This window comes from Amblyomma americanum, chromosome 2, assembly GCF_052857255.1.
Source record: "Amblyomma americanum isolate KBUSLIRL-KWMA chromosome 2, ASM5285725v1, whole genome shotgun sequence".
In the NCBI taxonomy this organism is placed as follows: domain Eukaryota; kingdom Metazoa; phylum Arthropoda; class Arachnida; order Ixodida; family Ixodidae; genus Amblyomma; species Amblyomma americanum.
The window spans coordinates 65354659-65426747 of record NC_135498.1 but is presented as its reverse complement, the minus strand read 5'-3'; positions in this window follow the sequence as shown (position 1 = coordinate 65426747).

The following is a 72089-nucleotide window of genomic DNA, read 5'->3' as shown; positions in this document are numbered from 1 at the left end:
CATTTGCAAACGGCTTCTGATACCTTTTCGGTCAAATAAACAGTCCGCATTGTGACAACTGCAGCCATATCCTGCTTGAATGCCTGCGCTGACGAGGGTGCGTGCTATGAACACCGCATGGAAAAGTTCGCGCCAGTATCTCTAACAATGGACAGTGTCCTTAGCCCATTAGCCTGCCCTACGCAACAGAGACATCTAATGAACTTTTTGTTTGCGTATTTAAAGGACATTGGACATTTCGACAAGCTCTAATTTCAACTTGCATGTTGCCCTCATGCACTCTTTTCGCAGTGTACTTTTTAGCCCATTTATCAGACTATGCACTTCATCATTTTATATGTAACATTATTACTGGCCGATGAACGTTAGTACGCATTTAATGGCTGCATTTTACCTTCTCACTTTTTATTTGTTTTAATTTTTCCGCACCGCTCTCCTTTCGCCTTTATCTCGCAATTCCCTTCCCCGCGCAGAGCAGCATGGTAACGTTCAAACGCCGGCTAAATTCTCTGTTTTCTTTTCATAAAGAGCTTCTCAAATCAAATCAAATCAAATTTTATTCCGCAACAAAAAAGTTACGAGGAGGGCAGGTAAAAGCTGTGAGAAACAGCTCGAGGAGCCCTGACCCCCTACCTAGCACACGGACAGCATAGGAGCGTGCGGCTAAGGAAGTACGCTTGGACACTTGGACAAAACACGTACGTGAGTTAAGCAAAATCATTCGAAAAGGAAAGCACCAGGAAAAAAAAAAAGGTCAGTGTATGGCATCATTACACATACTTTTCACGCAGTTCTTTTGGTGATATACCAGATATGTCAATGTTAGTTTCTTTTAATACGTGATTTGGAAGTGTGGGAAGTAGAAATTTCAGCATTTGGTGCCCATAATTGGTTCTGCATTTGGCGACGTACCACACTTCGGGATGGCGAACATTATAAACAGGGAAGTTTTCCGCTAGCTTTGCTAAGCTTGTTATGGCATCATTATTTTTTAGTAAACAGAGTTTATAAAAACGACATAGCTTGTAGTCATACATTGATGAAAAATGAATTAAGTCGTGCTTCTTGAATAAACTTGCAGTGTGAGAGCTATAAGGCACTTTACAGGCTAGGCATATAGCTGTTTTTTGTAAGACGGAAAGTTTACTAATAATTCCAGCTGCTGTTGTTGACCACACAAGAAAGCGTAACTTAATAAAGAAGAAAATAAACAATTATATATGAGTATGTTAACAGACGTAGAGAAGAAGTAGCAGTGGCGGCGCATAATGCCGGTTGTCCTAGATAGTTTATTAATATTATAGTTCACGTGATGATACCATGTCATGTTTTGTGAGAAGTATACACCCAGTGATTTAAAGTTATCGACCACTTCAATTTCAGAGTTATTTAACAAAATAGGAGGCAAATGCACATGTGTGTGGCGGCGGTGAAATAAAACAGCCTTCGTTTTATTACTGTTAGTTTTAAGGCAGTTCATTTGTGCCCGTGCATAAATTTTGGACAGTTCGCTATTTGCTCGACTAGCTAAATGTGCACATTATTCACCTGGAAAGAACAAACTTGTGTCATCAGCATAGAATATATGAGGGGCCGTTTCATCGATGCGGTATATCTCATTGATGTAAAGGATGGACAGAAATGTTCCCAATATGCTTCCCTGCGGGACGCCTGCATTAATGGATTTTATCGAGGAATATTTTCCATCAATGACGACAAATTGAGAACGGTATTGCAAGTAGGACATAATTAATTTGTTCGCGATGCCTCTTATGCCATAGTGATCAATTTCTTGCAGCAGAAGTTCATGGTTAATAAGTCAAATGCGTTTGAAAAATCCAAGAAAAGGTCAAGTACCATATTTCTGCATTCAAACTCTCCTAATATGAATTCTGTTTGGGCGAGTAGTGCGAGCTCCATAGATTTGGTTTTGCGAAAACCATACTGTGAGGAGCTTATCAAGTTAAAGCGGTCAGTGAAAGAAGTCAGGCGTTTCAAATTTTTTTTTCTCCAAACCCTTGGAAAACACAGGGAGAATCTCGTCGACAAACTAATATAGAAAATATGGGTAAGACAAGGTACTTGAACATTGCCCGCGTCCGCTGCTCTGATATTGCTCAAGGCTAAAAAAATGGCTACAACCTCACTATTTGAGACTGGATCTGGAAGTGTGGTTTGATTAATACGGTCATTCATATATTTTATGTCAGAAGTGCTGGCTCTAGGGTCACCAACGGACAGAAAGAAGTCATTAAATGCGTTGGCTAACTCAGCGCCTTGAATTTCTGTCCCATCCTTAACTATATTAGGTACCGCCTCTGATGCATTATTAATTACAGTGTTAAGTGCCTTCCATACATTGTCTGTGCGTCTTGTGTTGAGTTGAACAGGTTGGAATAATATTGCTTGTTTGCATCACGAAGGTGTTTAGGGACAAAATTTCTGTATTTCTTGAATTCCTTGAGCGCTCCGGGAGATTTACTGACTATAAATCTCTTGAACAGTTTATTCCGATGTTCAATAAGCCTAAGGGTTTCTTTATTCACCCATGCATGGTTTCCGGCTTCTTTTGCATGTTTTAAACGCCTTGATCGGGAAGCACGCAAAGTATATGTCAGAGAACTTTTCCATAAATAAATCGTATGCTAAGTTGGCGTCGCTCTCTGTGAACACATCGGTCCAGCTTTACTCTGTTTAAGCAGTCTCTAAAAGCAGATAGCGTTTCAGGAGATATGAGTCTGTAGGAATATTTCGAACGCAGTTGTTTAGGTGTATTATGAACTTGACTGACGAATAAAAATATAGGCAAGTGGTCGTTAATATTGTTAATTAAAGTGCCAGCTCTAACATGTGAAGGATCTGAATTGCTTATAAAGAGATCTAGAAGTGTTGCTGATTGTGGGGTGATTCGCGTGGGCGATGGTCTGTAGTTTGGACAGGAATGACAGTTAAGTAATGATTCTAGTTCTCCCTTGGCACTGGTATCAACTAACATGTCGATATTGAAGTCACCACCTATAATAAGTGCGTATTTTCTTTCACTCACAAATTCTAAAAGAGAGTCTAAAAACAAAGGAACAGACGAACATTATTTGAAGGAGGGCGGTAACAAACACAAAAAACAGAAGTACCACATCTAATAGCAAGCGTCTCGTAAAAAGGAGTGATGAAGCAAAATCCGGACATAAGTTCAGAATCTATTGAGATTGAAATTAACATTGCTAGGCCACCACCCGTCTTTCCTGTGTGATTCCTGTAGTAAGATTTGTACGTTGGAAATGCAAACACATCCTCTTCAGAGGCAAACCATGCTTCTGAAAATATCACAACATCAAAGAGTATTTGCGCCTGACTAAAAAAGTAATCAAGTTCATCCTGGTTATTTCTACCCGATCTAAGATTAAAATGAACACATCTACAGCGCAACTACAGAACATAACTCTTTCTCATTCAGTGGTCAGCGAAGGTGGTCTGTTCACGCCTGCGCGGGTTCGAATCCTAGTCGCGGCAACATTTATTTTAGTTATTTCAGGCCAAGGTCCAGATCAAGGCTTCATCGGAGTTTGCAGCCTTGGTCGTGAAGTAGAGCTTTCGCTCTAAAACTTTATTCTGGTCCAGCACTCAGATCGAATGAAAATGAACGCGTGCTCCGCTAAGACCCATTGGTCATCTGCCGAGCGCGAGTTAAGCCGAGCACTACAGGAAGGAGGGAGAATTTAAGGGCAATAAAAGGAAGTAATGGCATTTTTACATTAGCAGAGAATGCGTTCTGTGCCTGCCTTTTTCTCCAGACAGTTCTGACAGTGACTCAATACGGCTGTCATTTAAAGATGCTCCATTTCGATAAGAAAGATCCATATCCGATGGCTTATACCCGGGTTGGAAGGTGCAGTGCGACATTCACGTTGTCAATGCCACCCCTGATTTTTCTGTGACGGCATCCGAATGCTAGTGCGCGTGCGGCGTAAGCGCTTCACCCCTCGTGATAAATATGTCGCAAACTGATGCTATTCTTCGTACAATATTGTGGACTCTAAACTTGAGTGTGACTGAAGTTTTTTTCACTGCACGATACATTTTTTTTCCGCAGCGGCGGCCTAGTCGTTTGAGCATCCGCATCACATGCGGGAGGTGCGGGATTTGATCCCCGGTGCCGTCGGGTACCCACTGGTGAAACAGTTAGTACAAGCTTTCCACTGCCCGGTGCTGAGCTTCTGTACGGTGAAATGCTTGGGAAATGGGCCTTTGAGCGACCTTGAGCAGAAGAACAGAAACCTTGTGCCATGGCGCTCTTTGGCCACAGACGCCCTTGAGCCATAAAAATTTATCATCATCATCATCAGGATAAATTTGCAGCCGAGGCGCCACATCCCAATAAACGTCCCATAAACAGCATCCAATTAAAGTTGTGCAACATGAACAGCTGCTATAAAATATATAACTGCCAACTTCACCAGAGCTGTATTATAGCAGAAATAATATCGCACAAAGGAATGACAGTGTCTTGGGAATTTCTGCTTTTCGGATGTTACGCTTTTTAGGCATTAACACAGCTGCGCATCTTGATATTGAGGCGCCTAATTCGGTTCAGACACTGTCGCTATCTCTACCTCTAGAAGGTCTATACCTCGAACAAGATGTTTTTGGACAGGTTCGAAACACGAAAACTGAGCGTCATTTCTTAGTGGCGGAGTGTTGATCGATGTTGTTTCATTGCACGGTCATGCACCACTGACAGGGCGCATTTTCCTAGTAACCAGGCACTCACGGCGTGTTTTCTTCTGTGGAAGAATTCTTTTTTTTGTCACGTAATAGTATTTCTGCTCATTATCCTCTCTATAGTTCCATGAGAGTGTATGCGACTTTTTGTAGACACTGCCTCCTGATATAATGATATGCTTTTTTCTAATTGTGCGTTCAATTTCTGGGCCACATTTTTAATTACTTAGAAATTAGGAATACCCAACAAATGAGAGCGCGTTAGGGAAAACAGTGTTGTTGGGCGGCCAATGACCTCTGAAGGTGTTGGCACACTACGCAGACAATTTCAGTACTTGCGTAGAAATAACAAAAAACCGCAACACCTCCTCGATCAAATAATGCCGCCTAAGCAGGAAGAGAGCTCACAGGTGTTCAGGAAGTATTGCATTTTGCTCTGCATAATTATGCGAATAAGTTCAGTTAACATTTACACTGCGCTCTACCTTTTAACGACTTCCATGCTTTTTATATCGTTTGTAGGGCTGGTAGAGCGAAAGGTAAGCTTTTTTATAGAGAAAAGAAACTACATGTGTACAATATTCTTAGGCACATTGTGCAGAAAAGGACACTTCAAGCTTCAGAAATTCTTGCTTGAAAGCATACTCAACTGTGGACAGAAGTAGTTTTGAGCGGGAATGGGTTTACGAAAGAAGTTTTTTCATGTGTTTTAAGAGTTCACTGTAACGATCAATATAACCGCAGATCTCCAGGTGGCAGGTGTGTATGTTTTTTCTATTAAGGTTTTTGCTATCCTCAAATGCATTCCTCGTTGGCTTTCTTTGGGAGCCTTCACTACTCGATGCGATAGATCGAAAAACTTCAAAATAAAGACTTTGCTACATATCGGAAGAATGGACCATTGCCTTCAATGTTTCTCTACCTGTACCTCACAGTTTTCCAATATTCAAAATTTTTGCCCAAGAATGTTGGACATGACTACTGACCCACTGCTGACACACTGTGCGAAATGGCACTATAGAGTGCAATTAAACATCGAAAACGACGGCAGAAGCAAGCCTGGGCGGGCGCTTCTAGATTTTGGTCCAACTATTCCAAAAGATTATCTACACTATTATTTCAATCAAAAGAGACTGTTACGCGCAAGGCATTAAATATTTTCTCGGAAATAGAGAATCACAGCCAGGTAGTAACACTGGTATAATAAACATTTAGGGCTCGCTGTTTGGGTTATATCGGGTGCTTTATACATGAACGGCTGGGTTAAATACTCCGGATAGTAACCTATGTGTTAGTAGGCCCTGAAGGCACGCCAATTGAAATCAGCTAGGCTAGCGTAGGCAGGCTAGAGTGACTAACTTAAGTCAGGCAAAAATTCCCAGAACGAAGATGTAGACGAACTCCATCAAAACAGGTTGGAATTAGGAAGTGACTGACCCTATTTCGATGAACCCTCTACATTGGACATGTGCCATATGCGAAAGACTACAGTGCTAGTCATAGTATAACGTGGAAGTTAATTGCTCACATCTTTTTTGGCGGGGAGGGTTTTGGGAACGACTAATCATAACTGCGAAGATGTGCCAACAGAAATCACTAGAGAAAGATTATTTTGATATGCAAAAGCTGAGCGTATTAACATCTGAAACTGAAGCAGTTGTTAATTGAAAGCCAATCCCATTCATCTATTTCCTTCAAAATGAGTCAGATGTGTTACTCCGTCCCATTTCTTGCTGGGATGTCGGCACCTGTCCACTGCGGAAACTTAGGATGCCCTGAAGCAAACGGAGCTCCTAAATGTGTGGTTTCACAAAGAGCGGGCCTTGGCAGACCTCTGAAAAAGGTAGCACCGTAAGCACCTCCTTGCTCTCCGTAGTTTGCTTACTCAAAACGTGCACAACACTCACAAACTCAAAACCGGAGATGTAATTGTTCACAACGACAACGCACCGACGCACCAAAACAAGGCTATCAAGAGCAAGAGCAAGGATGTGGATAGTACGCACATGCAGAATACGCCTACCGCGAGGATCGGAGCTTGTTAGGACAGTGCAACGCTTATATCCACTGGAAGTTCTCACCTGAGGACTGGGGCTTCGGCACCACAAATAAAGAAGGAACGCACGCCAGTCGTGTCGGAAAGCTTTTATCCCCGGCTGCCATTAAGGCGTGCAATTACATCCATTTCGTTATTGTTGTTGTTGTTTGCCTATCAAAAGATGGCACATACCACACTCGACTCGCGCCCTCTTCGTCCTTAACCTCATGGGCCAGGAGCCAATCCGCAATATCATGTTTAGTCTGAGGGAAACATGAAAAGCAAACAAGTGAACAAAAAGCGCGAAATGCAGACAATAGAATTTAGCCTAAAAAGTAGAGTCAAACGCCGACCCATATAAGAACATTGTAGTATCTATCCAGAAGCGTTAGGTAAACTGGGCGTAAACCTCTAATTTCCTGGGAACCTTTTAAATGGCTTTGGTGCCAATCAAGTTACCTTCGGGGGCATTCATTATTTCTCGCCAATTTCTTCATTTATACGAAATAAGCATAGAAAATGGGAGGCGTAAACACGCGAGGGGTGCAAGCAGCGAACAAAACAGCCTACCCTATTTTTGTACTCGCAAGTTTTCGCGAATAAGTTCTTCATATTTCACACAACGAGCCGACAGCGGGACATCTCGGGTTTACTGGCACCCTCCACCGCATTCAATGCAACTATTACTTGCCGCGAATGTCTGCCGATGTCGCACTTTATGTGAACGCCTGCCGAGATTGTCAGCGACGAAAGACCCCTCGCACCCGACCAGCAGGATTCCCGAACCATATTAAACCCCCTAAAGGTGCTTTCAATAGATCGGCATGGACTTGCTTGGTCCTTTTCCGAAGTCAATGTCTGGAAATAAGTGGATCGCAATGGCGACCGAATATCTGACCTGCAACGCCAAGGCAAAAGCCCTACCGAACGGAACAGCAGCAGAAGTCGCAAAACTTTTCGTGCAGTGTATTCTTCTGCGACACGGCGCTTCGTATGTGCTCATCACGGACAGAGCAACAGTATTCACGGTGGAACTAACGCAAGCCATCCTGCGTAACAGCTAAACCAGCCACCGTAGGACAACTGCATACCACCGCAGACCAATGGGCTGACCGAGCGCCTGAACAAAACCATCGCCGATATGCTTGCCATGTATGTCGATGTCAAAAACGAGCCCTGGGACGTCATGCTACCTTACGTCGTCTTCGCCTACAACACTACAGTGCAGGAGACCACCCATATGATGCCTTTTAGGCTCGTTCATGGCAGGGAGGCCACGACCACGCTAGGCGCCATGTTGCCCAACGTTACCGAATAAGATAACGTCGATGTCGCCGCCTACCTTCAACGCGCAGAAGCAGCCCGAAGACTTGTCCGATTAAGGATAAAAGACCAGCAGCGGACCGACGTCAGAAGCTACAACCTAGGCAGACGGAACGCGGAATCCTAACCAGGAGACCGAGTCTCGACTTGGACGCCCATTCGCTGCCGCGGATTGATTGAAGAGCTTTCGCGCCGCTATTTTGGCCCGTACGAGGTTCTTCGTCGGCTAGGTGAACTGGATTATGAAGTCGTCCGTGACACAATGACTGCATCCCAGCGACGCTGCGTACGACTAGATGTTGTTCATGTCGTCCGTCTAAAGCTGTATTTTGCGCGCTAAAAATTAAGGCTGTGTTTCCACACTCGGTGTCTATTTTGCACAATCCATTTTGTTTCTAGTCGCCTTATGTTGTAAAGCATCGGCTCGATGCTTCTTTGAGAGGGGAGTAATGCCACGATATTTGTAGTGTTTGTTTGTTCATTCTTCAAAGCTGCCGGTGCGCCGCTTTTTCGCTTTGTCTGCGATGCAAGACGCGACCAGATTTATCACAATTGATCGCATCCAGGGGGAGTTGATTCTACGTTGTCCCGGAATGTTCTAGTAACTTTGCACGCTTTATCTGGAAAGTTCGCTATCAGCCTTAAACTGAGCACCACCGAGAGCGGCGGGCATTCTGTTCGAAGACCGCCGAGCACGCTTGCTGCTACGCCGCTGCCGAGCGAGTCAGTCCATTGTGGGCTCAAGTTCGCCCAAATAAAGTGTTTTGTTTGGGCGCCATTTTCGCTGTCTCCCTGCTCTCCGGATTGCGGTCACCACTTCGTGACAATCTTCGCCCTATTTCTTGAGAATTACAATGCCGAATGTGTATATTTACTGTGCGTCCGAACTTCGTATGCACTTACCTAGAACGAAGCACGAAAATTCGGCGATTGTGTGAGCTGATACCAATTTTAGCAAGTGTACAAGGAGCAGAGAACCGGGGGTCGTATTATATAAGGTGTCCATTTTCCGCCACGTCCGTTCGGTCCTCGGTCAGTGGTCACTCAGATATACCGGTGTATTTCAAGCGCCTATGGCAAGCGACCCGGCCATTGGGTGGTTAGCTACTGGATCTCACAACTGGCTGAAATTGTATGCAATATGCAACCAAGATTCGGCGATTTGCAGCGCTCACTCAACAGTAGGCGACCGGACCTGCCGACTGGCTGCCATTGGCTGCGATATACAGCCAGTGATGAGGTCCCGTTGCCAACCGGCGGATGGCCGGGTCGCTTGCCACAGACGCTTGAACGCCATGGGTATATCTGTGTGACCTCTGATAGAGAATCGAATAGAAGGGAAATTAGAGAATGAAAAATGGACACGTTATTGAATATGGCCCCAGATGATGTGACTTGTTCCTAGTTAGTGGAGCCCTGTTCGCCTCTTGGAGGGGTGTATAAGCAGATATTTTTTGGTGATGCCGTGCATTCGTAAGTCGTGGCACCCCATACGTCTGGCCGGCGTGGTATGAGAAGGCCACGAATGTTTGGCATGTCGTCCGATGACTGGCAATGAGGAGCGCGACGAGTCGAACTGATGGAGCGTAATTAAGCAACGATTTAAGAATGACGTTGAAGGCGGCTTAAAAAAAAAAACATTTGTCAAAATAATATGGCAGGCGAAAGCACCCAGTTTTATTCCTAGCACGGTCCGGTGACGGTATGCGAATCTTTTATTATCTCCAGATCACGACCGGGGGCAAATAGCAGACCCCTCTTCCAGGAAAGGATCTACATCGAACAGTCATATTGCCCTTCTGGACCGGTTAGTATGAGTCTCTTGTCCTGAAGAAACACTTCTACTTGCTTGCTTGTTCCCGAAAATTATTAAGAAAACGCTATGACGAAATGGAAGGTAAATTGTTTTCTCAGTTGCCTTTCCTGCGGTCGTGGGAGTGTAACCAAGGTATTTATGCTAAAAGTATTCGTGCTATGTTTTGCACCCTGCATCATATTTCACTCACTCAGGTCTAGCACTTACGTTGAAATGAGTTCAGTGAGATGAAAATTTAAGAAATAGTACGCACTGTTTAAACCGCTATACCTCGGTGGGCTTGAGTTTTCGTTCCGCTAATCATAATCTTATTTCTCTTTGTAATTACCTGCTTGTTGCTTTAGATCGAATTCGCAGGTATTCATTGAGTTTCTCACTACTGATTGTGATGTCTGAATAATGCTTAAAATTGGCAATTTACTAAACCGTTCTGATCTGCTGACGCTGCGGGTTTCTCTGTTTATAGGTATACATGTTGTCCATTGTAGGCATACATGTGCCCAATGCAGAATAATACAAGTTGCGATGAAATGCAAGTTTTAATTTCAGTCCAGCCGCGGCCACTACAATGTGCATAGGTCACTTCCAGATAGAAAAGAAATTTTGAGCATTAACTTATTAATAACTTGAAAGTTAATCCTGACAAGCACACATTTCCTTGTTGGTAACTATTTTTCTCCTTGGTGTACGACACGTACAAGTCATTTTAAAGTTTAGCAGAGGAAAAGCGCGAATTATGTCGCTTTGCGCACGCTGGTTCTTTCTCCTCATAATGGAAGTACGTGAACATGTTCTAAGGATATAAATGTGGTTTTGTTTTTCGTGTTAGGATTTATGTTATTTCTCTTTTCTGTAGAATTCGTGTACCCGGGCAATCAATGGCTCCGTGCTGCTTCATTCGCCAAAGTTATTTTCTATTTCTCCGCTACAATGGATGCCGATGGCTGTTACGAGTGTGTTTGAGAGCTGTTTTCTGATTGCGAACTCTTCAGAGTCTAGTAATAGCGTATTAGCTAGGAGTGAGCGTCGCAGTGATTCATGGCCGCTGTCGTATTCAGCCGTCATGGGTCGATAGACTGTAGTACCAGTGTGTGAGCCTGCATTAGATAAGCTGCCACTTCTTTTACGGGACAGCTCATTGCGCGGATGCGTCGTGCGGACAAATTTTTGCCACGTGATATGACGAATTCGTTGTGACAGGATACCGACGCCAGCAACACCTGCCACTCTCACCTCCTTAAAAGAAAAGAAATTCTCAACATTTTACAGCTACCCTTATCGTAAAGGCATCCTAATAACATTAGTAGTGGCGTTCGGGTAAAGATGGGAAGGACTACCACTGACAAGTGTCAGGCTCAGGCTACCGTTTTCTGGGCCCTAGACATCAGCAATGTTTTTTCAAGACAATGCACTCTGTTGACCACAAAATGCTTCCATCTTTGAGGCAAATACATCTGCACATTCAGAGGTCCATAAGTTATTTGGTTGTATTATCTACAATTGCACCGTTGATGCAAAACTTCATGAAAAAAGTCGAGTCCAGCCGAAGAATGAGATAAATGGTTTGGTACTTTTATTATGGTGTGCTCTGTCACAGCGTTAAATTGGTATTTCTGGGTACTCGTGTTTCTTATTCGAAACACTGTCAAAGTAAACAAGGTAAAATTAACTTACACAGGTAAGACGTCTGCATGTCACGAATTTTCTTTAGCATATTGTACCAAAGTTGACCTCTTATGCTTCGCGCCGCAGTTTAATAAAGAGAAAAAAAGATTAAAAAATTCTTTTCGAATACTAACCCAGATTTCCAGCGCGAATTCTTTGACATTGTTTCTGTAGCGTTCTTAATGACATTCTTCAATTGAACGAAATTCGAGTCCGCTGTGTTTGCTATTTATATCGTTCTTTTTTGCACTCCGTTAAACGCGCCGAGATTACACCGATGCTTCAAAGTCATTTGAAATTGTTCTCAAGGGCGCCGAAGTGAAGCAAAACACAGTCCTAGAGGCTTCCTCAGCTCGAACACAGGCTGATTCCAAACGAGGCTCTAATCAAACGAGTTATCTCGTTTTGAAGTTCTCCTGTTCGGCTAGTTACTCTTGTGTAACTGATGTTTTGTCTGCTTTCTTGGTCCCCCACAGTGCACCAGCAACTACCAATGTTACCCGTGCGTCTGTGCCCTGCGGACGGACAATAAACAGAACCATTGCATGTACATCCCGAGAGTGTGAGGCAACGCTTCTAAGATGTGAAAAAATGCGAATAAATTACACTATAAAAAGAGTATGACCACTGTTTGTTGAGCACAGAAAGTGTCTATTTTTACGCGACAGCGTTAAAGGCCCCGTTCTCTACAAAATTCGGCGTTGGCGTTGACAACGTTGTGAGTGAAAAACCACGAGCATGACTCTGGCAGGTGGCGCCCGGAGAGCAACCTAGGAGGCATGTGGGCCACCTAGGTCTCGTTACCTAGGGCGTCATCACAACTTGACAAACCGGATTATGAGCAAACTTCCCACCCTGGCAGATGGCAGTTAATGATTGGTCGCTCGGGAAGAGCAACCTGGGCTAATCAAGGCCCACCGCTGGGAGTACCTCCCATCGCAGGGCAACAGCGCATCCCTTAACCGCTGCACCACTGCACGAGGAGGGAGGGGTATGAGGTATGCCAGGTACCACTGAGTGTAGTGTAGAGAATGACCTTCTGCATACATTGTAATTGACCCATTAGCTATCGTTTCATAACCTTAAAGCGGAGCTTAAGTGTCCCCTGCAATTTTTCTGCGTTCTTTTAAACAACACATTAACTTTAAAGGGCAGCTAAGAGGTTTTTTAAGGCTCTCTTGTTGTAACGAAAGTTATACTGTGGGTTTTCTCTCGTTCCTGATAACCCCCACCAAGTCTAGAAGCCAATTCGACAGTACGTTCCGGCTCGTCTATTGTCGTCGCCTTTGTTCACGCGATTTCTGCGGGTAGCACGGTATATTCGACATTGTAAACACGCCAAAAGTTTTGCCAAAAGTTTTGAGGCATGTATTAAACTTCCTGAGGCATTTTGGGAGGAACACCGTTTTAAGTTGCTAATCAACTTTCATGCTACTGTTTTTCTAGCAACGCTTGTCACGTTATCGCTTCGTCACGCGATGCATAGATACCAGCCCACAGCGTGAGTTTCGGTTTCGGTTTTCTCTTCTGGCAGGGTTAAAATGGTCCCACTCAGCATTTTAAAAAATTGTTGGTTTGGCGGAGTAAGGCGACCTAAGATATGTGATGGTCTCTAACTCAAAATGGCTGAAAACCCATCAGATTGTCTTTTAACAGCGTGCGCTTTGCAAAAGCAGCCCTGAAAAATAAATTCTCAGCATATTTGTCCCCCGTCGCCCTTCCTAAATTGGTGCACTATTATGCGAAGGCTTGAGTATTCAATACAGTTTTAGGTATGAAATCCTTACATACAATACAGACCAAGCTAGAGGTAAGTTTGAGGCTTATTTTGAGAACGATTGCATATTTTTGTTTCCAACCTTTCCTCATGAAGTCATCCCAGAAAACTGGGTCAAAATCCGAGCCAACTACCATCGCTAAGCATGAATATCATCATCGTAATTATCAGGCTATTTTCTTCCAGAAAAAGACGTTTTTTCATGAACTATTTAATACGTCCTGTAATGCGCGTGAATCATAGAGTACTTGCAAGCGGCGATCAAAAGGATTGGTCAAAATGGGAAAAGAATTCGTGGTAGGGAAACGCAAGGACACCCGTGTGCTGTGCGATGTCAGTGCACGTTAAAGATCTCCAGGTGGTAGAAATTATTCCTGAGCCCTCCACTCGGGGACCTCTTTCTTCCTATCTTGCCGCAGTTCCTCCTTTATTCTTTCCCTTACGGCGGTGTTCAGGCGTCCGCCGAGATGTGAGACAGATACTTCGCCATTTCCTTTCCCCCAAAATAATAATAATTTGATTTTGGGGAAAGGAAACCGCGCAGTATATGTCACATATATCTTTGGACACCTGAACCGCGCCGTAAGGGAAGGGATAAAGGAGAGAGTGAAAGAAGAAAGGAAGAGGAGGTTCCGTAGTGAAGGGCTCCGGAATAATTTTGACCACCTGGGGATCTTTAACGTGCACTGACATCGCACAGCACACGGGCGCCTTAGCGTTTTGCCTCCATAAAAACGCAGCCGCCGCGGTCCGGTTCGAACCCGGGAACTCCGGATCAGTAGCCGAGCGTCCTAACCACTGAGCCACCGCGGCGGGTTTCTTCCCCAAAACAATATTCAATTCGTAGTGGATTCACTTGAATCTTCCCTCTATCGTGGAAGATTATTGGCTTATTTTTTATTATTTTTACTTTTCAAACATAGGTAAAAGCTCCATTCCTTTAAGAGGTTTGGCGCTGGTGTCTGTTGTGTAACATAGCAAGATGTGAAAAAAGGTGACGAGCGTGGCGCTGAGATGAAATTGGAGCAGGCGCATGAAGTTTCCTACAGAAATGCTGACTTTGTTTTGCTAAATTCTATATTGGCCGACTGCCAAGAACAGTTATTTGTGCGGGATTTAATAGAACAAATTTGCAACATCTGTGAAAAACGCGTAGACAATGTCCTCGCATTCCTCCAAGAAGGTAACAAGATTATTTTAATAAAAAAAGGCTGATATGTGTACCAGCAAAGCTTAAATATGCTTGGAACGAAAAGAATATTTCTTTGCGACATGTGTGTAAGAGAGGTAGCCTAAAAGCGGTGAAGAGAAAACTAAGCATAGGTAAAAGCAAATGTGTTCTTTAAGCGACAAACAGGGCAGTGCCGTTAGGAATATGTATAAGATAGTAAATGTAGCCGCAGAGTTCTACACAAATCTATACAGTAGTCTATGCAATGCGAACGCCACTGAGAGAGGCTGTAGCACACAGCAATGGGACATCCCGCCAGTAACGAAATAAGAAGTGAAAAAAGCCTTAAGAGCATTGGAAAGGATAAAAGCAGCTGGTGGCGATCAGGTAACAGCAGATTTGTTGAAAGACGGTGGGCAGATTGTGCAAGAAAAATGATCCGCCTGCATACGCAATTCCTTACGACCTCAAGCGTACCAGAAGCTTGGAAGAATGCTTACATTATCTTAATTCCTAAGAAAGGAGACGCCAAGGACTTGTGAAATTACAGACCGATCAGCTTACTGTCCGTTGCCAATAAGGTATTTACTAAGGTAATCGCAAATAGAATTATGACAGCCTTAGATTTCAATCTACCAATTGATCAGCCAGGCTTTCGTGAAGAATACACGACAATAGACCATATACACACTCTCAGTAACGTGCTAGAGAAATGCGCAGAATATAGCCAACCTCTATATATAGCCATCCTTGATTACGAAAAAAGCATTTGACTCTGTGGAAACCTCAGCTGTCATGCAGGCATTGCGGAATCAGGGTGCAAAGGAATCTTATGCGAAAATATTGGACGATATCTATCACGACTGCGCAGCCACGATAGTCCTCCATTAAGCCAGCAATAAAATACAAATAAGGATGGTTGTCATGCTCCTAAACACTATCTCCTCAATGCTACCTACCGCCAATTTGTAGAAGTTACTTCGAAGCCAGGATTGGTTAGAGTTAGGGATCTGAGATAATGGAGAATACGTAAGTAATCTGCGATTCGCTGATGACATTGCCTTACTGAGTCATCGAGGAGATGAACTGCAAAACATGATCAATGAGTAAGACAGGCAAGCAGAACGGTAGGTCTAAAAAGTAGCATGCCGAAATCCAAAGTAATGTTCAACAGTCTAGCAAGGAAACAGCAGTTAACAATTGGAAGCTAGGTGCTGGATGTGAAAAAGGAATGCGTCTACTTAGTACACGTAGTGGCCGCTGATCCGGGTCATGAGAGTGAAAAAAACGTTAGGGATCACTGCGGTGACCCGCACTGGGAAAATGCCAAAGCAGATGCGTCAACGCGCACACAATCACACTAAGAGATACCGCACCATTGGACGCAACGCATACGGAAAGAACCTGCGCACTTGACGGCGGCGCGGCAACGATTGACGCAAGACGGAAGTGCCGAAGCGGAGGCGGAGCGCACTGACGTTTAGAAGGGTTTTTCCATCCCGCCACCGCTCACCCCACCGAGGCGCCGCCCTCTCTTCTGACGTTACGGTGACCCCATTTCAACGAGGCGACATCACGTCCCGCGTTACTATGGCAGCCGCGTTGGTGACATCTTTCACTCAAGTCACACATTAGTTTTCAAATTTGGCGCAGTGCTGCTTTACCGTCCGCCTACTATGTCACTGTCCAACCTATTAAACCGTCTAAGGCGGTTTGCCTAGAATAAATTAATCAGTCAATATTACTGAAGCTTTTTTCACTTAATTATCACTCATTAAACACATTTCAATTAATTTACAACTTTATTTTAACTCTTTTGCCTATTTTCGAACTATTTTGCCATCCACGGTTGTTTGCTCCTCCGCTCACTACATCGACGGCCGCGCTATTTCGATGGTTTTTTGACATTATTGGCCATAATTAATAAACTAATACTATAGACATCAAGCTTTTTGCACATTATCTTCACATCATCCTCTATTGATTGCAACATTCGTTTGATCCTACCTCTTCTGAGAACGACACAACTGCTGCGGACATGTTTTGCGGACCGAACCTCGCCGACATAGCCTAGTAATGCTTACGCGTTAATTGCTCGACGAATAAGAATGGGGTGCAGCGCACATGTGGCAGCGATGGCATAGAAGTAGAGCGTCCGCATCGCTTGCAAGATGACCGGGGTTCGGATCCCGGGGCCGTGTAATTCTCCACCGGATTCTAAAAAGAAACCCCACGTGTAGATTGAATTGCATAACCAGGCCTGGGGTGCGGCCTAATCTCGGTGACCAGAACCGACAACGCACTCCGTTACCAGAACAGGATTTGGCCACACTGGTGTAGTACTTGGCCACAACATTCTATAAACGAACCGATTAGTCCTCTCCCCGCAGGGGGGCACCTGCAGCTTGCAGGCGTGGGTGAGTGGCGACACCAAGGGTTCCCGAGCATCCGCAGGGACATGCACCCCCCCCCCTCCCCCCCACACAAGGGGATGATGGTGAACAGTGCATCACCACGGACCCGAGCACCCGCGCTTCGCCGTGCGTGGCATCGCCGTGCCCGGGGAAAAGAGGATCCTGGTGGTTGAGCCGATGCTGAGCTTTTGGATCTTTAAGGCCTCTCGGCGGAGGCAACACACCACTTTGGCCCCAGCTTTCTGTAGACGGCACCCCCGGCCTGAGCCGACCGGGGCAAATCGGCAGTCGCCTTTTCCTGTCCTCCCCTCCGTCTTTCACTATCCTATCATTTTTCTTAGAACTGTCCTGTCTCCTCCTTCCTTCTCGGTTTTTTCACTTTTCATAGGCGGCGAGGGTTAACCTTGTGTGGCCAACCACCCTGAGTTGCGCAATATTTGGTTATAGCAGTGGTGTACAGCTGGCGTGGGCAGGGGTTGTTTTAAAGTTCCTGTCCCGTCCCCTTGTTGGGCTCCATGGTGGGTGGCTGGCACCATGGCCAAAGAACAAAATTTTTTATGGCTTCTTCCCTGCTTAATAATGATCGCCCTCTGAAAAAGGGGCGGACCGATCTCACGTCCCAGTTCTTAAACAAAAAGAAGACAACTTTTCCAAAGTACCACATCGTCCACAGTAAGGAAACAGAAAAGCCAGCCAGGCAAATATGCCGGTTCCTTGTTTCAAGAGTTCTTACAGATTCCCTGGGCCCTCAGTACAAAGTCACAAAGTTGGCTAGTGGTGACCTCCTGCTCGTACTGCTTGACATTACTCAAATATCAAAGCTTGCAAACATTGAAACTTTTGGCGATATTCCTGTCTCTCTCACACCACACAGATCATTGAACACAGTACGTGGTGTCATATCCGACGATGACTTTCTGCACCTAACAGAGGAAGAGATGCTTGAAGGACTTTCTCCTCAAAATGTAACCAACGTCCATAGAATTACAATCCGCAAAGACAAGATATTCCAACAAAACACCTGGTTCTGAAGTTTGCCTCTTGCACACTACCCGAGTCAATCGAGGTAGGCTATGCAAAAATCTCTGTTCGCCCCTATATACCCAACCCTAGACGCTGTTTCAAATTCCAGAAGTTCTATCACAGCTCACAAAGCTGCCGCGGCCGTAACACCTGTGCTAAATGTGCCTCAAATGACCACCAATCAGACGACTGCGATGCCGCGTCACGCTGTGCAAACTGCGAAGGCGACCACGCTGCTTATTCAGTCTTGTCCTGCCTGGAAGAAAGAAAAGGAAATAATTACAATAAAGACAAAAGACAATATCGCATTTAAAGAGGCAAGAAGGCGTTATGCAATGTCACATGGCACTTTCTCCATCGCACCTCACACAAACTTCGCCGATGTGGTGCGCGGGCGCGGCGCATCACAGCGGCCGTCGGCACATGCCCAGCTCACACTAAGTGAGGTTGAGGCAGGGCCATCCGCACCCCTGGCAGATGCAGCGAAAGCTGCTATGCCACCCCCGCAAACGGGCCCGCCGGCCACCAAGTTGGCAGCCCGCAAGGCTTCCCCCGTTCGGGAGAACTCCACTACCCCCCTGCCCGTGGTTTCCCCGCGGAACTCCAGCGCCTCCACTGAGGCGATAGATGCAACTCAGAGCTCGCCTCGACCGCAACGGCGGCGGGGCTCCCTTGATAGAAAAAAAGATAAAATCATGATAACAGGCCCTCAAAAAGGAGGGACCTGAGGTTCAGAAGACATTACCTTAAAAATTTATAATGGCACTTCTTATCCACTGGAACTGCCTTGGAATTTTAAATAACTATGGTGATGCAACAGATCTCTTACATTCTCTGTCTCCTGTGGCACTGTGCCTTCAGGAGACCAACTTGGGACCTTTACACAAAAACATTTTTAAAAAGTATAAAGTCTTTCGCCATGACCGTGAGCAGGCGAATAGGCTCTCTGGAGGCGTTGCTGTTGTAGTTCAGAGCGGTGTTGCAACGCATGAAATCAAGCTCCAGACGAATTATGAAGCCTTTGCAGTCACAGTCATTAGCTTTAAAACAATTACCATATGCACAGTGTATCTTCAACCACACTTCACAGTAACACTCCATGACCTAGAAGCACTTTTTAATCAGTTACCGGAGCCATATTTGGTAGTCAAAGATTTTAATGCGCAGTCTCCATTTTTGGGGAGTGAACAGACAGACATTAGAGGTCGGGTTTTAGAAGATTTTATTCTGTGCAACAACGTCTGCTTGCTCAATACAGGCAAACACACATATCGCTCTTCAACCTCAGGTAGGATGAGTTGCATAGACGTCTTTTAGCTCTCTATCCGTTTTTACAGATTTTAAGTGGAATGTTCTTGATAATCCATACGGAAGTGATCACTTTCCTGTGATAATTAACTTTTCATCCCCACCACCACCAATCATTTCAATTAAACCACGCCGTTGCAAACTGCACTTAGCGGACTGGCCACTATTTCAAGGAAAGGCCTGCCTGGAGGAAATATTTTCAGACGATCTTAGCATTGACGAAATAAATGAATCTTTTACAACATGTATAATTGCGGCTGCACGTCTAGCTATTCCGCAGCCGTCAGGAGTAGTACGCCGAAACCACAAGGTTTGGTATAGCCAAGATTGCAGAGAAGCAAAAAAAAAAATCAAAACAAAGCCTGGGGAACTTTCCGAAGATACACCATACATGACAACCTCATAAATTTTAAAAAGGCGAGAGCAAAAGCACGACATATCCGTCGCAATGCAGAAAAAAATTCGTGGAAAAACTACAGTAATTTCGGCCGGAAAACAGACAGCACCAGGCCCAGATGAAATCTATTAGGAAATGCTTGCACACCTCTCTGAGGATGCTGTGGAAGCTCTTCTGAAATTCTTCAATAAAATATGGCAGTCTGGAAAAATGCCAGAGGCGTGGAAAAACGCCGTCGTTGTGCCATTCCTGAAATCAGGAAAACCATCAACTTCGGCTGGTAGTTACAGGCCAATAGCACTCACGAGTTGTCTCGCTAAATGTTTGGAAAGTGTGCTAAATACTAGGTTAACTTTCATCCTAGAATCGCGAAAACTTCTTGATATCCACCAATGTGGATTTAAAAAAAGCATGCTGTACAAACGATCATTTCGTCCGTCTTGAAAACACAGTCCGTGAAGCATTCATACACAAACAGCATTGTTTGGCAATATTTTTTGAATTTGAAAGAACTTATGATACCACCTGGAGGTTTGGAATTCTTCGTGACCTCACGCATGTAGGTATCCGTGGCAGGATGCTAAACTGTCTAATAGACTTCCTCTCTGACCGTTCCTTTCGTGTACGTCTAGGTTGCACGCTTTCAACAAAATTCATCCAAGAAAATGGCGTACCGCAGGGCTGTATTCCAAGTACCACACTCTTTATTGTAAAAATGAAGTCAATATGGCAAATATTTCCAAAGTCCATCATGTAATCCCTATATGTTGACGACCTTCAAATTTCATGCACATCTTCCAGTTTATCAACATGCGAAAGACAGATGCCGCTTACACTGAACAAACTAGCGGCTTGGGCAGACCAAAATGGATTTAAGTTCTCTGCACAAAAAACAGTTGCCGTCCTTTTCTCACTGAAAAGAGGCGTGCAAATTGATCCCACCCTGCACTTGAATGAAACTGTTCTACAAGTAAAACAAGAGCATAAATTGCTAGGCATAACTTTTGACAGAAAGCTCACATTCCTACCCCACATAAACACTCTCAAAAAGAAAGCTTCCCGATCGCTAAATATACTGAAGATACTCTCACGGACACAATGGGGGTCCGATAGGTTATGCTTTTTACAGATCTACCGCTCCGTAGTACGGTCCACTTTGTACTACGTATGCATTGTGTGTGGGTCTGCAAGACCATCATACCTAAAAAAACTGGATCCTATACAAAACCTGGATCTCCGTTTATCAACTGGTGCATACAGAACATCCCCAATAAACAGTCTATACGTAGAAACAAATGGACCATCTCTTGCAAGCAGAAGAGCAATACTTACCTGCGCATATGTACTGAAAATAAGATCCTTACCTGTTGTAATTGTTTGGTTTGTGCTGACCAGCGAAGGCAGCCGCACGCCCCCCTATTGGCCTGAGTTCCTATCGTTCATGCTTCTCTCCCTCTTCTGTAACCCTCTCAGTACGAGAGGGTATATAATCGCGGTTCTGGGCAATAAACGAGGTTGTTCACTGCCGACCATTGTTCGAGATGCTGCGCGGTTCGCGCTGACTTTACTACAGTGGCGACGAGTGCGGAAACTACCCATGCGGTAAAAGTTGAAGCCGACAGCCTGTCGCAACTTGAAGCACCGACGAGAACTATGACCAGCCTGCAGCTCCCGACCTTCGACGACACGTCAGATAAGTGGAAAGCGTACCTTATAAGGGCAGAAGCATATTTTGAAGCTAATGCTATTACTGACTCAAAGCAGCAGCGAGCCTTGCTTGTGGCAGCACTCAGCACGCAGACGGTGCAAGTGTTAGCGGGACGGATTGCACCCCGGACACCGAATTCCCTCACCTATGATGAAGCAGTCGCAGCTTTAAACAGCTACTACGACCCGAAGCGTCACGAGATAGCGGAGAGCTATAAATTTTTCACCCGTTGCCAGCAAGAGGGTGAGGCAGTGCGCGCATTTCTGGTCGAAATACGGCGCATAGCAGACGGCTGCAACTTTGGGAGTGCGCTAGACCGAATGCTGCGGGATAGAATTGTTTGCGGTGTACGCTCAACTAACCTACGCAAGCAGTTACTGGCGAAGAAAGACTTGACGCTGGAGGAGGCCGAAGCGCTGGCAATAGCAGCAGAAACAGCCGAGAACGATGCAAACGATATCAGTGGAGCACCACCAACGGTGCTAAGAATGCAAGCCAGTCATCGCTCTTCGTCGCGAGATACCAGCGGGGCAGCGCAAGAGTGCGGACGATGTGGAAGCACGAAGCACGATGATAACGCCTGCCGCTGGGCTAACGCACGGTGTTTCCGCTGCAGGCAACGTGGTCATTTGGCGAAGAAATGCTACAGGGCGAGAACAGATGAAAATGCTGCTAGGCGAACCGCGAGTGTCAAGACACTGACAGTGGAAACCGCGTCTAGAAACGAGAACAAGGATGAGGCACACATCTGGACGCTAATTTCTGGTAGGAAAAACGGCCTGGAACCACCGTTACGCCGCACATTTCGGTGGGGGGAAATAGATCTGGACATGGAAGTGGACACAGGATCCCCGGTGTGCGTCATATCACGGAACGTTTACGACCGACACAGAGCGCAGTGGCCACGCTTGAAATCGCCGCATGTGAAGTTGTCATGTTACGCGGGACAACTGCCGGTGCTTGGCGAACTTGAACTTCCGGTGCAATTCAAGAACGTGTCTGTAACCTGTCCACTCGTGGTGCTTGACTGTTCAGGACCGAGTCTATGCGGCCGCGATCTGATTGCGGCACTTGGCAAGACGGGTGTTACGATGGAAGAACTCACTGCGCCGGATTCGACAACAGGAAACACGCCGAGTGACCACATGGTGAACAGACTGCTCGCTGAGTATAAGGATGTTTTTTCGATAGACCAGGGGCTCATCAAGGGACCGCCAGCCAGCCTAAAACTAAAGGAAACGGCGACACCGAAATTCTGTAAGGCCAGATCACTTCCTTACGCTTTCCGTGATAAGGTCTCTCGTGAAATTGATCGGTTATTGTCCCTTGGTGTCTTATCTCCTGTGCAACATTCAGAATGGGCTACGCCCATCGTAGTTGTCTTGAAGAAAGATGGCACCGTAAGAATATGCGGAGACTTCAAAGTCACGCTTAACCCTGCCTGTGATATCGAGCATTACCCTCTTCCAGTGATCGAGGACATGTTCGCAAACTTAAATGGAGGTGAATACTTTAGCACCTTGGATTTGAAGGACGCGTACAACCAAGTGCCCCTTGACGAAGCGTCACGCGGACTTTGTATCATTAACACACATCGCGGACTTTTTCGTTAAAACAGACTCCCGTTTGGTATAGCTTCTGCCCCAGCTATATTTCAAAGGAAGATGGACGCTGTACTCGGCGGGCTACCAGGCGTCCAAGCTTACCTTGACGACGTGTTAGTGTCAGAAGGCAAAGGGGACAAGGAAGCGCGGCTCAAGAAAGTGTTGGAACGATTCCGAGAGCATGGTGTCAAGCTTAGGGCCGACAAATGCAAGTTCCGGCAGCCTTCAGTGACTTACCTCGGGCATCGTATCGATCGGCAAGGCCTACACCCTATGGAAAAGAACGTAGACGCCATCATGCAAGCCCCGCGCCCGAGTAACGTGAGCGAGCTACGTTCGTTCCTTGGTATGCTCACGTACTACGCACGGTTTCTGCCGAATATGTCGACTGTGCTCAGCCCGTTATATCGGCTCATGAAAAAAGGAAGCCGTTGGGAGTGGCTACAGCCGCAGCAGTTGGCGTTCGAGCGAGCTAAACAAAGCCTCAAAAATGCACAAATTCTCGTGCATTTTGATCCTAACAAGGAGCTGAAACTAGAGTGTGACGCATCGCCGTATGGTGTGGGCGCAGTGCTGTTTCATTCGATAGGAAATGAGCACAGGCCAATTGGGTTCCGTTCCAGAACACTTACAAAAGCAGAACAAAACTACTCGCAGCTGGAGCGAGAAGCACTAGCCCTCATCTTTGGCGTTTCTCGCTTTCGTGACTATCTTCTAGGTCGGCAGTTTACCCTGGTGACCGACCATCAACCACTGCTGGGACTGCTCAGACCTGACCGCCAGACGCCACCGATGGCTGCCGCGCGAATTCAACGGTGGGCGCTATTCTTGGGTGGCTACCAGTACAAGCTACAGTACGTGCCAGGGAAACAGCTGCTGACAGCAGATGCCCTCAGCAGGCTACCAGCGCCGACTATGGAACCGGGGACCGATGGTGAACCGCCGGAATATGTCCTTTCATTGGAATCCCTGGAAGAAGGTATAGTGACGACGCACGAATTGCAGGAGCTGACGGCCAAGGACCCGATGTTAGCCAGTGTCACGCACTTCATTTTGCATGGATGGCCTCAAACCACTAAAGGAATGGCGCCAGACTTGTTGCCGTTTTTTGATCGTAAGCTGGAGCTATCGTTGGCTCACCGTCTGATCTACTGGGGCAACAGAGTGGTGATACCGCGGAAAGCGCGGGAACGGATGCTGCAGCTGCTACATGAAACGCATCAGGGCTCCTCGTCAATGAAATCAGTCGCGCGGTCATTATTTTGGTGGCCAGGCCTGGACAGGGACATTCAAAACTTGTCTGCGCAGTGCCGCAACTGCGTGCAAAGCCTGCCAATGCCTACGGCAGCCCCACCAGTGAGTTGGCCAAAGACAGCGGTCCGGTGGTCTCGTATACACATCGATTTTGCAGGCCCGTTAGCAGGCAAGATGATACTAATAGTGGTTGATGCCCACACGAAGTGGATTGAAGCAGTACCCTTGCAGCACGCAAATACAGCTAGTACAATCCGATGCTTAAGGAGCATGTTTTGCCGGTTTGGCGTGCCACGCACAATCGTGTCCGATAATGGCACACAATTCACAAGTCAAGAATTCGCCACTTTCATATCGAAAAACAATATCGTGCACCTGCGCACTGCGCCTTTCCATCCCCAATCTAACGGAGCAGCAGAAAGAGCGGTTCGGACCGTGAAGGACGGGTTGCGGAAAATGGGAGACGGACAGCTGGAAGATAACCTCATGCGGTTGTTATTCAATTACAGGCGGACCGCCCAAAGAGAAGGAAGGTCACCTTCCGAGATGCTTCTCGGCTATCAGCTGCGTTCCCGACTAGACACATGTCTCCCACCCAGAGCTGTGGACTCGTCGTCGGACGCTCACGACTGGACCATCTCGCCAGGCAGCAGCGTATACGTGCGAAATTACGGCACCGGCAAAAGATGGGTGCCTGGGAGGGTACAGACCACTTCGGGGGCGAGAATGGTAACAGTGAACACGCCAACCGGAGCAGTGCAGCGCCACGTCGACCAAGTCCGCCGTCGTCAAGAGTTTACGCCAGGGACTGCGTCTGTAGAGGCCACTGCAAGAGCGCAGTTAGAAGGCGGTCCTGACCAGGTGACCAGTGCGGATCTGTCACCTGTGCATACGCCCAGTACCACTGGGTCGGAACAAGAACAAAGCCCTCAGCCGCTAGCAGCCGACCAGAGTGAAGTACCATCTCCAGCAATCACGGAGCGTCCAGTGGTTCCGGCGGGATTGACTGACCCCCTGCAGCCCACGCTCAGACGATCGACCAGAATAAGAAAACCGGTACAGCGGTTTCACTTTTAAGGGAGGAGAAATGTTGTAATTGTTTGGTTTGTGCTGACCAGTGAAGGCAGCCGCACGCCCCCCTATTGGCCTGAGTTCCTATCGTTCATGCTTCTCTCCCTCTTCTGTAACCCTCTCAGTACGAGAGGGTATATAATCGCGGTTCTGGGCAATAAACGAGGTTGTTCACTGCCGACCATTGTTCGAGATGCTGCGCGGTTCGCGCTGACTTTACTACATTACCAAAACACCTTTGTTACCCCATAGTTACCAAGGGCACATGTAGAAAACTGTTCAGTAATAAACCACAATCAATCAGACCTTTGTTATTACGCTTTCAAAAAATATATGTCATGAACTGGGAATATTAGATGCTCTGCTTAAAATTGCCCCGAGACACGATCCATTGCCGCCATGGTACTGCCTTCCCGCTACATGTGACTTCACGCTTACACAGTTTCGTAAAAAACAAACCCCACATAAACACTTACTACAAGAATACTTGGCTTTGAAAGAGAAATATTCAAGCTTCATGGAGTTTTACACAGATGGCTCCAAAACAGCGATGCATGTTGGAAGTGCCGTAGTACAGGGGAAATGGGAAAAAATGGTAAGATCACCAAGTTATGTGTCAATTTTTACTGCCGAATGCTATGCAGTCTGTATGGCTGTAGACAAAATAGTACGTGAGAACACTGAAAACAGTATAATATACCCCGATTCCCTGAGCCTACTCACAGCGCTGTAGTCAAGAAATGCAATTGAACCCTTATTAGGCAGCATCATACACAACATAGAAAATTTCACAACACAAGAACATACGATAAGGTTCTGCTGGGTCCCGAGCCACGTCGGCATAGAGGGTAACGAGAGAGCAGACGCAGCAGCAGTACGAGCTCAAAATGGTGAAATTAGAAATGTGGACATACCTTTTAAAGACTGCATGAAGTTGATACATAACAAATTAAAGAACAAATGTCAGAAAGAGTGGGATAATGAACTCAACAGCAAACTACACTTCATAAAGCCCACCTTGGGGGAATTGAAGTCATGCAGACACCAGGAACGTTTCACTGAAGTAATCTTATGTCGTCTTCGCACAGGACACACACATCTGACACACAAGTACTTACAAAAAAAGGCAAACCTGTTTGTGAGAGATGCGGAGAAGAGCTCACACTAAACCATATCTTAATCGCGTGTTCAAACCTAGAAAAACTAAGGAAAAAGTATTTTTGTCAATTTTATAATCAATGTATTCCATTTCACCTAGCGCTTGTCTTGAGTGATAATGCAATTGTTGACATTTCTAGTGTTTTTAACTTTTTACGAGAGGCTGGCTGTCTTAATGAACTGTGAACGCTTCATCTTTCTTTGATACACCTCAGCCACGTTCTCACTCCTGAGAAGAAGGCTAAGGTGTCTATTTCATTGGTTAAGGGCCCCGACATCCTTGCCCTGCAAAGGATGGCCGCTGAGGTTACCTGACCGTCGTTAAAGCTTTTATCATTAGCCATTTTAAAAATATTTATGCCTTTTACTTTTACTATGTGATTTGAAATAAAATTTTAGGTCCTTCAAACCACCGGTTTGACATTTTTTGTATAAAATCTAGCACAAGAGAATTTTCAACGCCTTGTGTTTGGCGCATGATGGCCTTAGCTGCCTACGTGCCATAAAACCCAACACACAACACACAACAACAACAATTAGCCCTCGGCCCTCAGTCCCCAGCGGCTACGAAGCAACTGAGCAAGGCGGTGGTCAGACCTGTGACGCAGCGGAGGATGCTAAGAATATCTGGCTCCGGACAGGCTGCCATTAGAATCTGAAACTGGCAACTTTCAACGCTAGAACCTTATCTAGGGAGGCTGGTCTAGTAGTGCTGTTCGAGCAACTAGCGGGAGTTAAATGGGATATCATAGGGCTTAGTGAAGTGAGGAGGACAGGTGAGGTGTATACAGTACTAAAGGACGGGCACATACTGTGCTATAGCGGATTAGCGGACAGACGAGAACTAGTTGTGGGATTACTCGTTAATCAGGATATAGCTGGCAACGTAGAAGAGGTAAAATAGGAGGTAAAATATGAAGGTGGGGTATGCCTACGCGCCTAAATCCAGCCATGATGACCCGGCCGTTGAAAGTTTCTTTGAAGACAGGGAATCAGCAATGAACAAAGTACAATCACAATACACTGTACTGATGGGCGACTTCAATGCGAAGGCGCGCAAAAAGCAGGCTGGCGACCAGGCGATAGGCGACTATGGGATAGGTTCTAGGAATAGCAGGGGAGAGTTATTAGTACAGCTCGCAGACAGAAAAAATTTAAGGATCATGAATACCTTCTCCTGCAAGCGAGAGAACAGGAAGTGGACCTGGTAGAGCCCCAGTGGTGAGACTAAAAATGAAATCGACTTCATACTATGCGCTCAACCTGGCACAGTTTAGGATGTGGACGTCCTCGGATAGGTGCCTTGTGGCGACCACAGAATGGTAAGGCCTCATATTAGCATAATCTTGAAGAGGGAACAGAGGAACCTAGTGAAGAAGAACTCCATTATCGAGTTAGCGGTAAGAGGGAAAATAGAGGAATTCATGATATCGCTGCAGAACAGATATTCAGCTTTAACTGAGAAAGACGATCTAAATGTTCATACAATGAAAGATAATCTGACAGCTATCATTACGGAGTGTGCAGTAAAAGTAGGCAGTATCACAGTTCGACAGTATACCCGCAAGCTATTTCAGGTGAAGAAAGATCTGATTGAGAAATGCCAAAGCATGAGGGCATCTCACCCTACAGAGAGAATAGGAGTTGCTTAGCTATGGAAGTCCATAAATAAGCGCGAAGGGGGGTAGCCGACGTAAGGAAGTTTAATATGGAGAAAATCGAGCATGCTCTAAAGAACGGATATATCCTAAAAGCAGTGAAGAGGAAACTAGGCATAGGTAAAAACCTGATGTATGCGTTTAGAGACAAGGAGGGCAATGTCATTAGTAATATGGGTAAGAGTTAAAGTCGTCAGAGTTCTACAAAATCTATACAGTAGCCAACGTAATTAGAACGTTAATGAGAGAGACAGTAGCGCACAAGAATGCGTCACCCCGCCAGTAACGAAAGAGAAAGAAAAGAAAGCCTTATAAACAATGCAAAGGGGAAAAGTAGCTGGTTAGTATCAGGTAACAGCAGATCTGTTGAAGGACGGAGGAGAGATTCTGCTAGAAAAACCAACCACCCTGTATATTCGCAATGCCTTATGATCTCAACCGCACCATAATCTTGGAAGAGCGCAAATATTATCTTAATTCATATGAAAGGAGACGCGAAGGACTAGGAAAATTACAGACCGATCAGCTTACTGTCCGTTGCCTGCAAGTTGTTTACTAAGGTAATAGCTAATAGACTCAGGGCAACCTTAGACTTTAATCGACCAAATGGTCAGGCAGGCTTTCATAAAGGAAATTTCATAATAGATCATTTTACCACTATCAATCAGGGGATAGAGAAATGCGCAGAATATAACAGACGCCTATATATAGCATTCATTGAATACGAAAAAGCATTTAACTCTGTGGAAACCTCAGCAGTCATACAGGCAATGCGGAATAAAGTGTAGAGGAGCCTTTTGTCAAAATACTGGAATATATATATATATATATATATATATATATATATATATATATATATATATATATATATATATATATATATATATATATATATATATATATATAACAACTGTACAGCTACCATAGTCCTCCATAAAGTCTTGGATAAAATTCGAATAATTCCCCTAAAATTCCAATAAATTCCGATGCTATTCACCCCTATTTACAGGAGGTATTCCGAGCTCTGAATTGGGAACTGCTGGGGTAAAAAGCTGATGAAGAATACCTTTTTATTCTGCGATTCACTGCTGGCATTGCTTTGCTGAGTCACTCAGAAGTCTAACTTCAAATCATGATCAATGACTGAGACAGGCAGAGCAGAACGGTGGGGTTAAAAATTAACAAGCAGAAAACCAAACTAATGTTCCACTGTCTAGCAAGGGAACGTCAGTTAAGAATCTTCAGCGAGGTGCAGGAAACGGTAAAGTAGCGCGTTTACTTAGGGCAGGTAGTGACAGCTGATCCACATCATGAGGGCGAAATAACTAGAAGGATAAAAATTGGATGGGGCGTACATGGCAGGTTCTCTCATATAATGAATGGCAGCTTAACAATATTCCTGAAGAGAAAAGTGTACAACAGCTGTATGTTACCGGTACTCACCTACGGGGAAAAAACGTGGAGGCAAGCGAAAAGGTTTCAGCTTAAGATAAGGACAACGCAGCGAGCCCTGTCTGAAGGTTAAACCGTGGGTGATGCTTAAACCATGCCACCACAGATCAAACGGCCTTCGGTTATATGCTGATATGGCTTCAAATGCCTATTCTCGGGAACATTTTGAACGCGATAGCATTAAAGGCCCCGTAAACGAGAACATCCGTTGTCGGCATTTTCGGCGTTGTCATTGTGAGCGAAAAATCACTTTCATGGCTCTTGCAGGGGGTCTCCAGAGAGCAACCTAGGAGGCAGATGGGCCGCTTAAGTCACATGACCTTGCGGCGTTATAGCACTTTACCAACCTGATAGTGAGCAAACTGCCCACCGTAACAGGTTGCAGTTAGATTAATGATTAGTCGCTCGGAAGTATACAACACTTGTATCTTAACGGTACTCCACTATGGGGCAGAAACGTGGAGGCCATAGAAAAGGGTTCAGCTTAAGTAGAAGGCAAATCAGTGAGCTATGGAAAGAAAAATTATAGGCCTAAGGTTAATATACCGGAAACGGGCAGAGTAGGTGAGGGAACAAACGCGTGTTGATGACATCCTAGACGAAGTCAAGAGGAAGAAATGGGTTTGGGAAAGGCAATCAATGCGAAGGCAAGATAACCGCTGGTTCTTAAGCGTAACGGAGCGGATTCCCAAAGAAGGGTAGCATAGCAGGTGCGGCCGGAAATTACATGGGCGGATTACACTAAAGAAGTTTGCAGAGATACTGTCGCCGCAGCTGGAAAAGGACGGGGTTTATTGGAGAGGCATGGAAGAGTGCTTTGCTCTGCAGTGGGTATAGTCACGCTGATGGTGATGATGAAGTGTAAGATTGTGAAGAATTTGAAATGACGAATGACTTCATGAGTCTATATTTGTGCACGCGTTCTTTCTTCAATGAACAGCTTTGAGTCAGCCGCTTTATTTTCCCCTTGATGTGTTTCGCAAACAGAATTCTGCCTTGAACTCATTAACCAAGTAGCCCCTAAGCAAACGCTGCTGTAAAGGTTGAATCTGTTTTTTTTCGTTAGAAAGTGTTAGATTCGATCACAGGATTCAGCCTACCGTAAAAAAAATACACGCAAGTTTTCCATTTCCAGCTTCCCTAGGCATTCAGAAACTATCGCCACGTGTCGATCGCTAGTGGGGAACGCCGCTTTACTCTGTAGGGATAATTTAAACGTGTAATTTCGAGACAAATAACATGTCTGCAGGGATTTTGCATGAACATAGGAATTATCATGACTCAAGCTTTCTCTTTGCTGCAAAAATCATCCTGTGTCCTTACTCTTTCCGGCACCATAAGAAATGAATGCGATGTACCACACATTCCTAATTCCCGCGATGGTTTTAGGTGTCGAGTGCCACGCGGCGTCCTTGAAATTGGCAAGCCAACACAGCGCGTGGTGATCGCTTACCACCTTGAACGCTCGTTCGTACAGGTAGGGGCGGAATTTCGACGCAGTCCAGATGGTGGCAAGGCGCTCTTTCTCAGTTGTCGAATAGTTAGCCTCGGCATTGGAAAGAGAACGGCTAGCGTATGCGATGACTTTTTCCAGCCCGTCGTTTTTTTGAACGAGAACGGCCCCTAGGTCCACGCTGCTTGCGTCGGCATGAACTTCAATATCGGCGTTTTCATCAAAATGCCCGAGCATCGGTGGGGACCGTAAACGATGTTGAAGTTCCTTGAGGGCTTCTGTTTGCGGCGCTTTCCATTTAAACGGCACGTTTGCTTTCGTCAGGTTGGTCAGGGGCTCGGCGATGCGCGAAAAGTTTTTCACAAATCGTCGGTAATATGCGCACTGTCCGAGAAATCTGCGTACTGCTTTCTTATCGGCCGGCGGTGGAACCTGTTCAATAGCAGCTGTTTTCTGCGGGTCCGGGCGTACTCCCTCCTTGCTAACGATGTGGCCTAGAAACAGCAGCTCTTCGTAGGCAAAGTGGCAGTTCTCTGCTTTCAAGTTTAGGCCAGACGACTTGATGGCGCCTAGTACTGTTCGAAGTCTTTTGAGGTGCTCTTCAAAGTACGAGGCAAAGCCAACGACGTCATCAAAATATACCAGACAAATTTTCCACTTCAGGCCTGCCAGCACTGTATCCATTACTCGCTGAAACGTCGCTGGTGCGGAACAGAGACCAAATGGCATCACCTTGAACTCAAACAGCTCATCCGGAGTGATGAATGCCGTCTTCTCGCTATCTTTTTCATCGACCTCAATTTGCCAGTAGCCGCTCTTGAGGTCCATCGATGAGAAATACTTGGCGTTGCAGAGCCGGTACAGTGTGTCGTCGGTGTGGGGGAGGGGGTAGACCTCCTTCTTTGTTATGTTGTTCAAGCCGTGGTAATCAACGAAGAATCGATGTACGCCGTCTTTCTTTTTCACTAGAACAACCGGTGCTGGCCATGGGCTATTTGAAGGCTGGATGACGTCGTCGCGAAGCATTTCTTCCACTTGGCCATGGATGGCTTGTCGTTCTCGCGGCAACACTTGGTAGGGGCTTTGACGGAGAGGTCGGGCGTGCTGGTCGGTTATATTGAGATGCTTGACAATTGGTGTTTGTTGGACCTTCGGTGATGACGAAAAACACTCGCTGTAGCTTCGAAGCAGATTGCGGATCGGGTCGTACCTCACATATCACATAAATAACCGCGCAACAGATGGGACAGTAAAAAAGAGACGAAAACACGAGCGCTGACTATCAATTGAAGGAAAAATGTGCCTACGATGTGTCTTTGTCTTGTGGATCATCCTTCATAGGGCAGACTGGACGTTGTTTAAATGATTGGCTCCGATAACATGGCAGAGATATCAAAGTCAGCAGGAGGAAGAATCTGCCTGAACACGTGGCCACCAGCAGGTGCACTGAAAATCTTGATGAAAGCAAAGTTCTCAGGAGATACAAGGAAGAGCTTGTGCGTGAATTATTCGAAGTGCATGACATTCATAAAAGAGGAGTGAAGTGCGCGAGCACACCTTCTACCAATTTGAAAACAAAAGAGATTAATTTCCTAGATTGCTAAGAACGCGGAAAATCTGGTTTCTTGGCTTTAAAGTTTTTGTGTTTTTATGCTGTGGGGGCGACCCTGGAGTATAAATTGCGTCGGTGCAATAAAATTTTCTTTCAGTTGATTGTCAGCGCTCGTGTTTGTGTCTCTTTCTTATTGTCTCGTCTGTCGCGCTGTTGTTTATGTGTCTTGAACCAACTGGCCAAGCTAATTTCACTCTTGTTCTTGTGTGTTCCGGGGCAGGGCTGGGTTGATGTCGAAAGTGGGCGAGCTCTCTTGGTCAGGCGAATATTCTGCGGAGGGGTCGCAGAGGGCGAATGAGTCTTGTCCGTCGGATATTTCGTCGAAGAAAGCTATCGTCGTTCCTCTGTTAATGCGCCGATATTCTTCGCTGAAGTTAGTCAGCAGTACTTCGGCCTGGCCACTGCGAAATTGTGCGATGCCTCTTGCTATGCTGATTCCTCGGTCTAGAAGCTACTGCATGTTCCCTTCGATGATGGCTTTAGCGCTAACGGCTTTCGTGGCGCCTACGGTCCCGATAACGCCCGAATGGGGTGGGACGCTCACTTCTTCCTTCAGGACAATCAGGGCAACGTGATTTTCCAGACTCATCGAAGGGATGGCCTCGTCCGTAAAAAGCGTGAGCAGCTCGGATCGCAGGTCGATGATCGCCTGATGCTCGTTAAGAAAATCCATGCCCACGATTAATTCGCGGGAACATTGCCGTCGCACAAGGTCGCAGGATAGGTGTGTCTTTTGACAGTTACTCGCGCTTTGCATCGTCCTGATGGCGTAGTGAGGTGGCCCTCTGCGGTGCAAATTTGTGCGCAGTCCAAAGCGGTCATGACTTTCCTCAGCTGCGCAGCGAGTGTTCCATTCATCACCGAGTAATCGGCTCCTGTGTCGACTAGAGCGATAACTTTCCGGCCGTTGATAACTACGTCTAAGTCGGACATCCTGGCTCTTGCGTTGCACGTCGTCCTGGGCGTCGGGTCAAGGCTTCGTCGGGTATGGGAATCGTGGGTAGAACGTGTCGTCGAAGCTTTTCTATGTAGAGGCGTCGTTTTGAAGGCGGTTCGCGGCGTGGACAAGGTTGTGATTGTATGCGGCGTTGGCGTGTTGGCGGCGGCATCTTCTTGCGGCATGGTCGTTGGAGGATATTCGGTATTTAGCTCAGGAGCAACCTCACCTCCTGAGGTTGCTGTCTTAAGTTTCCGTTACGCGGGCTTGGAGACATTCCTTGTACCGCGGCTGCGTAGCTGCGGCGTGGGGACGCAAAGCGCGATGTTGACGGCGATGGTAAGCGCGAAAGGCGGTTCGGCGAGTACTACTCTCGAAGCAGGTATTCGTCCATTTCTTGCGAACGTTGGCCGAAGTGTGGTCGTGGTGCGTCAACGGCAAATCCACGAAGACCGGTACGTCGGTATGGGAAGTGACGAAGAATATGGCCGGGCTCGCCGCAATGGAAGCACAGCGGTTGGTTGGCGGAAGTCCTCCAGGCGACGCAATTCCTGGGGAGTGAGCGTCGCTCATAGGCTGAACGGGCGGAGGCAGGAAGGCGGCGTTTGGGAAGAAGTTGTTCATGTCGTAGAGGACGTAGGGGTTGTCGTTGGGGCTGAAAAGTGCGTACTGCAGCGGTGCGGGTTATGGCCTGGGGTTCTGTGACTGGCGGGGTGCCAAGTTCCTTTTGCACTTCTTCCCACACCACATCCATGAGAGTCGCTGCTTGGGGCTGTGCGGAGGATGGCAGTAATCGGCGTAGCTCCTCTCGGACGATTTCTCGGATAACTCCCTGCAAGTTGTCGCTGGTGGTGGTTGTGTCCGGACGGATTTCAAAGACAGAGGAAGGGCGTTTGTACTGCCGAGCCCGGACATCCAGGGCCTTCTCAATCGTGCAGGCTTATTGCATGAATACCTCGACTGTTCTTGGCAGCTCGTCAACGAGGCTGGCAAACAGTTGTTCTTTTAGCCGCGCATGAAAAACTGTACTTTCTTCTCCTCGGTCATCTCGGTGTCGGCGCGGTGAGAGGCGCTTCATCTCTTCGGCGTAAGCGCGGACGGGCTCATTCGGAAGGTGGATTCGGGTCTCGAGGATTCGTTCGACTCTTTCTTTCATCAAGACAATGGTGAATACCTTCAATAGTTCCTTCTTGAATAGCTTCCATGTCGTTAGGGGCGGCTCGTGGTTTTCGTACCATATACGTGCTAAGCCCTGCAGTGAGAAAAATACGTGTCCCAATTTTGCCGCATCATCCCACTTGTTGAATGATGCGACGCGCTCAAATTGGTTCAACCTTTCTTCGGGATCTTCGCCTAGGGACCCAGTGAAAGTCGGCGGCACCCGTGGCTGTTGCAGTATGATAGCTGTCGACATCTTTGGCGAAGTTGTGGTGCTCGTAGCAGTGCCTTTTTGTTGTCGGGTGCGGTCCGGCAGAGTCCCGAACTCAGGCTTTTCTCCCTGAAGACGACTGCTGGCTCGGATAACTGCGGGCTCGTCCACCGGTGCGAAGCACAGAGGGCTGGTGTCACGACTTGAAGGGGGCGTCCGGAACATGGAAGGCTACCCCGCACCTCCACCAGATGTCACGAAGTGGTGACTGCAGTCCGAAGAGCAGAAAGGCTGCGAAAATGGTGCCTAAACAAAACTCTTTATTTAGGCTGACTTGCACCCACAATAGACTGAATCACTCCGCGGCGGCGTAGAAACAAGCGTGCTCAGCAGTCGTCGAACAGAAGGCCCGCCGCTGTCGGCCGTGGTCAATATAAAGCTGATAGCGAACTTTCGAGATAAAGCGTGCAAAGTTACTAGAACAATCCGGAACAACGCAGAATCAGCTCTGCCTGGCTCCGATCAATCGCGATAAATCTAGCCGCGTCTTGCGTCGAAACAAAGCGATAAAGGGGCGTGGCGGCAGATTTGAAGAAGGAACAAACACTGCAAAGATTCGCGGCATTACTCTCCTCTCAAAGAAGCATCGACCCGATGCATGAAAACAAATAAGGCGTCTAGCAACAAATAAAACGGATCGCGCGGAAATAAACACAGAGTATGGAAATGCAGCGTCCTTTAGCGCGCATAATAAGGCTTCAGACGGACGACATGGACAATTTGTGGTTGTACGCGGCGTCGCTGGGATACAGTCATTGCGTCAGGGATGACTTCAAAATCCAGTTTACCTAGCCGACGAAGAACCTTGTAAGAGCCGAAATAGAGGCGCAAGTTTTTCACTCAATCCACGACGGTGAATGGGCTCCCAAACCCAGACTTGGTCTCCTGGCTTGTATTCTGCGTTGCGTCTTCGTAGGTTGTAGCGTCTGGCGTCGGTCCGCTGCTGGCCTTTGTTCCGTAATCGGGCAAGCCTTCGAGCTTCTTCTGCGCGTTTAAGGTAGCCGGCGACGTTGACGTTCTCTTCTTCGGTAACGTTGGGCAGCATGACGTCTAGTGTGGTCGTTGCCGCCCTGCCATGGACGAGCCTAAAAGGCGTCATCTGGGTGGTCTCCTGCACTGCGGTGTTGTAGGCGAAGACGACGTAAGGCAGGATGGCGTACCAGGTCTTGTGTTCGGCATCGACATATATGGCGAGCATATCGGCGATGGTTTTGTTCAGGCGCTCGGTCAGCCCGTTGGTCTGCGGATGGTATGCAGTTGTCCTCCGGTGGCTGGTTTGGCTGTAACGCAGGATGTCTTGCGTTAGTTCCGCCGTGAATGCTGTTCCTCTGTCTGTGATGAGCACATGGGGAGCGCCGTGTAGCAGAGGAATGCACTCCACGAAAAATTTGGCTACTTCTGCTGCTTTTCTGTTCGCCAGGGCTTTTGCCTCAGTGCAGTGCGTCAGGTAGTCGTTCGCTACGATGATCCACTTATTTCCAGACGTTGACTTCGGAAAAGGGCCAAGCAAGTTCATGCCCATCTGTTGAGAGCACCTTTAAGGGGGTTCAATGGGGCTCAGAAACCCTGCTGGTCGGGTGGGAGGGGTCTTTCGTCGCTGACAATCTCGGCAGGTTTTTACATAATGTGCGACATCGGCAGACAGTCGGGGCCAGCAATACTTGTCTTCAATGCGGCGGAGGGTGCGATCTAGCCGCGTCTTGCGTCGGAAACAAAGAAATAAAGTGGCGTGGCGGCAGATTTGAAGAAGGAACAAATACTGTGAAGATCCGCGGCAATATGAGGAGCACTTGTCCTTTGCGGGCAAGCTTTAGACCACCCATCTAAGGTAGGACAAGTAGATGCGCGCGGAAGCTTTGACTTATGGCCGTTGTTCGCGATCCGGGTTCAGCGGGTTCTGAAGCATTAGATATTGATCAGATTTTTCGGTATATTTGCTCAAGCACGCTATTAAAAAAGGGACATCTTAGTTCACGTGCTATTTTAAGTGGCAGAAAAGAACCGATTGGAGGTTTACATTGTTAATAGTTGTGTTGTGAAAACCAAAATGGAGCATCCAACTTCGTCATTGCTCCAGAACGAACGTTAGGCAAGGGATCAAAATGCCACTGCCTTTGACGTAGTACACGGGGATTACCTAGAACCTTTTTTCTGTGGAAAAATGAAACTTGTTTATTATTCGACTTGTACTAAAATTATGGGGACGCTGAAGTTCTTAGGAGTATGAAGCCATAACGTTAACGAATCTCTAGGGCCGCTTGGCGGTCCTTTGGTGCAACCTTTCGCTAACATTGACACGGTTGTTGCCACGACATACAGCTTTATTTATCGACCATATTAATTGGTGGCACTCATTACCTAATTGTTTCTCTAATGTAATTCGGCTACAGCGTGGTGTGAGGTGCACGTACAAGGCCCCTATTTTTCTCACAGAACAAATGTTCCTCAGTGATGTAGAGGTAGAGTACTGGCTTACGACCCAAAGGACAGCTGTTTGATTTCGCCCGACAACTTCCTTCTTTTCAGCGAAACTGTTTTTATGCGTCACTACGCTCTCGACCAATGAGGACTTTCCAATTTCCTGAAAACAAACTTCCTAGTTACACGCAAACAAGCGAAAAAAAATGGCGGTGGTTTAGCTCTGGTTACACTTGGAGTGACGCAATAGCTACAGCTGCCTGAGTGGAACCTGTTCAGTTCAATTGCAAAGTCAGTCTTTCGCCGCTCCGTTTCGCTGGGCGTTCCTTCTTTATCTTCGTCCCACTTGACACGGCGCATGCGCACAGCTGTGGCAGCGCGGTTTCGCAGCAGCTGCTCCGCACCACGTGGCTGGTCACATGACCAACCAGGTGACGAACTACGTGATCAGCGGCGACGCCGGCAGCTGCTCCGCATCACGTGACCAACCACGTGACAGCGTGGCGGCGCCACCACCGCCACGGCGCCACCACGCTGAAGGATCGAAATGCTACCGTATTGTCGCTATCGCTACAAAACTGAGATCCCAAACTCGGAGCTGTGAAATTAGAACAGAGTGGAGAAAAAATACATGACAAAAGATTTCCCATCGCACATGAGCTTCAAGAAACTTTTCTTCAGACTGCGATTGCAAAGAAAGCATGCCTCACGCCCTTCCCGCTTTGTTCTGCGATATGATACGCCTCCACTATTTCACGTGATCACTGGTGGTGTTTTTAAAGCTTATACACAAGGCGTAGCTTTGCTGGCTACACGAAGCCGGCGCTGTGTTCGTGGCAGCAGCTATTATCCTTGAATTAATTATTATAAGGCAAGGGAGGGTAGCGTAATCTAATCTACCCAAAACCAAAAGTGTACCACGCAGATGCGTTGTTGTTGACAATTGTCTGCTCCCTGAGCACAATTTTTAAATTGATTTTCCTGCCCCTGTGTGCGCTGGCGACCTTCAGGCATAGGTTTCGACTTCCGAAGCAGCGTGTGACCTTTCTCTTCTTAATGAACTTTTCCTGCTTTCGGGTAAATATCGAATCTGTGCTCTGTACCACCACGAAACACGTGACGTGTCTTGAATGCACAGGAATTTCAAAATGACGTGCACTTCAGTTATTTGCCAAAACTTTTTTACCGCTTCGAAGAAGACTCGAAGACAGGCCAACTGTGTGACCTTTACGGTGCCCAAGCAAAGCTAGAGTCAAAGAATCCTGATATTTAATGTGGGCTTTGGCACTTGCTACAGGCACACTTTGTCGTCGAAGGCCATATTTCCACTAAGAAATGAGTGGCTTCTACCTATTCCTCGTGCAATCCTGGCAACCCTACGTGGTAATATACACGTGAAAAATATATTTGCCAGTTTATGGTCAGTGGTTCGTAATATCACAATGTGTTTAAAACAGCAGCAGCACTACAAAGGTCGCTATGAAGCTGATCTATAAGGGTATTCCTAGCTAAGTTGTGAAGCAAAACACCAAGGAAACGAGACGCTGAACTCTCTTGCAGCTCAGTGTTTATAAAATTTAAATTTAGGTTATCATGAGGGTATACAGCTTTTGCTCTAAGAACATATTTTTAATTACTGATAATTCATTGTATCTTGCTTGGTTTTAACTATATTGCCAAGCATGACAACCAGAAGTTAGTCTTTCTTTCAAGCGTATAGAGGTCAATACCAGCGAAAATAACATTTTCATCATAAGCATACAAAATCAAGTGCGCGCTGCCCTGCATATTTGTGGCAAAAGTCAGTCGTAACATAAAGCGTAGAAGGCCAAGGATAGAGCGCTGGGGCGCAGAAATCTGACATTTTTTTATAGCGTTGTTTATTGCCTCTGGGCATAAGGGGAGTTGGGAAGAAAAGAGAAAATAAAGAAAAGAAAAGAGTGGGTGGGTGTTAAATAAAGCAGGAAACGTGTGCCGATCTAATCAAGGCGAAGTGTAGTACTTATAACATTAAGTGGCGCTCATGAGGTTAAAAAGCTTTCCATTGAAGTTAAGAGCATGCCACGGATTCTCTAAAACGTAGGTTTTATTAACAGTATATCGTGTTGAACGCTGTGGTACGCTTCTATAAAATGAGAGAAAATTTGCAGGCTGGTATGCCACTTCTTGTTTCTCCTACCTTGTTAAGATTTTTTTTTCTAGATCATAACGAGAGGGGATTCTGCTGATCTACCTTTCACAAAGCCAAAGTACTCATTCACTTAAATAGTCTGTTTTACCAGAAAAGTAGCGATTCCTTTTTAGTAAGCATTCCGTCTGTGTTTGCACATAGCAAGCGTACTTAAATCACCCTCTAACATGTTACTTCATTCACAGGGCCATTGCTGTGTATAACAGTGACTCTGACAAGTTTCATTTTCGTAGAAAAGAAACTTGTGTATAAAATTAAATTACCAGTGTGGAAGATTGAAAAACTAATTTTTTCACCCACATGCACATATCAGCATTTGCTGAAACTACGTGTATTGCGTTCGATGAAAATAAAGTTGGGTAATTAATTTTATTCTTGTACGGTAAGGGACATAAATGATCTGTTAAATGCGTTAGCGGAACTGTGCAGTCGTAGAACGCTCAGAAACTAGAAGAGGCGGCTTGGTTTTTTGAGGGTATGGAGCCCAACGGAGTCCTGATGTGAAGTGAAACAGTTGTAGTACAGTTTATGAAAGAAAAATCAGCATTTCAACTTGTTTCGGACCTTTGAAAGAGTGAAAAATCATTTTCATGTGTGGGATTAACAAACGTTTAAAATAGCTAATTTATTTCTTTGACTGTTACACTCAATTCACGAGTGATCGAAGGCTTCCGTGTATTTGTCCGTTTTAGCGATGGTTCTAGTAGAAAACACTTTTCTTGCGCGGACGTAAACCAGGAAGTAAATGTCTCGACGACTTTATTAGCATTCATTTGCTTTATAATCGTTCCTAGCTCCAACTAGAAAAAATGTCTTTTAATGTGCTAGTATTTTTTTCAGAGTCATACCGGATCAAAGCTGCATCTTTATTCGTTGTAGGCGTTTTTTGAAGCGAACTTGAAGAGATGGGCAACTGATCACTTAAATCACCAATCAATGTACATGATTTTAAAGTGGCAGGAGCAAATCTTGTAATAAAAGAGATGCCGCCAATGTCTGGAAGATGTTGAAGTGACGAGCGTTAGCTTGATTGCTTACTAGAATTATGACGTCATAGTCACGTGGCGGCCTTAGTCGGTCGCCATATTAGATTAATTAATGACGTCATAAATTAATTACTATTATTTGCCGACATCTTGAATATAGAAGTGACGTCACCAACAAATCACCAATTGGATATATGAGTAAGGTCATCAATCAATCACCAATTCGATATACTAGTGACGCCACCAATCAATCACCAATTGGGTTGCTATATCGATTTACTCTGAGGGCCGCCATATTGAATTCCTCGGACTTGGAAAATTTCACGCCGAAGGGAGGTGGTAGCAGACCCCAATAAATCGAGAAACGTGATGAGTAAGAGCTAATGCTCTTAAAATATCTGAAGAATTTAAAAATTCACAAATCTTGATTGGTGTTCGTCATCCGCCAGCACAAAGTATTACCTCTCAAATCGAAGAGCTGAACACGGCTAAATATTCACACGAACGTATTTGCATGGTTGTTCACGACGATATTGACCTTCGAAAAACGAAAAAAAAAACACTTTGTTGTTGAATATTTCCACACACGTGCCGATAGTGGTATTAAAACAGCGATTATATTTTCTAAACGCGCTGAACTGTTTGGAAATGCATTGGTATCTTCATACCTTGGTCACGCGAACAACAGCCTTCATTAGCATGGATCTACTTCCTTTATTGCCGAGAAAAAAAGTGCACCCATTTCGTTATCTTTGATACCGGTTTTCTTCCACAAACTGGGAACTAGGGTTTGAGAGGAGTTAAATTTGACAGAATTGGTGTTGTTGGCGAATATAGGTTTTACTATGAACTAGAAAACTGCAACTGGGATCACTTCTCATGCCTACTTCCCATAGGTTACCTTATGATATGTTAATTAAAATCTTCGCCCAGGTGTTTGCTCCCTGCAAAGAATGTCAATATCACGAAAAAATTAAATACTGAATTGCCGTTCTATCGGCTTTTGCAGAAAGATAACTGGCGTGGGCTCTTTGTCAGTCTGCACCTAGTAATGCTCAGTTGAGGGCACTTTACATGTTAACCCGCAATAGGACAAACCCGTTGTTCCGATCAGAAAGGCGCAAATATTGCCAGGCAACTATTGACGCATCGAAAAAGGATCTGGGGAACTCGTGGAATGTTTTTAATCGCATACGAGACTCCATGCCTGAGGGTCACACCGGGAAGCATTTCCCGGGAATGCGGTATGTGATCTCGCACACTGGAGAATGAAGTCAGTGCTTTCTTTTCAGGCCGCTGGTCAGGCTTTGAAGGCAAGAATGTGCTGTCAATTAATTGCTCCAAAGATTGCAGTCTGTGCTTTAATGAGCATTGCTGCCATCTTTCACGAAAAACAACCTCCGCTGTACAATTTCAGGTTTTTGTAAACGAGTCCTCTGCGTGTGCCGGTTTTGCATTTCATGTACTAAGTAAATATTTTGAATAACGCATGTTTTGCTCGTAATTATTAAAGACATCATTTAAACTTAAAAAATACCAGACGGCGTGAACGATGAGCTGGTTATCTCTTTGCATATATGTGGAACAAAAAGCAAAGTCGGAAATTATCGTGGCATTTCGGTCTTTGATAGAAAGACACTTTTCCTAGGAGATGATGTGTCTCCTTGAAGCTCATGTCGTTTCCTACAGTAATCAGTCAATATTAATTAAGGTCGCGGAATCGAGAAAGCGCTTGGTGAATTGTGTGATTTTTTTAGTAGCAGCATATACTAAAATGAGTTTGCCTGTTTGTTATGTTTTCATATATCTAAGGCATTTCATTCCAGAAATCATGGTGTATTTTCTGATGGTTCGTAATTATGGCTTTAGAGGTCCCTTTTTGTCTCACCTCGTTACATATTGTTAGGAGGAAATACTACTTACATTTATTTACAAGTGTTGGGGGTTAGAATAAAGAGTTCCTAGCAGGGAGCATTAACACGAACAGGGAGCTGCATTAACCTCCTCTTTGTTCGTCCTTTCATGCGAGAGGCCACTTCGTCTTCCACTGCCACTTCGTCGTAACAATATCTTCGCAACCGTTCACAGATAGCTTCACGTAATAAATAGCGAGGCAATTTTCTAAAACCAAATTCTGGTGTTCCGCAAGTATCTATACTTTCATCTGTTTTGCTTAATTCATATGTAAATAATCTGAACTAGTCTTGCAAACATTGTCGCATATTATAGCACGCAGACGATACACTCCTAGTGGCTCGGCATTCGGTACGATTGCGCGCTAGCGCTGGATCTGTTCACGGGTAACCTATTCACAGGTGATGGTTAGAAACGCAGTTATTACATTTTTGCTGGTATTTAAAGCCGATTACACATGTGTTCTAATGTTCCTGCACTTAAAAAATTGTGTAGGCCGTAAACGCTATCCAATTATACCTGTCAATGGTCAATAATTAGGAGTATTATTTGCCTCAGACATATCTTGAAGCAGCCGTTTGTTTTTCGTTCGTGCTCACCTCTGGAAAGTTAAATGATTTCGGCATTCTATTAAGACCTTTTGCAATATGTATGTTCGTAAACAAATTATGTACGCCTTTGTCTACAGTGTGTTACTAGTATGGTAAATGCTGCTTTTACTTTTGCTATTCGTATTGGTTAATGGAGCACAACCCTGGAGCCAAATATACCCTTAATTAGGTTATGCATATATGTAACGCGATCGAAAGAGGGGTTCCAACTGTTTAGATACACCTGACGTTTTAGACTCCTTGACTGACACTAGCATTTAAATATATCTCGACAATGGAGTTCTGGATAACATTCGCGACTCTACGAGACCTTCGTTCACGCGATCGCTCTATATTGCCTAGAGAGTAGAGTAGAAACATTATCAGTCATGTTCGCTTTACGTACTCAGGGTGTAGATGGGCTTTATGTAAAAATATTGGAAGTGATCTGTAATGGCTGCGCACCTACCACAGTTCTTCATAAAGTCAGCAGTAAAATTCCAATAAGGAAGAGTGTCCGGCAGGGAGACACAATCTCGACAAAGCTTTCACATCCTGCTTATAAGAAGTATTCAGAGGCTCGTATTGAGAAGAGTTGTTATAAGAGTTAAAGGAGAATAGGTGAGTAATCTGCAATTCGCTGCTAAGTCACTCATGGGGTGAATTTCAATTCATGATCAATGACTTAGGCAGAGAAGAACGGTGGGTGTCCATAAGTGAATATCTGAAAACCTAAGTAACGTTCAACTGTATCGCAAGGGAACAGCTGTTTAACGTAGCGAAGTGCTGGGACTGTTAAGGAACTACGTCCGTTTAGGGCAGGTAGTGACTGTAGATCCAGGCCACCAGAGTGAAATAGCTAGCAGAAGAAGAGAAGGGTGGAGCGCATTTGGCAACTTTACTCACATCATGAATTTGCAGCTTACCAAGATCACGCAAGACAAAAGTATATAATAGCAGTGCCTTACCAGTACTCCCCTATGGGCCAGAAACATGGAGGCTAACGAAAAATGATCACCTTAAAATGACGACAACGCAGTGAGCTATTGAAAGGAGTTTGGTAGGTGTAACGTTAAGGAACAATAAACGGGCAGAGTCAGTGAGGGAACAAACTCGGATTAATGACATCCTAGTCGAAATCACTAATAAGAAACCGGCTCGGGCCCGCAATGGAATGCGACGGCAAGATAACCGATGCTCGTGAAGGGTAACGGACTGAATAGCAAGAGAAGGCAGCGTCTGCAGCACGGGAGGGCAGAAAGTTAGGTGGAGGGATGAGATAAGCAAGTTTGCTGGATACGGTGGCGGCGGCTGACACAGGACAGGGTTAACTGAAGAGGTGTCGGAGAGGTCTTTTTCCTGCAGGAGACATTGTCAGGATGATGATGGCGAGTGTCTTCAAAAGTATTATGTCCCATTTATTATGAACACATCTAAAAATTTTGTTCTGTTACAGAAGAAAATAAAGTATTATCTTGCTAAAGTGCGCTGTTCATTTCGGTGAACTGAGGATTTGTACTGTTTTTATGAGGTAAAATTTTTCTTGTCACAACTCTTAGTTCCTGTTTTTGCGGCAGTATAAGTGAAATGACTTACCTGCTGCCGCCTGCTGCCACTGGAGCTTTGCAACAGATGAGCATGCGTGTTTCTGTGTATTTTTTACAGGAAATACACATTATTATTAGCTCTTTTCTCCTGAATGATTACGATAAAAAAAAGGTCCTAATAACACTGGAGTTGTTCCCAAATGACCTCCTGGGGATGCTCATTTTGTTTTTTTTCGCTCTCGCAATCCTGACCAGTGACCTCTACTCGACCTGCATTGTAGTATTACAAATTACGCCTTTACAAATTGCAATACAACACATCCTATTTTGTGCTGTTATTCCCTCTTGGACTGTTGAACTATAGCAGTCATGATTTCTCCAGAACGTTCTCAGCATACTTTGCGATTCTAGGTCTTGGTTCAAGACCTGCAATTGCTCTTATCCTAGTGTTATATCGATGACTAGAAAAACAGGTGAACTAAAGTTTTGCAGGGAGCCGGCGATGCCCAGGCTCACGCCTTGCCTGTTTGAGGGCGCTGCGGGCAACATTATTAGTGGCGTGGTCGGTGGATGTCACTGTTGGATCGACGGTGGATCGATGGAATCCTAGCGCAACTTAAGTAACTATGGGTGCTGAGCCTTGCGGGACGCTTCGGGGATCATGTAACCAGGATGGCTCGTAAGAAATTGGGGAGGACGATCCCCGAGACGGGAGGAGAATGTTTAGTGACGGCTGCTGCGCATTTCAGCGCGCTTCTCCGCTTAGAGGGTGGGAAGGAGGATTCCCGGTTGTTGGAGTGGAGAGCTCCGGCTGTCTTGAAGGAAAAGGGCGCTACTGCTGTTCCATACACACCGCTCGGGTAATGCGCAGTGGTGACGTAAATTGGTCGAACTGGATGGCTCCACGTGTATAGTGGGCTAGAGGTTGATGGATAGCGTGCGTGATGAATAAATAGTTACAAATTGCACCCAGATGCCGCTGAGTGAAATGATTCATGCACCATAGCATTTATATTCATCTCTGAATTCTCGAGCGGCTCTCGTGACTTAGTGACGATGGAGTTCGACTCCTTAGCCTAATATCACGGTATCGAATCCAGGCGAGGGAGGCCGCACTTCGACGGAGGAGAATGCTTACAAACCCGTGTGTCCAGCTTTGTGACTGCACGTTAAGGAGCCCTAGGGAGTCCAAAATAATCCGGATCATTCCGTGCGGCTCACGACTACGTTAAACGTACCCACTTTCGTTGCTGTTGTTCATGTGCACTGGTCGAACAAGACAGTAAATGGAAGCTCGATATGAAATTGACCGAGAGACCGAGGCCATTTTATGCGACACAGTATGCCAGTAATCCACAACACCGTAAAAGCAATGACCGCAATGTTGCCGAGTTAGCTAACAATACAAAGAAACAATAGCTCAATGATATGATTATAGGTGAGGATTTTATAGTTTAATTATTTTTGCACGTATTCACAGGTTTCATGCCGGCCGGATTTTAACGAAGGTAGCTGTAAAGTTTTTGACCCAACGCATTTCGCTTCTATTGCAGGAAAAATAAGATAAGGCAACATACTGGTATTTGTTGTTTACTCAGGTGTGCCGCGGAGTTCATATGCGTCAACGAGTAGCCATACTAGCGTGCGTGATATCCAAGTTGCGTGGGAGCGTAGCCATTATTGAATGGTTTGAATACGTGCTCTTTCTACTCTCACGTTTTTAATGATTCGTTAGTAATCTTTCCTTCGAGCTACAAAAGCTAATTAAGCTTGGCTAAACTTTTAATACACTTGCATTCTTGCCTGAGCTTGAATATACCTTTACGTCATTTTTTTAAAGCGAGATTTATTGCCTACAGGCATCAATGATGGGCGAAGGTGTGATGAAATTATAGCAGTGATTAAATGAATGGAAAAAGGCTAGCTGATTTAATGAAGTCCAGTAGAGAACGATGGTATGGTCTCTGCGTCCAGGCAATGTATGAAGCAGTGTTGCATTGTGAAAGACCCGCTACTTTCAGGTGCCGGATCCTTGTAGGCTTGAGAGCTGGGCAGTCCCACAGTAAGATGATGAATGTCGGCTTCAATACCTTCGTGTTTACATATCGCACAGCCTGGCCGAGGAAACAAATCTCGGTACTGAGGCCGCTTCCTAGTGACGGCAGGTGTGAGGGCAACCCCGACCCGGATCCTCCTAAGCGCAACCTCCTCTGCACGGGTAAGACCGCGGGGGAAGGTTACCGCACATGGAGGGATGAGAGCACGTGTGCGGCGCCGGATGAGTTACTTTCCATGATCGATGTTTGACATTTCAGCCAACGTCTGGATTTCAGTAAGGGAAGCAGTTAGTTCATCCAATAGTTTTCTATCAGCACAATTTTCCATTTTATATCCTGATTCATTTGTCCTTTGACAAGCGTATTGTACTGATATAGTAGTAGTAGTAGTAGTAGTAAAGACTTTTATTCGACCATAAGTTATAGGCCGAGCATGTCGACCGCCTGGGCGACCAGAAGCCGCTGTTCTTCTTCCCCTTCAGCGCCAAGCCAGTCGAGCCAGGTGGTGATGGATAGAAAGGGTGGGGGGAAGGAACCCGACTGCTGAGCAGCCGGGCAATAGAAGAGGCAATGGGCCAGGTCCGCATAGATGCAGGGGCAGTTGGGACAGGAAGGGTCCGATCGATAGCGATAGAGGAAGAGGCGGGACGGGGTGATAACTGCATTCATCTGAATGTGCCGAAGAAGGCGAGACTCCGGCACCGTGAGTGATGGATGAGGAGGAGGGTAAAGGCGTTTGTCGAGGCGGAGCTCAAGGTAGACCTCTTTTATGGTGCGGCGAAGGGTGAGCCTCCCACCGTCCTCCGAGGGCTTGGGCCAGGGGATCAACGGTGCCCGGAAAAGTGTGTCGCGGGCGAGCTGATGGGCCAGCTCATTGCCGTCAATCCCTGAATGCCCAGGGACCCAGCGGAGGAAAACGATGGAAGGCTGCAGTGCGGAGACCGCTCGCTCGACCTCCTGTTGGAGAGAAGGGGTCACGGTGCGTTTCTGTATGTGGTGTATAGCGGCTTGTGAGTCTGAATAGACTGTGTACTCTTGGAGAGAGGGAAGGAGGGCAAATGACTGGAGGGCATAGAAAATTTAGTGTAGCTCATCAGTATATCGATGTGGATTCTAGATGACATGATCATGAGAAGTCTGCCGTTTAATTGCCAAGTTATGAATCAAGCGAAGCAAGTAACTGTATCCTCCACATTATGTCTGCTAATGCATCCACATTAAAAAGCCAGTGCCAGATATTAGTTAGTGCCGCTTTGATAACTTTGATAACCTGAAAATAAAACCAATCAAACATATACTCAAATATATTACTCTGGTATTTGTCCGTATATTTAATTTGACCATGGCAACACATACATTTCCAGACGCTATGGAAGTAGCCAGAGTATCAGTAATTTACAAAAGCGGCGAAAAAACCTAATGTCTAATTATCGGCCATTCTCAGTGTTTCCCGTCTTTTCAAAAGGACTTGAAAAACTAATTCTTTTCCGCATAACAAATTTATTGAAAAATTCGATATTCTTAGCGACGCCAATGCAGTTTGGATTTCGAAAGGGTAGATCAACAGAATCAGCGTTATTGAAAATAAAAGAAGAAATTATACAAAACGTTGACAGCAACGAATTTACACTAGGCGCTTTCATTGTAAGGCTTTCGACTGCCTGAACCATAACATTCTTCTTGGAAAGTGATATTCATGCGGCACTCGCGGAGAACCACTAATGCTGCTTGAGTCCTATCTGAGTATCAGAAGACAATCCGTATCCCTAGACAGCCAACAATCTTCCTTGTTATCTGTTGTCTGCGGCGTGCCGCAGGGAAGTATATTGGTCCCCGTTGTTTTAAATATGTATATTAGCGATTTAGTGGAAATTGACAAAACAGTTAAATTTTTCATTTATGCTGACGACAGTAGCTTCCTTATTACCGGCAATGACCCAAACACTGATCGTAAAATGTATTTAAATACTTCGTAAACTGTGCGTGTGGTCGCACAAAGACCAAGGAGAATAAATTTTTTCGAACATATTTTTTTGTCTTATTCCTGTAAAAGTTCTCACAAAATCAGAGACGAGGTGTTATTAAATAATGGCGTGAATTCGTATATTTTTGCTCCCTCTTTTCCGCGAACCCTCGTCAGAGTGACGCTGTACATGATGAGCGGGCAGCGTTGGCCGAAACCATGTTCGCTTCAAAGTTTATACGCAAGCTTCAAGCAGAAATGAGCATAGAGGGTGCGATCTGATGTCACAAACTAGTGACATTGCACGTTAAAGGGTTCGGCCGATTGGTTCCTGTGTTGTTGATTTCGATTTGCCGGCTCTTCATCCTCTGTGCGGTTGTGCGCACACAAAACTTTGGGACCAGTCTGATGTAAGCCCCACTTTTATATTTGTTCTTTGTAAACCTCGTACCGCTAGTATGCTAATTCAAAACATGTATTTTTTAACCGCATTTCAGCGCCACGTCAGAATTAAAAAAATACCTGTGGATTATCAGGCAGCATTGCTCCAGCAGTTGTTTTATTTTTCTTAATTTAGCCCACATCGTATATTAACGCACTTAGTGAACCTGCAATGCTAAGGCGATGTTTACAATGTCTTATTGTTCTGCTGAAAAATGATGCTGTCAGCCGTTTGTGTGGCGGCAAACACAAGGCTGCGGTCTGAACTACGTGTCCTCTGAATTGCCCACCTAGCAGACGCACGCTGCCTGTGGCTTTGGCAGTACGCGGCCGCTCGTCTCTGGGGGGAAGCACTAACTGCTGGTTTCGTGAAACACTGTGCATGCTACTGTAAAGTGGTTCCTGCACTCTCTAGACTGTGTGTTACGGCACTCAGATAGGCGCAGCAAGCTTCATGAACGCTGCCTATACCACGCTTTCAGCCGACATGTTTGTGAGGGCAAGATCATATTGTAACTTTGTTTGGTGAGCATTAAAAATATGGATGGCGGTCTTCTTCAGTGCTTACGCGGAAATAAGTTATGTATTCTTGCTTCTAAATTGGATCGCAAGAAAGGACAGCTTGGGATGTTGGTTTGGATCAATAGTTAGTACCACAGCACGAAGCAGACAATACTAAAAAATGGGCGACGCAAACACTGGATTACAACTCATGCAATCGACAAACCAGTGCTTTTGCCTTCCGTTCTGTCTCCGCCTGCTAGTTCCTTCACATAGCAGGGATAGATGATAGATTTAAGCTCTCAGTTTGTCATTAAATATGTAAGCATTCAGGAGCCGAATAGTTTCTTTCTGCTACGAAAATACTTGACATATTTCTCTTCTTGCGATTATGCAGAGCCATGAAACCTTCCTTTTCATTTGAAGCGCGAAGGGTTGCACACGTAGAAGTAACCACAAGACAGGTGTGTCTTTGAACAGAAATTTCTTTAAGGAAGAGATACAGAATCAACATATTTCTTGCCACGTGCTAGAACGATCAGATGACGTACAAGTATATCACTTCATCTCCATGCATAGTCATTGATGTCTTGTAGCACAATTATCGGTGTGTGTGCTATTGAAACGCTTTGGAAAGATTATCGGCACCGGTTCTTAAGTTTAAGTAACATTACGATTTGCTTAAAAGCAGGTGCAGAGGACGCATAGGTTATGCAGTGTGAAGCTAGACGTGAGAGTGGTTCAGACTTCTAGAAACCCGCTCTCATATTTTGTTTCCCTCACTTCTCAACTTTTTACGAAATCGTGGCCCCTGATGTAAGACGTATCGCGTATACTCCATGCCTACATCGACCTGATTAACCGTGTGATAGGTTAGTCTGTTCTCACTCTCCCGTTCTTACTATCCGTCTCCGTTAACAGACTCTGTCAGGAAAGCACGCAGGGCACAAATAAGTGGGATGCACGCTTGTACAAAAAGTCAGTGGGGATCGAAGAAACACAACATATCTTAAAGCGAAACTGAACGAACAGCGAAAATAAAACTCACGTAAACACAGCAGGCACAACTAGGACGTGCGTCGGTGCTTCATTCTCTTTTTTCTCAAAGCTTTGAAAATTCGCCACACACTTTAGCTATTATGAAATGGCCAATCCAGCCGGCACCCCTGATGCTCTGTAAGCGTCGCGATGATCCTTCGCCCAAATATATTAAGAACGAAACACGAACTCTGAAAGGGCGCCAAAAACGAGAGCATAACTTATAAATCAGAGAAGGAACACAGATTAATGTCTGGCTAAGCTTTTCCCTTGCCGTCAGTTTTTCGCTCATGCACAGGAGGTGAAGAGAATTTAAGACGTTGTTTGAGCGTAAGAGAAATGAAGACGTTGTTTGAGCAGCTTCCAGAGTCTTCGCTTTCGAACTGCTACATTTTATAGCGCCTCTCGCGCTGCGTGCACTGGCGCCTACTTCGTACACTCCTGGTGCCAAGCGCTGGGCGACTTCTGGACTGCGACCTGCGTAAAGTGCGATGTGTACCTCACCGCACCGCCCCGCAGAGCGGTAGCCACAGGAGAACTGTATAGTGTGCGTGGGTGGTACGGGCAAACAAATTGGAGGTGACACTTAAGCTCTGTCTTATGGATATAACACAATAACGATAATGGCTTAACGCGATAACCTTAGGAACTGGGTGTTCTCTATTTTGCATTCGTAGCCACCGGGAAGTCCTTATACCATGATGCGGTGCTGCCATGTGATGACAACGGCGCCACAGGTGGGGTTTGTGAGACCCAGTTTGCTATACTCCCGAGCAACCTCTCGCATGCAATCATTGACTTAAATACCGCCGGTCACGTTTCGCAGTTTGCTCACATTACGGTGGGCAGGTATGAAAACGTCACAAGTTCAAATGTTTTAGGCGGTCCACTTGCTCATTAGATGGCTACAGCGGGGATTTTTCGTGGATTTTCGCGCCCGGTCAATGATACCGACGCCGGCTTTTCGGCACAGAAAACGTCCAGAGGAAAGCGATAGTGAAGGGGACAGCTTTCTGGTGGTCTGCCTAAGCTAAAATACGGTGGACGAGAGTTGGTCTCGGGTGGAAAAAGAAGCGAGCCGGAAACTGGGTGCATGAGAATGGTCGGGCGAAAGTCAAGCTCGCAGCAGTAAATGCGGCTCATTATAAGAGAGAGCTGTAGGGTGAAGCGCTGTATATAGTCTCAGGACAGTAGGGGGATTAGTGCAGCATGGTCGCATTTGGTCAGCCTTTGCAACTAGCACATTATAGGTGCTTGCTCGCCGAAGAGTGCATTTGCTGAGACGACATCTTGGTTGATGTGGAGCAAATTTGGAGACGGCGCGTTCCAGACTTGTGAAGCATAATACACAGAGGTGCCAATTTAGAAGCGGTGAGTGTGTTTCGGCGGGGTGCTTGATCGCGGTTGTTTTGGGGCCGATTAAGCTTGGTGGAGGACGTAGTCAGGGTGACGGTCTCCTTATTTTTCGATCGAGGTATGACAAGGCTTGAGAGTTGACCGCATAGAGCAACATCGATACTGTTGGGTCTTGCGACGGATGAGGTGGAAGTTGCGATGGTGAGGAGCAGCCTGCCTAAAGGTGCGAAAAGTAACACTGGGAGCATTTCGTGCAGCTCTAGGGCTTGCCCTCTAGCCCTTCGTGCTGTGGAGTTCACGAGGAGAGTTGCTAGCCAGACTGAGTAGAATCGGCATACGTGGGAGCCTGGCTTGCAGAATGGAAAATCCTATATTGAGATTTCGGCGTTGCCAATGGTGACCGCAAGTAGTAGAGAACGGGCGGCTGAACAGATGGAGTCGTAGAAGCCGGGAGCGTGTTCCTTCTGCCAGCCTCGGTTAAGGCAAGAGGACTTCCTGAGACAGCAGTAACTCGACAAATCCTTTCTGAGGGAGGTGTACGCTACGGATCTTAGAGGTGGCAACTTTAGGCCTTCAAGAGTTGGGGTTAAAGCGCGTAGCCCTACATCGTGATTGAATGCTTGGATTGCAATACTGTTCATAAAGCACAGAAACCTCGAACTGAGTTAAGCATGGGCCGACGGTTGGTGGCCGACATGGCGGAAGCGGTGAGCTCAGCTCAACTCATTCTAGGCCACCGTCACAGCGTGCAGGCAGTGGAAGGCGCGGTTCTCTTGGTAACTGACTGCACTGTGGTTAACATAATAATGCTACCGGGATGTACGCCAGGGCATTGTTGAAGCAAGAAAGGTCAGGCAAACCGGCGGCACCACGGGTAGGCAGGAGGAAGTGAGCTGGATATCATTGCTCGGAACCTGCAACAAATCCTGCCGGAGCTGCCTCGTGGGTAAGCATGCTCGACCAGAGTTCCTCTCCGGACTACTTTATTATTGCGCCACCAGTGCTGTGTGCACGGCGGCGAATTCTACGTCGACGGGTCCCAAGCACCGGCATGTTCTAGGCTAATGTGCGCTAATGGGCCCTCGTCACTGGAATGACCCTGACCCGAAAGACGCGGGCTCGATTCCGGCCGCGGCGGTAGAATTTCGATGGTGGCCAAGAGGCTTGTGTACTGTGCGATGTCAGTGCACGTTAAAGAAGTCCAGGTGGTCGAAATTTCCGGAGCCCTTCACTACGGCATCCCTCATAGGTTGAGTTGCTTTGTGACGTTAAACGCCAAACCAAACCAAAAATTGAACGACCTCGGCCAGCAATCCGCAGAAGGACGCCTGCATAAAAGTCGATGCTGACCACAACAGCGTACTAGTATGCGGAACTATAGGGGATGGAAATGCTGCAACATTAATTTCAACGTTTCCGCGTAAAAGGTCAAACAAATGTCGCAGTTTTTTTGTCACCATGCTGTCTCATGGTAATTTTTAGCTTTAGGAATATCATGCACTACAAAAAAAAAACAGCTGAACTTTGCTGCCTAAAGCCTCGATGTAAGCAAAACATCTGACGCGACATTTCGTGCGAAAAGTAATTTTCCGGAGCGAATATGATTTTACTCGCTGAAATGGAAACCGAGTGGATACTTCCATTTTTATGCGTCAATGGCAAACGACGCAAGATGATGAATATGTCCATGAGCATTATCTGTTGATAGATCTGAGAGTGACTAATAAATAATTGTTCATTTAACGTGCTCCAAGGCTTTAAATTAATTAGACATAAGAGTGGTTATAAAATGATAGGTTTGCTTTGTTTATGGGGGTTTAACGTCCCAAAGCGACTCAGTCTATGAGAGACGCCGTAGTGAAGGGCTCCGGAAATTTCGACTACCTGGGGTTCTTTAACGCGCACTGACATCGCACAGCACACGCGCCTCTTGAATTTCGCCTCCATCGAAATTCGACCGCCGCGGCCGGTATCGAACCCGCGTCTTTCGTGCCAGCAGCCAAGCACCATAACCACTCAGCCACTGCGGCGGCGGTTATAAAATGATAAAAACCCAAAGAAACTAGTTATCTGTAATGCTCAATAATGAACATAATTGCAAAGTAAAATATATTTTCGCACGTGGCTTTAACTGGTTGTGATAGTTTATGGCAGGAGTTTTTGCGGAAAGATAAAAGCATGAGTGGTGTGTTATGTAAAAATTATTTCAAAATAGTTCGCTTTATCGCAATGAGTTACCAATTGTTTTCAGCATGATCTACAGAAGGAAAAATGAATTGAGAAGGAAGAATGGACTCTTGGCCATTATGAAAACTGTACCATACGCGTAAAAAGCGACCGTTGCGAGGGTCAATTATATCGCAGCAATATGCAAAGGGTGTCATGTACCGCCTTGCTCTTTACGTTGGTTATACACGCCGTTGGGTTCGTATTAAAGCTAAGGAGATATCTTGTGATTTGCAACGAACGTGTTCGGTGAGCTTAAAGTACAGAACAAATTAAGATTTTGAGCGAATGAGCAATTTATTGGCAGTTATTTTATGACGATGTGCCTGTGACAACTCATGCCGAAGGTATTTCATTTATTTCATTTATATGGGCTGGAGGTGAACAGCCTCGAAAGTAGAAACTGCAATATAAACATCCGAATTAGAGAATTATGAACCGAATTGGCAATGAGTCCCCGCTGGAAGGAACAAGGCTCTGAAATGCGGGTCCTGCACGCCCAGAATGGATACTCCTGTGGAGTAACGTAGGATTTTTGCAGGATTAGCAACTCGGCATAGAGCGGATCGATGTGGACAGCCCTGGGGGCTTGCTACGAGGAACTATCATGGGGCCAAGATGCGCTGCCTGCATTAAGTGAATGAAGGTTTTCCGCCTAGCACTCACGTGGAACACAAATGGGAAGATTGAGGGCATCTCAAAGAGGACCCAGCAGAAGGTTTGCAGAGTAAAGGCCATGTTGGCAGGCCATTAGGAGGAGGGCTTTGCATGCGACTGCCTGCGCAAGGCTGACGTGGGCAGGCCATGAAGGTATAGAAGCCGAGGACACCCGTGGGCAAGGCCATGCGGGGGGGGGGGGCAGAAGGAATGAGAGGGCGCAATAATTTTAATTGCCGCCATCTTGAATTCGAGAATCCAAAACTATGCCGCTATTTCGTCCCCTGACGTCATACTCACATAGTTCCACCTCTATTCACCATATTGGACCGTAACATCATCATTGGCATGAGGCAGGCGGTTGGTTCTACAATGCTATTTTACATGGCTCTACAAGTCTCAATGCGAGATGCGCTGTTTTCTAGTTGCAGCCACAGAAGGCGCTTTGATCTCAGGGTGGCAGGAGACCTCACGAAATCTCGAAACGTGAAGAGTAGTTGCTGCCACGGATGGCGCTGTCATCAAGGGTGGTAGCAGAGCCCACGAAATCTCGAAACTTGATGAGTAAGAGCTAACGCTCTTAAAAGAGACACATTACTGAAACCCCAGCAGGAAATCCTCTCAAGCACTAATTTGCTACATTTTGGCATGTCACTAGCAGTTGTTTGTGCAGTGGTTTCCGAAATTCACTTTTTAACAGCCGTATATCTCATCTAAAAACTGAAAAATGCTTCGGACAAATACCGTTTAAAAACTAATCGATGGAGAGCTGCAAACACACATATAAAACGGCTAGACCACAGTGTTTTGCATTCAGTTTCGGATGCGAAGGAATAACAATATCTAAGTTAGGGACAGGAGAGTGGGCTTCGATAAGTGACGCACCAAGGTCCGACGCTGCTTACAAGAAGGCGGTAGTTCAAATGTTGAGACCTGACGGCCACAGCACCCGCAATTTCATTGCCCTGGGCAGCAGCTGCAAGTAGAAAGCATGACAGTCAGAACTCATTCTCTCTCATCGACTGCAGGTTTTTATGAACTTAGTGGATGAAAAATTACAAAAAATGTCATCTTTTAGAAAATGCCACAAAAATTTTCTGATGAGTAAGGACATCACACGTACAAATATGGTGTGGCATGGGCAGTGTAATATTGAATATTTATTTCTGAAAATAAAGGAATTTCCTTACTGCATCAAAATGAAATGAGCTTCTCTTGTGTTTAACAGAATATAAAGCACAAAAAGTGAACTCTTACTAGCTCCATGCAATGACGTCATTGAGTTTTTTAACAAACCTAAAGAATAGGTTTCCAAGTTTTCTATAATGAATTTACAGCGCTTAGTCACTCACTTCTTCCATACGCATGGCAGTGTAGTGTTCTTTCTTTACTCGAATTTTGTGACACGAAGCTCCGGAGCTAAGTAAAGCTTCTGTGGAAAAATATAGAGCGTGACATTATAAATTTAGCTGTGATTGCAAGTGCGATTTCCATTCGGGATGTTGATTCTAACATAATGATGTCCTTGGAACTAAAGGGAGTACATAACCGACATTATGGTAAATATTCTTGTTTTAGAAGGATAATATGTACGATGCTACGATGTTCGCGTCCGTGCTAGGCGCCGCATCGTTTCTTGTGGCGCTACGTCGCACAACACGGTGGTACTCATAGCATCCGCATTGCACACCATAAAAGTGCGAAATAATTATTCCGATGGGTAAACGACGAGCAAGATGTTGCGATTTTCGTGACGTTTGTGGACTTGCACCATCAGTGCTGGTGGTGCCGCCATCGCACAACATCATATACACACCTAGAGCCGCCCCCCCCCCCCCCCCCCCCCCCCCTGGCCTATTCTCCCGCCCACACCACGTCGCTGGCGCCCTCCGCCGTCCCCGCTCCCGACGCGCGAGCAGAATCGGTGTGAGAATCACGTGAGCAACCGCGCGGCGGCGACGGACGCGCTCCTCACGCCATGTCTTTTCATGCTGTTGCCTTTGAGGAGATATTGATGCAAACGTGATTTCGCATGTTGACAAAATTTAGAAAAAATTTTCAGTCATTTTTTTTTCATGACAAGTTAATGACGCTGTAGAAGTTCTAGTACATGACAAAATACTGTTACATTGATTGAAAGAAAAGTTTTCATTGCATCGCAAGAATTTCGAAAAGAAGCAAATTGATGTTAGCCGCTATGGACACGCCGACATGACATTGTTGTTACACACCTGTAAACGGTACCGTGTCAGTAGAGCTACGTCAGATGAGCTGAGGTTATTCGGAAAACTGAAACGATAATAAAGGCATGCTCCCGAAGCTGATGTTTGCAGTAATTTAGGTCCTTTATATTGTGACAATAAAGCTCACACACAAAAGGTGACAGCAGTCTGTTTATTTGTATGATGCTGGTATAGTTTGCGGGATGATTTTGAAATGCTTTCGTTACAAATGCATAAAACGCACAAAAAAACTATGCTTGATGCACAAGTGTATATGTAAAAAAAATGTATCTCGCAAGCACATAAATTGCAATTAAACATTTTATTTCTTCTTTCTAACACAGTTTCTACTACTACCACTCCAACGAAAACAACTATTATTCCACAGCAGGCACATTTTATCGGTATAATTGACGGATTAAAAGCAGTTGAACTATGACGCATGCAATAAATTTTAACGTACTGGGGCATGGGGACATAATTAGTTTCATGGTTGAAGACGTTATACTTTTACGTGAGTGAAAGTGGTTTAAAACAAGGTGTAAGTTTGGATTCCTAGCTTTGGAAAGTGTTCTTGCAAAACACTTTCATTGCTGCAGTAAGGATACTAAAATTTAATTACGAAAATTTAATACAGCCGCAGGAAAGGAATGACTGGTATTAAAAGTTTTCGTTTTACTAAGAATATATTGCTCCATGAATTTAAAGTGTTTTATTTTTTTTTCTTGAAAAGCACAACTTACGCCCATCCATGTAGATTTGTATGGTTGGCAACAAAAACAGATGGAACTATTGTGAATTTAAGACTGCAAACACGCGGCTTTGAAATGTTGTCATATTACTATCCTGCTACAACACTCATGTTAAAGAAAGCAATTACAGGCTTGTTAGTACGATGAAACTAAAACACTGAAACAATCAAGCTATAAACTCGTTTAGCTGCAGTTGATGGTGTAGTTTTGATTATTGGTATAAAGTACACTGCTGCATACTGTCGTAGGCAGCAGGAGGGTAAGGTAACACAGGACCGTTGCCATCGCACGTTAGTGCCGCTGTCGCTGCAGCTGGTCGGACTAGAATATCCATTAGGAGGAGGAATTTCAACGACGTTAATTACGGTTCAACAAGAAGGCACCCCCCTCCCTCCCTCCACGTGCTGATAAAAGTTTCTGACCGCAAAAAGCCCCTAACTAAAGGCAAATATATGTGCAGAAAGAAAACAATGGACATTTAAGCAAAATTCAGTGCAGCTTGGGCACAGAGCATGAAATAATATTCTAATTATTGCTTTTTATTTTTGTGCTTTTTGTGAATGTGAATAACGTCGTCGGGGACCTTTGTATCAGATTTTTACAATGCAAAAGGGTACTGAACTTTTAATTGTGGAAGCAACTGTATACCTAGGGGTGAACGTTCCCGATGGGTATTTTTGATACTGCTTTTACTATTTGCGAAAAAAATTCGTTCTACTCCACATACTCCACGAGATTTTCAAGTCCAGATTCAGTTCTAATTGGACACTTACGGCGCTGACAGCAGAAACAATAAATGAATATTTCTAATTTAAAGTACGGCCGGAGCGTGGAACTAGAAACGCAGCATACTGGAATGCGCACCTTACTTGACGTCAAGGACGCTAACATCCCTTTGTATCATCTCGCCGAGTGATGAGACGTTCGATTATAGAAGCGCCCCTATGAATGATGCGGCGTCGGCATTTCACAGGAATGGGAAGCTCGCCGTTCCGAGTGGAACCAGCTCGCGGACATCGCCACCCAGACGCTTCGGATATCGGGCTGCTCTCCTGAAGTTAGCTCACCACGACAAGTCGCCGTCACCGCCGGGAGATACATAGGGGTATATCTTTACCAGTTATCTACTACGTGATGAAACACCGTTAGAAACGAGCCCTCCCTCACCCATCATTGTTTCCCAAGTTGTAATGATGAATTAACAAGAAACGAAACATTTCTCAGGGAGCAATAAAGAACGCCGGCTTAGACAATTTTTTCGGTTATCTCTGTCTGATGAAACGTGCTTCCATTAGTTCTCTCGTGGTTTTATCCCTATGGCGGACAAAATCTTTGTGTTGGTAACCCAAGGGCGGCACTTTGCCTATTTCCTGCAACACTGACAGTTATCTTTCAAACGGGAATAGCTTAACCTTGAGAGTGAATTCAAGTTTTAACAAAGAAAATTAATGCATCGGCCGATTTGACCTCCATATCAGGTGTTTAAGGGAAGAGATTAGGTAATCCTCAGAAATAGGCTTTTTGAGATGAAAATATGGCTTTTTAGCGTAGTATTACCTGTGTTGGCTGACACCAGAAAACCACTGAATCGTTCTAAGTAGTAAGCTGGTTAACTAATTTTTAATTCCTAATTCCTAATTCCTAATTCCTAAGTCCTAATTCCTAATTCCTAATTTAAAAGTTAGGCGCCCACTTGCATTTAGATAGTTGTAGCCGGCCGTTAGTAATAGCCATGTCAGTTTTTCGAATTTAGAATACGCGATTACACTAGGCGCTGTGCCTCGAGAAAATTTGTCATTTTTGACTAGTTACGGGCACTGGAAAGGTTGCTTTGCCGGCATGATTTTGGAAAGAGCATGTACTTTTGGCGCAATGTGGGCAAGTATTCTCGAGCCACAGCGCCGAGTATTATCACGTTTTCGAAATTCTAAAAATTGATATGGCTATTACTAACGACCGTCTAGAAATCGCTCATTGCAACTAGGCGTCTAACTCTAATAGTTGAAAAGTTAATTAATAAAATTAGTTAACCAGGTTACTACTGAAAACAATTAACCGGCTTTCTGGCGTCCGCTAAGAATGGTAATACTTCTGCAAAAGCCATATTTTTACCCCAAAAAGCCTATTTTTGAAAATAATCTTAAGTCTTCCCTGAAACACCTAGTATACGTTCCTGCTGTGGGTGCTACAACATGAAACAGACGAAAGATATAAGTAGAAGACAACACAGATGAGCTCTGACGCGTAACTCAAATTTTATTGACAGAAACACACATTTATACATCACAGTCATGTGACTCTAAGAGCCTACGGCCTATGCACACAGCTCGTTATTAAGGATCATATCTTTACCACCTCATGTGCCGCGTGGCGCACTGCTTTAAAAAATGTGCCCTCTTCCATCTTTTTGCCCAAAAGTGTTTGGTGTGTTTCGCGCTGTAGTGCCCACAATGAGCTATTATTAACCTGCCCAGCTTTCCATCCTTCTTCGTAAATTATATGTAAGGGTTATTCGTAATAAGCACCATTATGCGCATGTAGCATTAACTCTTCCTCAGTAACGAAATTAGCAGTTAACTTGCGAATATGTATATTCACACCCCTTGATCAGCCAAAATATTACATCTTTACCATGGTCACATTGATCACTTCTTAGGTTGGAGACGGTAAAAAGAAAAAAATATTGAGCCCCACCTCGGCCGCTTGAGCATGCCATGCTAAGCCCAATCATGAACATAGGTGAAAATGTACTTGTAGAAAAAAAGCGTTTTACACACATGAGGATGACAAAATCAATTATTAGTGTAGAAGGTACCCTACTGAGACCAAACAGCCTAGGGAGTAAGCCCGGCAAGGTGCCCTCTCTCACCTTTCATGGGGAGTAGCCCAAGAAATTGGTTTTAAGGAAATAGAATTGGCATGCTTAGAACGCGTTATAGGAATATGGTAGGCACTGGCGAAAGCACGGGATTTGGCAATTGATCCCAATAGATTCGTGCTGCTTTTCTGGCCTGCGTAGAGAGCGAGCACTGGCTCTTCGCCGGAAGCCCTTGGATTGCAACTGCAGGTCCATAGCACGGAACGTCTGCCGAGGCCTCAGACCCTCTAAGGCCGTGTACAATGCAGGGGTACAGATTAGGGTTCCCCTCTCCCTAGCGAGGGTCCTCCCCCTCACCGAAATTCATTTGTTTCTAGAGACCCGTGTTTTCGCTTGTGCGAAGGTGCTTCCTACTTTGCTCCATTGTACTTGTTCAGACTAGCGAATACTTTCACAGCGTTCAGAGCAAGCACAGGAAATGAAATTAGCAAACCGGAGAGGATCACGTGGTCCTCTGCTGGAAGTCACTTTTATCTCCACACTTTTTCTCTCGCGCGCCTACTAACGTGAGGGCGCTCCTTTAGAATTGCATCAATGCAGAGGTGAAAGCTTCGGTACTAAAAGGTGGTGCGGCATTAAAGAGATGACGGTGCATTTGCTACCTACGGCTTGGTCCTTGTGAGATTTTCCTCGGCCTTTTAAATGTTACCTAATGATTATAGCTATGGCACTGCAAATTTACGGGGATTACTGACCATTACTGACTAGCTAAAGGTGAGTTCCCGAAAAACAAGGCTTGCTTCGCCAAATTGCCAAGTCCCTGCGAAGCATATCCTTTTGAGAATACGAAAACTACGCTCCACGGCTCGGACGTGTATCGAGAGGGAGATCCTACGGCGTGAAAAATTTGCAGGGTTTTGAATTTTCACCGCATTTTCATTTGACCTCCAGACCTGCTAGCATCCCATTTTTAAGGCCATCGTAGGCAGCGCCTCGCTCACAAGGCCGCGCAGAGTACGCTGAGAACTCTCCTGGAGATTCGCAACCCCAGCAGGATGGATCTCGACTTAAATTTATCCACACAGCTGGCGACGGTACTATACGCAGAAGAGCCGCCGAAACCACTTGAACGCCTCAAACTGCCGGGGGGAACATCGAGCGGGCGCCAAATGAGTCAGTGCCCCCCCTCCTCTCCGCCGCTGTTCGTGCCTTTGGACAGATGCCAATAAATAATTTCTAAATGATACTGCATCGGAGTGCTTTATCCGTAGATTATGCCATGCGCTGCTGGCAGTATCGCAGTTGAGGGAGCAGTATATTGAGACAAGTGTTCATTTTCTGCCGCTGCCTGAAGAAGTTGTCATGCAGGTCACAGCTTCAGAACTGACCGGAATGTGTTATCTGCAGTAATGCCCTAAGAGTGTACTCTGGATAGTCAGCAATCCTCGCAGACGGATAGATGAGCCGCAGCTGCTACTTTTCGGGGGGAAAGAGAAGCCTGGGATGCCCACAACTACAATACATTATGTTAGGGATAAGATTTATGAAAAGCCTTCTTTTCCCCAACTAGTTTGCATGAAGTACACTGTTATAATTTGGTACTTTGATAAAAAAAACGGCAGTACAGGGGACTTTGACGAGGCCAAAAACTTGGAATAGGGGTTGGCAGCGCTAACTTCAGAAGAAACCACAAAATGAGAACGGTAAGTACAAACTGCACTGTTGGTCAAATGCTTAGGGTAATCCCCCAACGTGGAAAAGATTTGTAATAAGAGAGTAATTACTCATTGACATCCACCCAAGCGCAGCCATACGGCTATAAGGGAAATCTGTACAGCTTTCTCAGAAACTTCGCAGTTTAAGAACAATTCGTCGTGGTCCGGGGTTGGAACCCTGGACCACCGCTTCACCGGAGCAGTCGCTCTGCCAACTGAGCTAACAGGGACGGCAAGCTTATGGTAGGGCGAGAGCGAATTGATCAATTACTCGAAGTGGGAACAGTGTTGGTCAAATGTTTAAGGGAATCCCCCAAAGTAGAGTATATTTGTAATAAGGACCGCAGTGGTGGCCGAGTGGTTGAGCATCCACTTCGCATGCGGGAGGTGCGTTGTTCGATGCCCGGTGCCGCCGGGTACCCACCGGTGATACAATGGGTACAAGCTTTCCCCTGGTCTGGTGCTCGGCTTATTTAGGGTGAAATGCTTGGCAAATTGGTGTTTGACCCCACTTTGTGAAGTCGAAAATACCTTGCGCCATGGTGCTCTTTGGCCATAGATGCCTTTGCGCCATAAAAATTTATCGTCATCATCACATTTGTAATAAGGGAGTAATTACTCATTGACGAGCGCAGCCATACGGCTGCAGAGAAAAGCTGTTAAGTTTCCTCAGAAGCTTCACAGTTAAAGAAAAATTATTCCTGGCGTGGGGTTCGAACCCGGGACCACCGCTTCATCGGAGCAGTAGCTCTAGCAACTGAGCCAACCTGGGCGGCAAGATTATGGTAGGGCGAGAGCGAATTGATCAATAACTTGAAGTGCGAACATTGTTAGTCAAATGTTTAGGGGAATTCCCCAAGGTGGAGTAGATTTGTAATAAGGGAGTAATTACCTATTGACGTCCACCCGAGCGTAGACATACGGCTGCAAAGGAAAGCTGTAAAGCTTTGCAGATGACGTGGACAGATTACTGATAGCCTTCTGCAAGGATACTCCAGCTTCTTTTGTTGATGTCTCGGCTCACAGTGACAACGAATACTTGTGTGCCATAACGGTGACTGGCAGAAAAGAGTACTCTAAACAGAGTATATCTCGAGCCAGGTAGGCCACTCGGAAGGTAAAGGCTTGAGAACTTCATAGCCACGGCGCCTTCACCGCATATAGTTTGTGGAGACTTCAGTGGTCATAATGAACTTTGGGGCAGCTCACAAACAAGTGTGCAATACAAACAAGTGTACGAAAATAGCAGGCCTTCTTTCAAAAGATTCAACTCAACCTGTGAATGACGGCAACGTTACGTATACCTCCAATGCCCGACGACTGCCAGCTGCATCGACGTCACCTTTGTACAAGTTCATTTGCACACAGCTTTGCATGTTGCACCGACTTTGAAACACGTTGAAGTGACCATTACACAATCCTTGTATCAGCTGTCTGTGCGCAATGTCATCAAGGAAATTATTTATAAAATATATGGATTGGGGCGCATACAAGGAGGAAGCAAGGAAGGTAATCACTGCTGCGACCTGGAACTAGGAATTAGTCAAGACAATATCTCACCGGATGGACGCAAGTACGTGAATGTCAGCTAAAATGGCAGCTCATCATGAAATGATGACAGATTAGAAATGCTTTGTGCTATTCTCAGGCGGGCAGAAAAGGAACCTCTCCGCACAAAAAGCTTTGAAGATCTTCGTGCCTGCCGGCGGGCCTTGCGAAACATTTGGCGATACCTAGACAGACATAGGCGACAAAGATGGCGAGACTTATGTTCAACGTTGAATGTGCGCCAACCAGTAGCTAAAATTTGGCGAACCATTTGAGGCACGCAGAAATCTCCCCTTCCCTTCGCTGCTTCCCTTCGCCGCACTGTCTCTACATGAAAGAAAATCTTTAGAAACAGTTTTCGATGATTATTGCCGACTGCTGTGAGTCGGATCGAGGCTGTCGACATTGTCTAGAGATGACCTACCGTGGCCCGCCCGGGTGGCGACGCTTGCATTGGACCTACCCTTCACGAAAGAATAACTGACCAGCGCAATCACCGGGTCAAAGAAGCGCACGTCTGCAGGTAATGACAAAGTGAGCTATGAAGCATTTTCAAAGCTACCTGGAACTCTCGCATCCGCATCCTCGAATCTTCTTGGATTACTGGTGAGGTCCCTACAGAATGGCAGCTGGCGAAAACAGTGTCCGTCTTGAAACCTGGAAAGAAGCCAACAAGCTACGCATCTTTCCGGCCCATCGCCATACTTAGTTGCGTAGGTAAACTTAAGGAGAGAATGATCCACAAGCGCATCATGTGTTTCCTTAAAAATTGAAAATTAACCACAAAAAATGAACGGATTCCACCAAAGCAGGTCGGCGATTGATGATGTCGTCGCCCTCGGTTCGTCACTTGAAGATGACCATCATGCTGGACACATCTTGACAGGTTCTTTGTTGACATGAAAGCTGCTTTTGACCCTGTTTTTCAACCTGCAATACTCGCAGCCATGGCCAGCATTGGTTTCGGAGGAAAATTATGCAGATGGGATGAAAAATATTTAAAAGAACGGCAAATTTTATGAGTACTCCAAACGGCCCAACATGGTTTCACGCAGTAGAGAAAGGCGTACTTCAGGAGGCTATACTCAGCCCTTTCCCATTGAACATCACCCTGCTACAGATAACAAAATACGTACCCCAAGGAGTACACTTTATGATTTATGCCGATGACATCTGCATCTCGAGCACGTCAAATTCGCGCCACGTTACCTAGTAACGTCTCCAGAGAGCGGTATTGAACATCTCCATGTATTTGGGTCCCCGAGGTCTGTAACTCTCCACAGAAAGTAGTGTTGTCATGGCTTTCACGAAAAAAAGGCCAGCTACCCGCTTCGTCTAGGTGGACGGGCATTACTTAATGCAGAATACTAAAACTTCCTCAGCATTGTTACAGACAGGAATTTATCTTGCACTCGCCGGATTAAAATGCTCATTGAGAGAATTACCTCTGCATCCTGAATTTCCATATTCATGGCGGGAAAGCGATGGGCCTGCAACTACCGCTGCGTGGTTCTTCAAAGAGCCTAGGTTGAAAGAAAATTGCATAACTTCTTGCCAGTTCTTCACAGGAAATCGCTAGCAAGTAAAAGGATACTAGAGGCCGCAAGGAACAACTGCCTCCGAATCTGTCTTGGTCTCCCAAAGGGTTCATCAGCATCAAGAACGGTAGTGGAAGGTGGATGCCGACCCCTCGACATTACTGCCTTCAGGAAACTATGCAAACACATCTCCGGCATGTGCTACAAGGAAAAAAAGCGCTTCCTACAGCGGGTTCACGTAACCCACAGCAACTCTGGCTTTGGCCAAGCTGCCAAACTGCTCAACCTTCCTAAAATTATTCTGCAAAGAATTCCTTCCTACAACCTTTCCACCCTGAGCACACTTGCCTCTCAATGTAAACCAGTATATACCAGGTGTAAATACGAAGAGACAAATGTCTCAAGCGGCGCTACTCCAAGCTGCTCTGACCTTCCTCGCTGAGAATTACTCTGCACACATCAACATCTTCACAGGTGGCTCGACGTCACAGGAGAATTATCATCGCCTACAGCGGGAGACATCGCCAACGGCAGCAGAGTTCTACGGGATTAAAGAAGCTGTCTCCTATACCTCGTGCCAAAGCTCTGGGCGCTGGGTTGTCTTCACGGACTGCTAATTAGCGCTACATTCTCTGTTCAACCTATTGATGAAGAGCAATCGCCAGCATATTTCTTTCGACATTCGTTACCTACACCACTAGGCTACTTGCTGCTGCATGTCACTCTATCACATATCAGTGGATACCAGCTAACTGTGGAACCACAGCTGACGAAACAGCGGATGAAGGAGCCCGCAGAGGTCATGAACACCGGAATTTCAAATTGATTTCAGAAGGTCTGATGAATCCCAATTAGATGATAAAAGCACTCACGAAGAAAAAAAAACTGGCTATAGAGCTTGCCATCACATCATCACCAATTTCTTGCACTCAATCGACGCACAACCCAGATAAAAGACGGTCAACCAGACTTCTTTGCCATCTGTTGTCCTAGACAAACTGTAATTCCTTCTTTCAGCAATCTCACTGCGCATTCCGTATCCATTCAACTTTGTCCTTCCACATCCTACACCTCAACTCTCTCATTTCATCTCAGTCGCCCAGAATCCATTCGCGACGCAGAGTAGCAAGTCTGCGGATTTAAGCGCCTGCTGGATTTTCTGGTTTTCGATTAAAGAGCTTCTCTCTCTCTCTCTCTCTCTCGTCTCCTCTTAAGAGGTTGTTCAGTGGGCCCAAAAGTGGGCACATTTATGAATGGTATGAGAAGGTACAGTTAAATATTCTTATTACATTGCGTTCTTGAAAAACAAGCCTGATATTTAGATTCGTCTTCGTTTACAGACGGACGCTGACTGAGGTCTAAAAAGTCAGAGAAATTTTCATGGCGCACAGGAAAAACCATTTGCGGTAGCCTAGCTTTACATTGATTTTGGTATAACGGTATAAACTGTATCATAAGCTAACGTGAAGTGCGTTTTAGGTTACTGAAGTGCGCTTTCAGTGAGGAAAGCAGGTTTGGGCTTTGAGAATGCCTATTGAATTTTGATTTAAATAAATGTTTTCAATTTTTTTAAAATTAAAGAATAACTAATTAATTATACAAAGAATAATTTAATTTTTTAAATGTATGACTATCTGATTTTACATGCATTATTTTTAGGCACATAGACTAATTTGTACCGAAGCGTCGTTTGTGTCTCCCGCGTTATACAGATTGTTCTTTTCCTGGACTTACCATAAACTGTATAAGAACTAGCAAACACCAGTGGTATCAACGCTACAGTGTAGGGGGACGATTGTAAACCAAGTGTTAGAATGTGACGAGTCTGCTTTTTAGCATTACAGCACTCGCTCAGAAAACGGCAGCTTGTTCGCTGGCATCTAAAGCCTATTATAAGTTTGATGATACTGTAGGGAGACCCGGACCTACATTTGTTCTCTGCAGTTTCGGATACTGACATTTTTGCCGAACGATTTTGTTGCTTTAAAAAGAAATATTCCGCCCTTCATCCGGCAGTGCTCACTCTTGTTCCTCGTCACGACTATATCGCTTCTTGCCCAGTAACGGCAGGCGAAGTAATCGCGGCAATAAGAAGACAAAAGCCTAAGATACGGATGGGCTGTAGCGGCAGCCTTTGTTTTGTCGTGAACTGATGTAGCGAATTTTTGGCACCTTTAGGTCATTTTTTCAAGCAGTCGGTTCTACGGGCTGCTTTCCTTTTCCGTGGAAGGCTGAGGTTGTTGCGCTTGTTTTCTAATCAGGTAATTGTCATGACGTAAAAAACACCGTCTTATTAATTTGTTGCCTCTTGGCCTAGATACTATCAATCTAATTTCAGGCGTTCTCAGTCTTGGCACTACATTTGACAACTAACATGATTTTCGTGCACATGTTTTGGTTACAGATGAATTATTTTCATGCACCGACACAAGTGCACTTGTTTCGTCCACAAGTTGCTCCGTGATTGCATGCACTTATGCTTTCTCATGTTTTACCAAAAAAAAGCCAAGCAATATGGGAACACAGCGCTCTTATTCGTGCCCATGGTAAGAGAAGACATAGCGTTTGCTACCATTAGTTGAAACTGTATTTCTCTTATCGTCGCGCAGAATAGAGGGAGTCCAGCATAAACTATATTTCGTGTACTTTATGTTCGATACATTGGCACGCGATATATATATATATATATATATATATATATATATACTCATGTATTTACTCATGATTCACTGCTGTGGCATCTGCAACACTTTTTTGGCAGCGCGCAGAAGTAAGCAGGATATTGCTTTCTTTTACAAGCTGCTGAACGACAACATTAGTTGTCCTGAAATTATATCAATAGTTTTTTTCAAAGAGCCTTCAAGTATAAGCTTCCGTCCACAAGCTGTCTTTTATACTAGATGCACTGGGCATGGGAACCCTACCAACGGAATTAACTCTCTGTACATGTTTAAGAAAAGAAGCTGTGACCTTTTTTATCCTATTTGTCATTATGACTTTGCTCTTGTGTGCACTGATTTCTTGCATTCATCAACGAGTGATTTGAAGTGGCTGCCATTTTAATTATTACTGTTTAGTTCCAATTTACCTCGTCTGCATACTATGCCTTCTGTCTCATCGACTTTCTAGTGTGCAATTTAGCGCTACTTATTCTGGTTGGTTAGGTCCCCATATGTATGACTTCCTCTTTGCGTAATGTTCACTATCGTTGCAGACTTTCATGCTATTGTCCGGTCTATGAAAAAGGCAGAAATTAGAAGAAAATGAAGACATATTTGTACTTCTAACTTGGTGACTTTAACAAGTGGGCAACCCTCATGCATTCTGTGCGCGCTATCATAGACACAAAGCAGGCTAAAATATTTTCCACGAAAACAGTTTGTTCGAAGACCCGTAGAGGCACCACAATCGTCAGCTCGTTTATGGCCCCCTCACTAGAATTCACTAGATCGACAATACGGAGCTAAATAACAGTCAAAGCATATACAAATGGTCAGAATAGGTAAAATTGTACAGAATGCACATTTTTATAAAACGCGAAGTTAAAAATGTTGCGACAGCTATGTAATTATACAATTCAGAAATGGATCAGGCCCTTGATCGGAACCTTTATTCGTGGCAAAACTGTGAGTTTAGTGCGAAATTTAGTGTATGCCATTGTCTTCAAGTACTTCTTTTACCGGCCAAATCTTGTTAAATCTGTTGTCCCGAAACTTTATTACTGCACACTGTAAGGCCGCTCACAGAAAGCTTAGCTTTCTGTTAGATCCCCAGCAGCAAGATAATTGCTGTTGGACTAAAAGTTTCTTGGCTTTAAAACCGCCGTTCCAAGTATCTTCATGATATTAAATACAAATAATTTTTAGTAACTTTTGTCGTCATATAAGGAATGAAACCATAGTAAGTCTATAGGCCGATGCTTTTGAAAGCGCTAAACGAAGCCGGTTTTTGCATTCGTTCCCATAAATAGCCAATACCAAAAGACGGCGATTCTTCATTACGTTTCTTCCAACATGGGGAAAATATTTAATAGTTCGTATGTATTATGATACGCTTGAGAAATTAAAAAAAAAGGCAATGGAATATCGCATGCTCTGCTTTTCAGAGATGAAAGAGACTAGGAAGTCGGTTCGGAGATTGTTGATATATGTATTCAGTGTGTAGAAAGAATGCTTTTGAGCATTCGCACTAAGTATGTGCCCTTGGAACTCAACCGGTGATGTAACTAAATGTTTTTTTTAAAATTCGTTGGCCGGTTGATCGTCTACTTGTGACGGTTTTCGTAACTATTTTTTTAAAGAGCATACGTAACGAGTACGTTGATGTCATGGTGAGTGACCGGCCACCAGACGCTGCCATCCACTGGAGTGACCACAGCCGTGACGTCACGGACACACTTCTGTAGTCGCGAAGGTCGTCTGCCTGTCTTTCCGCCTGAACCTGTTGGGCGTGCGTGAGCTAGGTCAATGCCTTCGCGCGCATGGTTCCGGTTTGAGGCTGCCGTATCTGTATGCCGGTAGTTACAGATTCGCAAACTTCAATCAGTCGAGCTTTTTGCTCCGGGTTCTTCAGTGAAGGCAGCGACAGACGAGCAGGAAGAGAAAGACAATGACCGACATTAGTGCGGGAAGACCCACGCACGAGAAATGCCTGCAATAACTGGGAGTCGGCAAATCAAGCGTCTACATTGTCGTATTCATCACCGGAGCGTAGACCTTAAGCTATTTTATTATTTTTCTTTCTCCTACCGGTATGTGTGTGCGCTGAATAGGGAGATGAGGAGCGTCATTTTTATTCGTCGATATCCTCACTCCTAATGATGCTAGGACAAAAATCGCGCCGGTGGGGTTACGAGTGCTTAAATACCTGCCATTCTTATCGGTTATTTTATCTTGGTAAATGGCTTTTTGAAGTACCTTTATTAGCCGAAGACAAGGTCACAAAAGTTAGCAGGCGCAATCCCCGTTGGCAGTTTTCAGGTGAACAATTTGAAGCCTAATGCCATCCTCGCAGGCAGTTTCGAGGTCCAACGTAACGCGATGTCTTAATTACACGTTGTGATTACATGTGGAATCTTGGATATAAACTTCACCATTTCGGAACGCTTGTGAATTTCAGGAAGAATAATGCATGGGTACTCGTACTCAATCTACAAATTGGCTGTTCTCTCCAGCGAACATGTTCACCATCCTGACCTCAAGTAGGCCTAAAAGGAAGGTGTGGCCGGGCTGGTCCCTTCAAGCAACGTTCGGGCAGTTCCGTGCACGTATATTCTCAAAAGCACACGTACAAAAAAGAGGCAAGCTTATTATTAAGGCGAAAGCCTTTAATGGCTCATACTCGCGGCGTCCGTCCGTCCGTCTGCCCTGGAACGATGCCAGCTGTGGCCTCTCCCTCACGCATCAGCGCACATCCTCCTCCACCTCAGCAAAACAGGTAGCGGCGCAGCCAACGCCCTCTCCCCGCGCGACGCGGCGACCACAGCCACTTCTTTCTCTCCTCCTCGACACCCCCCCCAGAGCGCACCGACCATCCCCTCAGGAGAGAAATATAAATGCAAGCGTATGTCCCCCTTTAATAATAATAATAATTAATAATTGGTTTTTGGGGAAAGGAAATGGCGCAGTATCTGTATCATATATCTTTGGACACCTGAACCGCGCCGTAAGGGAAGGGATAAAGGAGGGAGTGAAAGAAGGAAGAATAGGTGCCATAGTGGAGGGCTCCGGAATAATTTCGACCACCTGGGGATCTTTAACGTGCACTGACATCGCACAGCACACGGGCGCCTTAGCGTTTTTCCTCCATAAAAACGCAGCCGCCGCGGTCGGGTTCGAACCCGGGAACTCCGGATCAGTAGTCGAGCGCCCTAACCACTGAGCCACCGCGGCGGGGCTCCCCCTTTTCAAGAATCTGAACTCGCTGCGCATAGAAACAGTGACGTCGCTCGTGCACCAGATGAAGCCAGTGCGCGCGTCAGCGGCAGGCGCGGCTACGCTCCTTCGTCAGACGTCTCGCTGCAGTCGAGTGATTCGTATAGCCCATAAGCGGCCCAGGGATTCCACGGCAAGCGGTTGACAGAAGCGCCACAGGAAGGCGGATTCTCTTAATACCAAACTAGAGAAAAAAATTGAGACACTTTGGAAATCCTAAAAGGTGTTCGGAGAAAGCCTGTGGTCATTAGACTGGGGGTGCCATGTGCAAAAAAAAAGGAAAAAAAAAGACATAGGCAGAGTCAGTCTAATGGCCACAGGCTTTCGCTGAACACACTTTAGAATGTCCAAAGTGTCTTTCAATTTTTTGAAACATTCCTCCTACAAAAGTTCCCAAGTCAGGCCGATCATCGGCAATGCGGCGCATGCTAGTTGAAAGAACGCTTTGATTGATGCGCGTACTCAGGACTGAATTAGGGAAAACAGTTCGGTTCTCCCCTTATTAGAGAGTAAACTTGCCAAGTGGCAGCGATCATTGCATTATCGTAAGGTCCAGATGTTAACTTGCGTTCAATGTTTTTCTGAAGCCATAATGCGCGGCACATGATGAGTACGCTCTTTCGCATTTGGTAGCCTGAGAGCAGGTTCAAGTGCCTTGCGCTCAGGAGCAAAATTGAGCCCGTCATACAGC